The sequence below is a fragment of the Dipteris shenzhenensis genome, chromosome 14 (genome assembly GCF_047967505.1).
Source record: "Dipteris shenzhenensis isolate YYH24624 ecotype China chromosome 14, Dip_SZ_1.0, whole genome shotgun sequence".
In the NCBI taxonomy this organism is placed as follows: Eukaryota; Viridiplantae; Streptophyta; class Polypodiopsida; order Gleicheniales; family Dipteridaceae; genus Dipteris; species Dipteris shenzhenensis.
In genome coordinates, this window is record NC_141609.1 from 48930572 (window position 1) to 49002660 (window position 72089).

The 72089-nt window shown below is 42.2% G+C and overlaps 1 protein-coding gene across 2 annotated transcripts; it reads right to left on the reverse strand.

Moving 5' to 3' along the window:
- Positions 1–13722: 13722 nt before the first annotated feature.
- LOC147894753 (Plasma-membrane choline transporter family protein) lies at positions 13723–59574 on the reverse strand. Of its 2 annotated transcripts, none has more exons than XM_087385177.1 (7): positions 58770–59574; positions 40896–41371; positions 38838–39021; positions 18138–18362; positions 17864–17980; positions 17465–17698; positions 13723–14432 (listed from the first exon to the last, which is right to left on the reverse strand). In XM_087385177.1, the coding sequence occupies exons 1-7, from the start codon at positions 58851–58853 to the stop codon at positions 14241–14243; spliced, it is 1512 nt and encodes a 503-aa protein (XP_087241303.1). In that variant the 5' UTR covers positions 58854–59574; the 3' UTR covers positions 13723–14240. The 2 variants fall into 2 exon arrangements, with proteins under 2 accessions (XP_087241303.1, XP_087241304.1); XM_087385178.1 differs by lacking the exon at positions 13723–14432 and adding an exon at positions 15442–15518.
- Between the last annotated feature and the right edge of the window lie 12515 nt (positions 59575–72089).

Below are 72089 nucleotides of genomic sequence, written 5' to 3' on the forward strand. Positions count from 1 at the left end.
TTACCTGAAGATGAGCTACATATGCCCAAGTAAATCACCTTGGGGAGCCCCTATCCTTTTAAGAAAGGAAAAAGTTGGTTCATGGAGAATTTGTACTGATTAAAAACAATTGAATAAAGTCATAATTCAAACTAGGTTCTTCTTCCTAGGTCTGATCACTTGATCTCGACAGCTTCACAGGAGCGAAGTATTTCACTAAGATTGATTTTCATAATGGTTATCACCAGATTTGCATATCTGTGAGACATGTAGAAAGAAAGCCTTTCGAACTAGGTAGGGTCATTTTGAGTTTCTCATATTGCCTTTTGGTTTAACCAATATTCCTGCAGCTTTCCACCAAATGATGAAAGACTTGTTCCAAGATTATTTGGGCAAATTTGTCATGGTAATCATAGATGATATCTTGGTCTACAACAAGGTATTAGAGGACCACCTCAAAATGTGAAACAAAGGCCATGGTCATCAATCCAATCATTATATCACTTGGAATGAAGAGTTGAACAAAGGCCTTTGACACATTGAAAGTTTGTGTTAAGGAAGCAACTATTCAAAGTTCTACCTGATCCTACTTAGCCTTATGTTTTGGAGGCTAAGGATGTGAGTAATTATATGGTTGGGGCTTATGGGATGCTAGGTTGGTTGGGACTTCATTGGGAGATGTTCCAATAGCTTAGATAATGGCTTGGAGGGGACATCCCCTCATTGACTTCATGGTTGGGTGGTGAGCTAGCCTACAAACATATTTTTTGTTTCTATGGTTCTTCTTTGTGTCCATTTGTAGGTCCGAGATTCTAGAAGCTTGGGAGGTTATGTCATCAAGACAAAAGAACCACTCATCAAGATATGGGAGTCATCAAGTTTGCAAGCAACAAACTGACTGACCGAAGGGATCCAAAAAACAAAAAAGAATGACAATAGTTCCAAGAGCAAAGCAAATCCATATTCCAATGGAGTAGATTTAGATCAACACAGTCTAAGAAAAACTCGAGGAACTCAACATGATGATCTATAACAGAGACTAGCACCCAAAGCCACTAGAGCAGGATAATCCCCATAGAAGAATGGCTTCCTTGTGAAATATTGATGCCCCCAACACCCCAAATCCATGTAACAACCACCACTCTAGGAGAGCTCGATGAGTATTACAATGCATTCATGCTTGCTATTAGCATTCCATTAACCTACTATGCCATGTGGCTAAGAACTTCTTACATCCAAGTGTTGTTGAATACAAGGCTAGAAAATTAGAAGAGGGGAAAAAAAGTTTATGGGGAGCAGTGTGTCTTTGAGGAAGAGGAGTAGAAGCACTGGCAAGGCAAAGCCACAAGGCAATAGAAGGGCCAATCGTAGGATCCTATGAGGCAACAAAGCAAAGTGGCAGGCACATGCACTACATGGAGTGCTCAAATGTATGGAAGATCAAAGAAATAACCCAACGAACAAAGAAAAGGAAGCCCACACACACAATGAATGGAAGATCAAAGAAAGCACCACAAGAACAAAGCAAAGGAAGCCTTAGCACATAATGACTAGGTCAAGAAAGAGAATCTCGAGTTAAAGACCCGATTCAACAACCTTGAGGCATGAGACAAACTCTCCCCCAAGATAGAGTTCCAATCTCAAAAGCAAATATTATAGAAGTCTAGCAAATGAAGGATCCAACATCTTTGATGTCATTTTGCAACAAAAGGGATTAGCTACAAGCATAAGTCAAAGAGGTACTATACTTGCTCACTAAACTACAAGAGATTAAGAAGCCAAAGCCAAAGCCAGAGCTAAACTATACTAAACTACAAGAGATTAAGAAGCCAAAGCCACTAAAAGACCAAGACCCTAAGCGTGAAGGAGGGACAGGTGTGACAAGAGTGTCGGCCTTGATGATGCTAGAAGCTTCCTCAAAAGCAACCCCCTTTATAAAGACACCAAGTACCAAACCAAATGAAGGTTTGGGCTTAGGAACAACATCTAGCACAAGAAGTAGAAAATGAAGCTACCCAAGAAGCTAATCTATGAATGGAGTGGCAATGTCCCCAAACAAGGAATCCATTAAATTTGATTATGAGATACAACCTCTACTAATTCCCATTGCACCAAGAAATGGGCAATAAATGTTTCTCGTTATTCCTTAATTAGAGGGAGAGAAAATTCCAAACAGGAGGACTCACCTCACTCATCTCCCTATCCATTCCACTCAACACCGAACAAGCATGGTGGTAAAGATTAATTGAGTTGCAAATTGAGAAGCAAAGAAGATTCAAGAGGTGGAAAACGGCCATTGGAGGAGTCTATCAAACAACCTTATGTGACTTCAAGAGGTGTGCAGCACCTATGAATTGATCTTGATCTTGAAACTCAAGGAGGACCAACATTACATGATGCATTAGGTAAGAGCTACAGCCCATGAATTTTTTCATTGTCCTAGATGAATGCAACACACCCCAAATACCCATATGGATGTGCAACACTCACTACCTGATGTGGATCCATCATTGGGTCCATCATTTCATATTTCTCACAGTTGTAATAAGGCGACATTGCCATCGTTTAAGTCAATTTAATCCCTTAGGCTACTAGGGCTTGGATTTGAGATTGTGCAACTAAGGTGGATATTTTTGAAGTTCTAATGTTGTAGGTACTTAGAATAAGTTATTATCATTACTTGGTTCCTTGGTCCAACCATAATCAACTAATCCAAGTTAGAGCTTTACACCTTCTTCCTCTCCCACTCCTATGCTCCCCTGAACCCTTTGTTCCTAAACCCTTAAAACTCCATGATCTACGAGGGAACGAGTTCTCCACCATGTACTCTACCTTGACCTTGGAACCTCCTTCTAAACCCTGGAACCTCCTTCTAAACCGTGGAACCTCCTTCTGAACCCTGGAACCTCCTTCTGGACTCTGGAACCTCCTTCTGAACCCTAGAACCTCCTTCTGACCCTTAAACTCCTCCTAAACCCTACAACCCCCAATGAAGGCGAGAGCCTTCATTACCTCAACAAAGATGAATTACGTTCCTTTTACACATGCAGGCTTTTGTTTGCTTACCACACTTAAGCCTATGTCTCTCACCGGAACATGACTCGAGGTCCTAAGCTACACATATACTACATGGTTAGCTAGTTGAAGATTTTTCAATGTACTCCATTGTAAGGAAGGCTTTGCCACATGGCTATCATGATCATTCAAGTACACCAACATTATGGTAGATACTTCACAACTTGGTGAAGTGGCATCCAAAAGCATTCCATCAAATGAGTTCAATTATCTGAACATTGCAAACTTCCCCCTTTCTGGGAGTTAGCCCCTTGTTTGTAAGCATTCCCACAACCTTACCCTAACTTTTGAGGCTACTTGCCTTAGAGTCCCACCACCCAAGCCGACTTCTTCATTCAAATGACATGAAGCTTATCTTTACATCTTAATGAGAGGGACTTGCAAATGCAATGTGGATCTTCAGCCATTCACCAAGCATTATTGGCTAGATTTCATGTGTCGGTGGGATAGATGGCGACTACGATAGCCTATGGAAGGGGCTCCTACTTGCCTATACTAGTGATCCCTCATATAGTAGAAGGATCCTTAGGTATTCATGAGACCTTATTTTCTACTTCATGTGTAGATGATAAGTTGTGGATTCCTTGTGTGACCATGTGTATCTTGGTGAGTTTTTCAATTACTTTGTTCAAAAAATGATCTCCTGGGCCCGGACACCAACTATATCGAACTACAAAATGAAGTCATGATATTCTAGTACATGAGTTTTAGCTATATTATCCATGGATTTATTATTAAGTGCTTGGGCTTTAACCCACTTTGTATAATAATCCGAGGCAACCAAAATATATTTGCTGCGTGTATACTTGACTACTGGTTTGTACAATCCTACAAAATCAAGTTCCAACTTTTGAAATTGTTCTAGACAATACCAACATTGGCGTGCAATTTCATGAGCTTCCGTAATGGCTACGGGCCACCATAAACCTACCTAAAAAATATTTTTGGCTCTAATGGCTTCAAGAAAATAGCCTCCAAATTTCCCTTGATGTGGTTCCTATAATATGGCATTCTACTCAATGTGCTTTGGAAAGCATAACTTTGGAGTAGCTAGTGTATATTATGTCGGTATAACATTGCTATTGGAACCATAAATGGTTTGCTTTTTAATGCGAGTCTCTGCCTTTGATCTATAAACATATCTTTAGAAAAAACTCCTTGCATCTGTCAAGATCTATATTATCTTATCATACCAATACATGTCATGATTCATAAGCTCCACTTCAGATAGTACTACATCTAGTAATTCATTTGATATGGCCTCTATTGGTGCCTCTTCTTATTCTAGCCTTTTTAAATAATCTGTGACAAGGTGTTGACTGCCTAGTGTATGGATAACCATATATTTAAACTCCTAAAAAAGTAATATCCATCATGCAAGCCTACTTGTTGGTTGTGCTTTATCTACCAAATATACCACAGCCTGGTGATCTATGTGAAAGATGATTTTATTGCCCAATAATAAGTAATTCCAAATTTTACCAAGTGAGTAGATCACAATCCCATATTTGTCCCCCCATTTTTTTGGCTCCTAAACTGGACTAGATCTGGATACATCATACACTCTCATTGTATGATGTTCTTTCCATGCATGCTATAGAAATGTTTGACTTACATCAACTTTGAATATGGTATTATAGATGGATTTGCATCTAGGAACTATTGTTCCTCATCATCATCCAATTTAGTCCCCATATTAACTCCCTGAGCAATTATTAGGTGCATTGCCTTCTTGAAAACTAGTTTCAAAATCATCTCCACTTCTTCTTTCCACTATGGATAGTAATTGTAGCACCCTAATCCTATTTGACTTTGGATAAACTTAAACTATGGTCACCCAACAACGTTGGATATGGTGTATCACTTTCTTCCATTTCTAGAATAACAAAATTGATGCAAAAAAGTACTCTTGAATATGAATTACCTGGTTTCATATTATTCCTTGTGATTAAACCCTTCTTTGATCAACCATTCACTTGGAAGGTTGTTGGGTCCAATTCGAAAAATCCCATTCATTTGTACACGAATTGTGGTAGAATGTTAAACCTAGATCTACCATTAAACAACATACTCATCCAATCTTTGGCATGAAATTGCACCTATAGAGTTGGCACTCTTTAAATTAACATCTTTGGGCTCAGCATGGTATGTGATTGGTTCATCCAAAATGTGTGTCACTTCCTCCACAGAGACATCAGTGCTTGCCAAATCACTTTTCATCAACAACTCGCTCACCAATTTCTTTTAGACTTTCGACACCATGTATAAGAGAAGTGCACACAATTGATTTTATTCAACTCTATCCTCTTTCGTATGGCATAATTTTTTAATTATCTTGTCGTGATGCCTTCATCTGAGTAGTAATTCACCTGAGCACACACTTGTCTCCCCACATTTCTAGAATACATTTTGGAGGCACTTCAAGTGTGCTTACTTTCTGTTATAGACTGAGAAATCATCCAGGAAGATGGCAAGGAATTCGTTGATGTACTCCTACAACATTTCCATGATGAAGCAATGAAACATTGCATTCTTTAACTTGAATGGCATTACTTTGCTCTAGTATGCCCCATTCGGTATCTATCATAGTTCTCTTCTACTAGGGTGATTTGGTTTTAACCCATCTATGAATGAGTACATCTTATGGCCCACTACCTTGTCAAGGATCATGTCCATGAATGGTAGTGGGAATGGGTCTTTCACGGTCTACTTGTTCAACTTTTGATTATCGACATAGACTCATAGTTTGTTGCTTTTCTTGGGCACAATAACCAATCACTTTAGTCCATGTAGTAGAGATAAATTGTGCCTTACGAAGTTAATTAATCTCATCCTTTAGGAACTCTGTATAGTTGGGATTCATTTGGAATCATTGTTGCCTAGTGGGCTTTGCATTTGAAATGAGAGGGATTCGATGTTGGATCAGGCTTGGTGGAATCCCTTTCAAGTCCATGTATTCCTAAGAAAATACATGTCTCCCAAAAAGCACTTTTATTGCTACAAGGAATTTGGCTAGAATCTCTTCATTTATTTGGGACCATATTTTATTCCTCGCTTGTCCCCACATTGATTTCTTGAATTGCTTGGCCTTCATTGGTTGATCCAGTGCTGATGATTTAGCTAATCAGTGTTGTTGGTTGTTCTTTGACTTTGCATTATCCTTCTTCTCCTTTGGTGAAGCCCTTTGAAAAATCCAATTGCATCCCATTGGCTTTATGCACCCATTCTATTGCTACTTGTAGTGCATCAATCATTGCAATCTAAACAATATTTGTCAAAGTTGATTTCTTTGATGTTGGAGGCATATCTTCATCTACCTTCAAACATGGGGTAGCCATCTTGGTGCTTCAACTTCACCATGATGAAGATCACCATGGATTTTGATGTAGGTGTCTTTGAGCATCCCTATAAGCATGACTAGTCTTTGATCCACCATTCAAATCTTAAATGGAAAAGGCTTTAGATTCTTTCCTTTGAAGCTTTTTTTGAATTTTTTTGATAATATGTGTATGCCGAATGCCCCATCAATCTCGTTGCTCCTTTGACATTGTGAATGCAAATCTTGACATCAATCACAAATACTCTTCATCCCATATCATAGTATTCAATCACCTAAACATTTATTGCAAGTGGTGTGACTTTGGAAGAGCTTTGTGTAGTGGAGAGCAAGTTTCACCAGTTGGCCAATGGTGATCGTGACATTAATCATCTTGCACTTGTCCTACATGCCACCGTCTTCTTTTGTTACCTCCATTTAAACTAAGGCTACCTTGTCTTTTATGCTTCCGTTCTTAGCTGAACCTATGACTACCTCTTCAGTGATCACCATTCCTACTTGCAGTGCATGTCATCATTGTTGCATGCTTTTTGCAGCGTCTCAAGCTACTGCTTCCATGCTATCATTCACTTTTATGATTCCCTTCCCTCCACAGAGTAGCATGGCATATTATTCATCATTGTACTTTTGCCTTAATAGGACTTCTTTGGATCCTCTGCCACCTAATTTAGTGCAAGTGTTTGCTTTCTCTTGTTGTACCAACATTCTTTGGTGTTGTGGCTTGGGCAATTGCAACCATTGCAAAATCATCCCAACCAAAACTCCTTGGCAAGATATGCATGATAGTGAAGCTACATCATAACACATTAAGGAGCATGATCATGGGGAATATGCCCACAACTTGAACTTAACTAATGCCCTTCACTGCTGCTCACTAGGTGGTATACATGAGAGTCTTGCCTTCTACACTGAGCAGCCATAATAAAAACAATGACATCTCATAGGAGTGTTGTAGATGCAAAGGAAAACTTTGGAATGGTGTCCTCATGATGCATATAGCACATGATAAATATTGTTGCCTTGTTTTGGCACTTGCAAAGTCAAAACCATGTGCACATGATGAGGTTGAACAAAACTATGAGGGTGATGCCAAGACTAATAAGTATAGTTTATCAAGGTGGACTACTAGTACCAAACATCAGTAACCTATGGGCTAGAAATTTAGAAATATGTAAAAAAGGTCTTTTCCCAACAAGGTGCAGAAATAAGCCAGTAAGACAACCCTCAATATTTAGTTACTATGATTGTAATCCAAACGTAGTGTGATGTTGAGTTTTTGGGCCACAAAATTTGGCATACTTATCATCAGGGCATTATGCTTCTTTATGCTGCATGCAATTATTCCAGGTTTTCAATAATGAAGGTGCATGGGTGTTGATATCACAGGGAGACCACCCATATGTTTGTCAGTTCCTTCATGGAAAGACACTCGTAGTTCTGTTGAGGATGACCAGATTACTTGGGATTTCTTCTAATATATCCATTTGAATGCAAATTTGAGGATTTCCACTGGAGTTAATAAAATTTTCATTTTTCAACTACTATCTCCCCTAACCCACTACACAAGGAAAGAAGTCAGACAAGGGAAGGTTTGGGAGTTCAACCCATTCAAGGGTCCTTCTAGATCTTGGGTTGTCAAGGGAAATTTCTTGAGACCACCATTCAAGGCAAAGAGGTTGGTGCCAAGACCAACTTTTCATTCTCTCTCTCAACAAATCCACACCAAGACTCTACACAAGCTCATAGGAAAGAATCTCTAATACCACTAGTGGAAAGGATTGCATATGTACGTCGAGTCAAAAAATAGCAACTTTGCTTTATATCAATTACAAGGATAAAGCATGTGGAGACAATGAAATTGCAAGATGAAACATAACTAAAAACTCCTTTATTGCCATCTGTTGAACTTGACTAGGATTTTTGCACAATTACGTTGGCATATCAAATGATTGTTGTAGTGAATGGTTCTATCAAAATGATCTAAGGAAGAGCCGATAGCTACAAACATTTAGGAAAGGTTTCATGAGTGATCCCTATGGTAAACTTTGTATTACCTCTCTACTTCACCAACAAAGTATCTTGATCATAGCAAGTCTCTAAAAATTTTAAAGAATCTAGCCTTTTAAGAGGTTTATCATTGCAAGTTTCCCCCAAACCTGTGGCTTTAATCATGTGTAGTAAGCACAAAAGGAATAACATGCTTCTTTTAAAACAATTCCACCAAAATAGGGGCCAACCTAGAGTTCCATGGTGACTTCCTTTAATCTCTTCACATCAACTTTCCAATGATTTTGGCATGAAAAAAAATTGCCTAGCTCACCTGCTACACTTGTTTAGCTAAATGAAGAAGTGCTTAATTATCTTTAGACGTGTAATCTACCCTTACCAAAACTAGTAACCTTTCTAAAAGATAGGCGAGTTGATTATGCCTTTATGCATCCCTAAAATTTTTGATAACTTAATAGGATTGAGATGTTATAGGAACTCCAAGTTTATTTGCCATTATGTCATCAAAACATCTCCCATTTCTATTCCTGTTTAGGAGCAATTACTAGCACTAGCAATTCAACTATGAGGAAAAACCAAGTTGATTTCTCCCTCTAATTGTTACAAGGACTTAAAACTGAGCCAAAGCATAAGTTTTCATCCTCCACTACTCCATGACAAATTAATATACTCCATTAACTGAATTTGTTGTAGCCATAGCTAGCTGTCTGCTGATAACCCAATGTCTAGAGAAATGTTGGAATCTTGAAGGAAAAACATGAGATCAATTGGTAACCTCTTGGTCTATGTAGGCTTGAGGTGAGGCTTAAACACAATACAATTGTGATGACCTTTGTTTCTCTCTAGAGAATACAAATGCTTCCTCATTTTCCTCTTAACATCCATAAGGACAGTAGCACTCTTTCTCTCTTGACTTTCCTTCTCCCAATATTTTTCTTTTCACAAAAGTGATAGTACCTTTCCATGCTCAACACACTAAGATGAATTACATATGAGAAAAGGGAAGAATGGGCTATGGCCACATGGGATCAAGAGGAAAAGATATGCATGATAAGGAGGTGACAAAACATCATGACAAGGGAGAGGGGAATCAAGACAAAAGGTGTTTGAGAAATTTCTCAAATTATCAAATTTATATCCTAGTTTCATAGAAAGACAAAAAAATGTCGAACACTTTTATGTCTTGTTAACGTAGCCACTTCCTAGAATTATTCTAAGGCATTGATACGGTATTTTGGGGTTTTGAATATTGACCAAAATACCTTATGTGCTAAAAAAAAGTTGGAATTATTATCGACTAGAAATCACATCTACATTTTGAGTTTTACCTAAAGTTTTAAGGTCAGCTGCTGTCACCAAAATTTCAAGCTATTTTCTCAACTTTTAGATAAAATGGCCATACTTCTTGATTAGAATGAGTTTTTTCATTGTTTTTAAGTCCCATAGTCTAATCATAACCATAACACATATGTTTACATTGCTTATGGAGTTAGGTAATCATACTTACTATGATTTATGGACTCAAAAGTACATTTTTTGAATGTTGATAGTTTGGCAAAATTTGATCTTTTGCACATTATTTGACATGTATAATAAGCTCCAAACTCAATTGTACTTTGTATATGTCTTCAATATGATATTATGGAGTAGCATGGATTTTAAGGGACCTAATAAGGACATGTTGTCACCTTTGAAGGACATGGTTCTCCATTACCTTTTCTTATCCATGAATAAATTGCAAGATCCAATTTTTCCTATTTGTGAAAAATAAGATTTTGATCCCTTTAATCTCATAAGTAGTCGTATATTGGATTATATTGTTAGTCATGTAGCCTCTAATTTTTAGAATTCTATATTATACCACCCATATATCTTTTTTTTCCATGGAACTCTTCATTTATTATATCAAAGTATTGTTTGACATCAATAAACATTCACTTCTTTTCCCAATGATGAAGAATTATCTCATGCCATGATTCCAATTTTGATGCTTTCGTATGTTGCAAGTGAGCTTTGCAATCATGTTCCACAAACTATGTATATTCCAATTATTTTTATGATTCAACATTAGATCATTTCATCTTGTCTAGGTGCTCCATGATAGTTCAATGATGTTGATTATGCTACTAATAATATTCTGTCTTTGATCTTTTAATATTATTATTTTTTGCTATACAATGCCCGTGAAAAACTGTCCCATCACCCCTACTTCTTACCTCTCGTCAAGTTCTTTCAATGAGATATAACCCTGACTTCTTGTGGCAATATTCTCCAAAGGACTTTATGGATCCGTCGTTGTAAGATGAGAGGATAAGAGAAGCAAAAGAGGATGAGACAAAGAAGACAACATTTACTCATATTTTTGTTTAATATTTCTTACAATCGCCTTTCTTTCCTTTGTTCTTTTGCTTATTTTATAAAAAAATTAATTTGTAAGATCAATGGACATGTCCTAGTCTTATGAAAGCATATATATGTTTTTTCATATATCTATTTTGCTTTGAGTAATCTTCTTGCTACCAAGTGATAAAATCACACATGCACACATGCACTTGTGTGAGCATGCACGCATGTGCATGTGCATGTGCACACACACACACACACACACACACACGCACGCACGCACGCACGCACACACACACACGCACGCACTATCTTCTTGCTAGCAAGTGATAAAATCACACGTGCACACATGCACTTGTGTGAGCATGCACGCATGTGCATGTGCATATGCACACACATGCACACATGCATCCACATTTGCGCGCGCGCGTGTCTGTGTGTTTGAGTTTTAAAGATTACATGGTTATCACCATTCAACTCAATTGCTACAACTTAAAACTCAATTGCTACAACTTAAAAGTCAATGGTGCAATTCTATAAGGTGATACTACAATTTAGAAGATAGAAATGCATTTTGTACCAATACATGCATGTAAGGAAAGAGAGCTTTGACTTGGGGAAGTGCCACTTACTAGGGGTTTCTTTTGCTATGTCAACATGTACCCATTTAGATAATACACTAATGGGTCACCTTGTATACAAGGGGATTTTGCAAAGGTTCAAACATGCATATAAAATGGCCCCTATAGTAATTGAATCTTTGTAGTACCAAACCATGCATAGGCGATCTTATATGGTCCCATATGACAAGGTTAGAGCATTTGTAGAGACTGCCTAAGACACTGTATGCAATTTACAAACCAAATCTTAAAGTTAGCATTAGAGAAAGAGACAAGCACTTTAAATCCAATGCATTTTAGTGCTTCAAGAAAATTAAGCTCTCCTACAAGGGGGGTTTGTTGAGAACTAGCTTTTCAAAAGATTAAATGCATCTCTACCTATCCTATGAACTGCACTTGTCAGGGACGCCGCCAATCGCATCCTATTGTTGCAAACTCCACACTTGAAACTATCCCATGCAAATTTAATATCCTTCCTTCGTAGCAACATCGCTTCTTGGTTCAACCAAATTGCCTTTATGACTTGCAAGGGATGCTAGACTTAATGTGGATACAGGTGTTCAATTTCTCACATGCCAAAATTTCCCTTCTAGGTTTAAATCAACAAATTACGCATGCTCCAATGTTTATTTTGTCAAAGGATTGAAAGAAATGTCATATGACAAACATATTTGACATTTTTATATCGAATGATGAAGAAAAAGAACAAAACTAAATTCAACCATATACAAATTGAATGCATTGTTAATATGGAGATTCACTTGTACATTCATGTTTCATTGTTGATAATTACAAAACACAATAATGTTGTAAGCTTAGGTGTAAGAACAATCAAACACATTAGCATGTACTTATGCTTCATATTGCCTTTGTTGCCCTAGCACGTTTCTCAATCTTCGCATGAAGCTAAAAGTTAGCAATAGATTTATTATGCTCCTTCTTCAATGACTAATTGTTTACCTCAAGTTTAATGAGATTTTCCACATTTATAGGAAAAAACATGACATTGATCATGGTCATCCGTCTTGGTGCCCTTTCAATTTCCTTTACCATGTTTTTATTGCATGTCGAATTCCATACTACTCCCACATCCGCTCTCATAGGTCGTATGATGCTTGTAGTTCAAGGCATTCTAGTGATCATTGTTGCATTTGAATATATCTCAAAATAGATTTGCATGAAAGCAACAACACAAGTCCATATTGATTGAATTGCTAGCATGGGTATCCAAATTGCACATTCATATACATGGATACTACATAAATTGAGACTTCCTACGTAAATTGAGACTCGCAACACAATAATTCATATGTTTATGCCTTTTACAAAAAAATGGGAAATTCGACACTAATTGAAAAGTAAACAAAAACAACCATGACCATGTAGCCCTATGCACTGGCAATTAGGACAGTTGATTCCCTCCTATAAATGTAAGGCACTTATATCAATTTGCAAAATCGTGGCAATTGTCTTAAGTGAGATCGCAGAATTACACTGATAGGATAATCGAATAAGATCGTATGGCGCTCTTAATGGTGTAAAACATGGCTTTGACCTTCGAGGTTCATATCCATGCAATTCACTTTCTTTCATTTATGTCCAATCTTCATTATATCCTTGTTATGAAGTACATGCATCCAAAAGAAGTATGGGTTAGTCGTACAAAAAGAACATACATCGAATGCAATACAAAATGACAATGCTTGTGGGAAAACAATGTTGGATACAATCTTATAACAATGAAAATGTTGGATACAACCTTAGAACAAAATCAAAACGTCAATTGGTCCAATCTTGGTTTTTGGGGGCTCTTAACCTGCCAAGACTCTCAGTGTTTGCCAAATGCATAGGCCTTGCCTATTTTGCTGGTCTATATTTCCTTTGCTTGTGTGATGACACATTATATCACTTTCTACCAAAACTTGCATGCACTTTAAGGTGATTCTAAACCAAGTTTTCGGTATTCTGTTACTTTTGTTGTCCAAGATTTCTTTAAAAAACGCAAAAACAATCATCCCATTTAGCTGACATGAAGCTATGATTCATCTAGGGGAGTCTTAGCTCTCACCAAGCATTACGATGCACATAGTGACTCCATCCAATAGCCTTCGTCCTTTTTCCCCCGCTTGAGACTTTTGTTGAAAGAGAGCAAGCTCATTGCTTACCAGTCTTTCAACTCCTTTCCTTAGAAGTTCGCAGCAAGCTTCGTGTCAAAAGATAAATTTGGCATCTTTCATCAGAGCCATGTTCACGGTTGAGAATGCCATCTACTTGGATAGAGAATTCCAATATACAAAACAAAGAATCACTGAGAGAATATAGTAACAGAAGCCTTGTATGAAAAAAAGGCATATTACAGATCAAATCAGACGTGTTAGGATCTCTGTACCTCTTACCATGCTTTGCTTCGGTATCGTGATCTTAAAAGGTGGTAACATATTCTTTCAACATGCCTATGAATTCTACGTATGTATCACTTAGCAAGAGATAGGCATTATTGGTCCCCAGTGAGATTTTAACAAAGATCAAGCTTGGATTCGAAAATGCCGTCTGGTTCATCCTTTCTCATTTTTCAAAATGGAAGTTTTACTCTTTATATCAAAGCATTGACTCCTGTAGACCTGAAGTATAATCATCATTAACTACTAAAGTAAATCCTGCAAGGCCGTTGGCAGTACGTTTACCAATCACCACTACGCCGGTGCATCATTCATTTTTTACACTTGTGTTAAAATATTTGGACAGGGAAGGAAAAATCAGTGTGCTTTCAACATTGAATGGCCAGATTGTCCACAAGCTCTACCGTATAAGCTAGAAATACAGATTACTCAACGGTGTACGACCAGTAAAGTATGCACAAACGATTTTCCCAGGCGTCTCTAAGAAGGAAGTGAGACCGTATGGTGGCCTGGAACATCGTGTCCACTGCGATGTTGAAGCCGCTGATGAAGAATTTCACAAACCTCCTTGTGAAAAGCAGCATCCCATCTACTTATCAAAGATGGGTCCATGGCATAGCATATGTACAGAGAAGTAACAGCACTTTCAATGACTACAAGGGTCAGCCCAACCTGAAGCACATGACGACAGTTTTTTCAAGTGTCAAAATCTCGAAATGTGGAAAAAAGCTCATCTATCACCTGTTAAAAAGTTCATGTCGAAAACTCTAATGAATGAAAAGCAACAAATAGAAAAAGTCTTGTTCCAGGAGTAACGGGTAAATCAATCAGCTAGAAAGCCTGGGACATTAATCTTGAAGTACTTCAATTAGCAGGCAATAAAACTCTAAACTGGTTTGCTGCTATTCAGTTGAAGAATGAAATCATAGATCGGTTTACAGCAGTTTCATGGAGTCAAATGAATTGCAAAATATTGATTCGACCCTTGAGCAAGGAAGTTGCTGAGAATACAACTGGATTGGTAAAACTGATAGCTTTGCAAGTGTCTATTTCCCAAAAGATCTCGCTGATGTCATTACTATTGCAACCCATGCCATAAAAGTGTTTCCTCCATCTTGAGATGGAAAACTTGAAACATGCTTATGGTCACATACCTCTCTCCTTGAATAATGTATGCGCATGTTGCAAAGTATTCTGAAAATCTTCATGCCCGTGAGTGCACATTTTTAAATCCTATGCAGAGAAAAACAAGCAAGTACAAATACTCGTGAGCACTGCCCTTAGAGGGATGAGTTGATTTGGAAGAGAGAGAGAGAGAGATCACTCAGAATAGAAAGGAATATGGGTATTGGATGAGTGGGGAAACGTGGCCTAAAATAACGTGGACATATAAAGATTCACTTTTCATTCTTATAGCTTTGCTATGAAAGAGTTTACCTACATCATCTGTACACTCCCGCCCACCAATAGAAAGACTTGAGGCTTCATAACACGGGAGGTGGCTAAGGAGCAATTATTTTCTGATGTATCATCTATGACATACATAGGCAGCTTTGCTGCTTATCTAGGAGCTCATAAAGCTCTCCCTTGGATGCAAGGATCAGGGATATCCGTACTTCAGCTCTGACAGGGTCTTTATACACCGGTTAGCACTGTCCGGGAACATTGCTCAAGCCATACTTTTACAAGATTTGGACGCTTCCCAGAGACTTATCAACTTCTTTATCAACCATAACATGCAGATGAGAGACATCACACCTTGGGTGCCAAACAATAGGTTAGAAGCTATATGGCGACTACTCAGTGACTACATGTAGCCCTGCTACATGTTACCATAGTTTAGGTCACTGTGGAATCTGAATGGACAGCTCTCCATGCTGCTTGTATTTTTCTTCATTCCAAAAAAAGGGTGCAAAATAAACCACCATTGTTATTTCCCCTCCTCATAATTGACTTTGCTGTTATAACAATAAGTTAGAAATTAGAATGGAAGGTTAAATCTACCAAAGAAAAGCGGAGAATGACAAATGCGGATATCTGTGCTCAAACAGCTCCGCAAAAGCCTAAACAACCATGCACATTAGCCTTCATGCATGCAAACAGTGGTCCAGAAATGGAAATATCTTGCCCAAACAAAGCCAACTCTTAACAAATTTTGGGGCAGCCAGGCAGTTGACAGACAGCATAAAAATTACAACTTTCATAGGGGCAACATAGGAGTACATGAACTCACAAAAATAGGTGTGAATATTAATGGTAGGTACCAAACCAGTAGCTTGACAACTGCATACCAAATGAATTCACCACAAATGTTCCAAGTGAAAGATACAGGACTGGAGAAACAGATTTGGAAGAAGGAATGGAACTTGGCTTTCAGAGCTTCAAAAAGAAGTAAAGATTATGAGTTCAGGGAACCTTGAGAGATGCCAAGAGGACAGAGCTTGGATGATTTGAGAGAGACCTTGGAATCTTAGACATGGAATCCGTGCCCAAGGGTCTATTTGCAGTCTTAGCAATGGAGCCAAGTGTGGTGCAGCCATTGCAGCCTTGGCAATGGAGTGTGATGCGATCGGGGCTAGTGTACCCATCGCACAAATTGAAACCACATAAACCAAAAAACTGTGTGTGTGTGTGTTGGGTGGGGCACGGGCGGGGCAGGGGGGGGGGGGGGTTTCATGCATGCATGAATGTAAGTATGTACATGCAGAATCTATGTTTAGCTTTGAATTTATGTATATGCATGTAAGTGTATGTGTATGTGTACATATACGCTGATGTACTTTGGCACGTCCCATTTTGGGATAGCTACTCTATAATATAAAGTCTCAAAAATTTTCACCCAAAAAAAAAAGCATTTGTACATATACCTTCATAAGACTAGAACATATCCAATCTTACAAATTAAAATTTAAAGAACAAGCAAAAGGACAAAGGATTTTTCTTTTCGAAGAAATGACTAAATGAGAAAATAAAAAAGAAGAAAAAGAACTTATGTGTATGTGAATGTGTACGTGTGTGTGTGTGTGTGTATGTATATATGTATGTCTGTACGTAAGATGAATTTTAAACCAAGCAAAACAAGAAGCAGTTCTCACTTCGACGAAAGGTTTTTCAGAGTGACAATGAGACACACCTCACTAAGGTATTTTATTATATAGGCACAAGCATATGTTTTGTGTCCTTTTTTGGACTTGTAGACAGCAGAACTCAGCCAGTTTTATGTAGGTAGACTTGCTGTCAAATTTTGGGCGACTTTCTTGCAAGGAAGCCCTAATCTCTCCATCAGGGGCGGTCTATTTTGTACTCCCATTAAGTCTTACAGACCCTTCAGGTTCCAAGATGAAGGCATTCCACCTCTCTCTCTCTCTCTCTCTCTCTCTCTCTCTCCAAGATGTGAAATGAAATGCTTGGAACAGGAACATTCCTTTTCGCATAATTAAGGAACGCAAAAATTCTTTTGATCCACAATTTAGCATTCTTTTTGCAAAATAAAGAAAAAGGTAATACTTATTTGATTGACAATTTATTTTCTCATCTTCCATTTGTGTCTAAATTTGGTACAGTTTCTCCTTGTCAATTATATGAAAGGATTCACCCTAAAGGAAATAACCATATCTAGACCCCTTTTTGAATCTGGACTGTCTGATACAATGTCCATTGAAAATTTGAATAGAGCTTGTACTAATCTTACTTGATACACTTACCAAGACCATTCCCATAAGCATGGCGGTTGATCCTATCATGACTACTTGGTTCTCTGCCTTAAACCAAGCCCATGTTCCAACACAAGTTCCTGTTAAAAGTCCCCCCAAGAGAGTGGCCATCAGCAAGATTGCCCCTGAGCAATCATAAGCAACAAGAGCCTCGATTCCTGTGGATTGTAAAAGCTCCCAAGCATCACATGCCGAATGGTTGAAGCTTTTGCCAGTGACTGCTACCTGAATTGAATTTTATGAACAACACGTAATCTTGATTAAAATGCTGACTTAAAGATGTTCATGTCAGCAGACCCTAACACTTTCCCTTCATCTAAACTTGTCTTTGTAATAATAAACAAGTATATTAAAACTTAGAACACTACTTCAAGATTATGTGCACATCACCTGTACATAAGCATACTTATTAAAGAAGCGAACAAGTGTCTCCACTAAATTGAATAAAAAATCAACACAGCATAACAAGCACTCATTGTGTCCAATGAGTGACCGCACTCCCCTTATCTGCAGACACAATAGGAAAAAATTGTCACAAAGACAAGATTCGCAGTGAGGCCAACACATAGAATTCCAACCACAGTAAGAATTGAGATCTGATACATAAAACTCTCCTACTCAAAGTCTAAATCAGTATTGAGTAAAAGCAAGAAAGGATACAAACCGCCCAACGCAAAGTGCGGATTGCAGCAGTGAAGAGGGACCCATAGCAAATGCTGCCCAAAGATCTTGTCATAGAGTGCTTGAAAGTTCGGAACACTGGTTTTGGAGGCATTGAAGAAGATCCCTTTCCTCCATGTATGAGAATCAAAGCAACTAATCCTGCCACTATCACATGAACCACATTGCAAAATACAGCTCCCGTCCAAAACAGGCTAATAGAGAATACCTGCACATATGTTATCAAATTATTAAACTTGTATGCTTTTTATTGGCATTATACATAGTATCTGAATCTAGCTATGACATTTGGAGTGTGATGAGGAGAACGACACTGATGATGAATGGAGTGCCTTTCTAGGTTTTTAGCTTAAGGCCTTTGGAGAACATCACATGCTTACAGCTTATTATTTAGTCTTTATCTTAGTTGTTCGATGCTACTATAATTTATGTCCATAGGGCATTTGGGCCTTTACATTAGACATGACTGATTCACTGTTTCATGAGTTTTCCACTCATCATTTCGTGATTGCCATGTGAAGTGCCTTTTCGTTCTCATTTATCTGATCTACCAGATTCGTATCATGTGTTAACCTCATTAATTTGATATTAGGCCCAGGTGGCAAGTCTCATATTCATGCATGGAATGGCTCTAGGCATTTCTATGTCTACGTGATTATGTTTCCTATGGCCCTCTTTTGATACATTTTGAATGATAGGTTTTGAAGTTTACTTGCCTCTCCCAAAAAATAAAAAATAAAATATTTGCTACCTCTATGTCTCTAAAAGTTTAGAGACTTTACAGTCTTGTACGATACATGGCACAATTCTTATGCCTCTTACTACTAAGGGTCCATCAAGCTTCCCCTCCCCAAAGTTTGGGATGGGTAAGAACTTTGTTGCTGCCATCTCAGTTTCTGTGAATTCCAAACTTATTGTTCTGTTAAAAACAGCAAACTGAAGCTACTTCTTTCCGTCCAAAGGATGACATGTGTCACTTGTGTAGATTTCAACTCTGAATAGCAAGTCCTTGTTCTCGGTATGCATGCAAGCGTCTTGGCTGAGTTTGATCAGCCCCTTCGAAATTGGCTTAAGTAGATCAACCCCTCGAGCAAAATCATATAGTCATGGATGTGGATGAGCTAGGAGTTTGGCGGACTGCAGCAAGATTTATGTGAATGTCCTTCACAACACCTCTCAAGTGAACTCACTTTGTGATGCAAGTATGCAGAAGCAATCTAAACTCAATAATAATTCACACATGGAGAGCTAAAAATGAACAATTAGATATAAATAAATGGTACCCAAACAAGCTGAAGTATAAGCTCCACAAATACAAAAAGTAGCCACAAATTTTCTTCAACCAGATGGCAATAACCTCCATAGCACCTTTCTGAGACGGGAGAGTGATGCCCAACTGCTCGCTCTACGCAAGACCTTAGATCCTTAAGAGGTGAGGAGTGAGTAGTGATTGTGGAAAGGGGAGTGAAACCCCTACCTTTAAAGCACAAGAGAAGGATAGGAACAAGCTGACCAGCCTAGCGTTGAAATCAACTTGTAGCATGTCGATGTGCCATCACCTGGCAATATCATAAGATCTGACTACCACATCAGCCACAGATCTAAACTTGGCCACATTGGCAAAACATCTGCTGCCACATCGTCCGCCATCTGACAGATGACTGAATACATGTTTTAGATGCATTCAACTATAACCTAACAAATGTGAGCTTCTCCACATACGTGGGGCCTACAAATGAGCATCTAGATCCAAGTGGATGTCTAGAGGGAGAGACATTGATTCTCTAACACAAGATTCATATTGACTTCGAATGCAACACTCAAATGTCCACCAATCATATTAAGCCCATGAAATGAATCATGCTCCATTAGCTAAATCTTGTGCAAGGTATTGGCTTGTTTCTTGCTGACTTAGTGCTTCCAAACTCCTTTAAGACTACAATGCCTAAAGGATTTGGATGTCCTCCTGGAGACAAACTCTTGCAAACAAGAATTCTTCAATAGTTGAGCATATTTGGTGTTTTTTTTTTAAGGGGGGGCGGGCTTTTTTTTTTTGGGGGGGGGGGGGGACGGGGGGTGCACAAACCAGTTCACTTACAATAGTTTTGGGAGAGCTAAATCGGATAAACAAGCTCCCAGCTAGTTTGTTGCAGCCATTGCTGTTGCATTTCTAATAAGATTAACCAAGGATAAACCATGATTGAAAGACCTAGGGTCTAGAGGCAGTCTAACTCACGCATTGGAAACAACCATAGTTAAAAGTAGGCTAACCTATATCGGTAGTGGCCGAGGATTAGGATAGAGTCTAGCCTAAGATAAGGAATAAAGGTTGAGACTTGGATGAGGTTTAGACCCCGTGACTAGGATAATCTAATAAAAGCAAGGCTAATCCAAGAAAAGTGTGGCTTTCTGGAGCAGCAAGGGTATCCTGGGAGAGGAAGTTCCCAAAACATCAAGCACAATACTCTAGGCACTTCTAAATGACACTCATTGGGAACATGTCTTGGGCTTGCAAATTTTTGTTATGATAGCACCAAGTATTTAATTCTTGGGAGAGGTGGTGTATCGAAGCAAGATTTGGATGCCTTCACAATAACAAACATGGGTGTTAAAAATCAGCAAGGGAGAGATGACCTGAAGAAGATGGAATCTATTTTGCGAGTGGCAAAAAACATGCTGGATACCCCAGCCAATGCAGATGAACACACAAAGTACTTTGAATTAAAAACAAGGTTTGGTACAATGTTTCACGATAGACATGTAGCACCAACATTGTTATGCCCCTAAAGGACCTAACCAAGTCTAACAACCAAGGGTAGGCTGATATGAAAGGTTCAAACTTGCCTTGACACAGGATGAGTTTTAGAAATTCTAACATGTCTTAATAAATATACCTTTGTAAGACTAGAATAAGTCCAATCATACAAATTTAGAATTTTTTGTTGTTCTAAAGATCAAAAATCTACAAAGAAAATAAAAGAGAAAATGAAAGAGAAGAAAAAAGAGGTAAACAAAAACTTTTATGAAAAGCAAAAGGAAGACATACTTAGCAAGCATGTCTTAATAAAGACCAGTCGTACACTTTGTATACCTAGATCAGTTTGGATACACATGACAATAATAAGCTGAGACTGTCTTATCTGTGACCCTTAGGATTGGACTCCAACCCCCACATAGCATGCACAAGCCACCATCGTGGCATAAATAGAGGTAGGTGTGAGTGTATCTGTCAGAAAATAAGACAGCAACATAATGCTAGTCTTGCAAAGTTGGGTGTCCAAGTATCTACCAAAAAATAGGACAGCAACTTAATGCTACTCTCACAAAGGTTAGGCCAATACCCAAGGTTGAGATTTGAGCTAGTAAAGGATGGGATATGGACATATCTGACATGGCTGTCTTTATCATGAATGGCTAGGATAGCTAAGACAGACATGGTTGTCATGAGCTAAGACTGCCTTAGCTGGGACCCTTACGGAAAAAATGGGATAGGAACCTCATGATTTGAGCTGGTAAAGGATGGGGTATGGACACGTCTGACATGGCTGTCTTTATACATACAGTTTATATACTATGGATGGCTAGGATAACTAATAGTTGTGAGCTAAGACTACCTTGGCTGTGACCCTTAGGAAAAAATAGGACAGCAGCCTAATGCTAGTCCCGCCGCTGAAAATTGGAAGCAAAAGGATCTCACTGTGAGCGTAGTGTGTGCTTCCAAGCATGCAAGAAGGAGAGAGAGAATGACACAAGAGTGAGGCAAGGGGACCTCAGCCTGAGAGAAACCAGAGTGGAAGAATGCTCCACGTGACTGCCCACAATAGAGAAGGGCTCTTTATATAGGGTAGTAGATAGGCCGACCCAGGGGCTATAGAGGCCAACCCAGGGTGTCAGTAGACCCAAACCAGGTCAACCGACCTGGGTGACCCGACCAGGATTACCTGGCCAGGTCTGCCTGAACAGGATCTGCCACCCCAGGCGACCTGATTGGCCACACCAATCTTGCCCTCAACTCTGGGGATACCACCTTAGATGCAGTCTGGAATTAGACCCTAAATGGATCAGTAAACCTACTCTTGTGTGGGCGGACACACCCACAATAAAGCCCTCTCTCACTATGAGATGCCAAACTCTAATATAATTCTTCCATATTCACACCTAGTAAAGAAACAGACAGACTCAGCCCTGGAAAAATGCAGAAGATAGAAAATCAATCAATCTTGTATATGTGCCCCTATTAGTGGACTGGGCAATGCATAGGGGGGATGCCATTGGCATTTTGGCAAGTACCACAATGTTCGATCACTCACCGATTGTTTTTCACCTCAAGCAACCCGTCGAGGACTCTCCAAGAAAGAGGTCCACATCCCTGATGCCTTACTCTAAGAGGAGGAGGTACAGCAGGCAGTCCTACAAATTTATTGGTAGGCTGAGACTCCACCAGAGGGAGGTTGGGCCCTAGGGCAGCAGGCGTGATTCAGAGGAGCAGCGCGGAGCTTCAGTCTCAGGGTCTCCGCCCATGCCACTCCCTACAGACATATAAGAGAGCATTGAGATGGGACCTGGCTCAAGAGGCGGTGTGGACCCAGATTTTGACAATGGTCTCTCCGAGCATGAGTAGATAGATCGAGGAGCCTTTCACTGATGAGGAGCCTTGGGAGGCCCTGCATGCCCTTCCTCTGTAGAAGTGCCTCGGGGAGGATGGATTGACACTGTCCTTTAGGTGAATCTAGAAAAATATTGACACCTCCCCTCGTTTGGCCTTCTAGGAGACTTCGATGAGAGACATTAGATTGGGCCCGGGAGGAGTCCCCACCTCTCGCTATCCTTTTCTTGGATTTTGAGAAGGCCTACGACAGGGTAGAGTCGTCTTTTGTGGATGATACTATGCAGAGATTTAGGCTTCTTAGACAGCTGGATCAAAGGGGTCTCATCCCTTCATGCAAGAAGTTCTAGTAAGATGCTTGTTGGTAGTCACACGAGTGAGGTCTTTTCTCTTTTTCGCTCAGTTCGACAGGGCTGTCCCCTTGCCCCCTTTCTTTTCCTCTTTGTAGCGAAGGCACTGGGTTATTTTTTGCGCTCCCAGTCTACAGGCCTCACCAAGATGAGGTTTCCCATTCAGCAAGAGGAGCTATTGGATTCGGTGTTTGCAGATGACAACACCCTCAGGCTCAGTTGCGAGCCTTGAGGTGGTCAAGGGGGCCTTAGCTTTTGACTACGTGGCCTCCGGAGCTAGGATTAGCTGGACCAAACGTCGGCTCCAGGAGCTTTGCGACTAGGAGACAACCCTTGGCTTTTAGTGGATTCCGCAGGGGCATTAGCTGCCAGGTGGGTATATACATTTTTCAGCAGAGCAACAGATTGCACCGGCTCTAGAGAGTGTGTGGCATAAGCTTCTCTATTGGAGCTCAACCAAACTCTCCCTAGCTGGTAAGGCCAACTTGGTGGCCAATCAAGAGCATGACATTGGGTAGAGCAGGAGGGGTTCTGCGGGAGGTCATCCCTCATTTTTTATCACATCTCTGAACCAACCGTAGACCACAGAAGATCGCTTACTTCTTCTGGATGGTCACGCATTGAGACATGCCTATCAGCCCCTGACTGGAGCAGATGCAGATGGATGCTAGCTGCCACTGCTGCACAGACAGAGTGTTAGAGACGATCCCTCACTGCCTCTAGGGTTGCTCAGTACCACAAAGTATTTGGCCAATGGCTCTTATCAGAGAGTTTAAATCAAAACCAAAAGACTCTCAGTCTTAAACTGATGTATGGCTATTTACTCTTTCAGACTATTATGTAGGTACTCCAAATAATGTTGGTTGCTTTTGCACTCCTTGGGAGCTGCCATGTGCCCTTCCTAAAGCAGATGTACTAAAGGGTTTCTTGCTGTCCCATAGACCTTTTGGTCTCCAGTGGACATTAATAGAGTTTCTTTCTTTCTTTCTTTCTTTCTTTCTTTCTCAGGATTGTGGCCAACACGCAGAGGATGCAACGGGACTTCACTTGAGGGATGGTCGCGTGGCTTATAGAGTGGGGCCATGCTTTCTCGATTAATCCAATCTCTATAGCTTACCGGATCCAAGGCAGCACATGGCCAAGATTTGAAGCATATGATGTGGTCCCTCCCTCTTGCATACGCCCTACGTCTTCACCAGAGGACAATGTATGGGAGATGGTAAGTGTCCAGCGTCACTACTAGCAACATATGGATTGCCCGCTATAGTTTTGTGCTGGGAGGACTCACGACAGCCACTCTTGTCACCATCTAGCACGACATTATCTACACTTAGCTTGCCATCTGGGACTGCGAGACTTTGGTTCTAGAGCGACCACCGAAAGGCAAGAGCGTTGTGTGAATAAAAAAGGAAAAATATTTTTCACTTGTTGCATGTTGCTGGGTGAGTGCATAGCTATGTACATAGCTAGTTGGTTGTGGAAATGAGATGTGGACACCCTAATGACGGACTCCACATTAATGATATACTTTTGAGATGGAAGATGCTTCTACAGGGACTCTGGGAGATAATGAAGTGCAGTGAAGGAGCACCAAGCTAATCCAGAGCATGGCCAGAGTGTGACGAGGTTTTGTTGTGGGATGACATGTACTCTTCATGGTTGTCCAATGCCATATGTGCATGAAAGCACAAGTTTTTTGTTGAGAATGCCTTGCTTCCAGTGTGTCAGGAGTGGCTTCATGGTTGTGTGATAGTCTGTGGGGAACTGAGCATTACATGCTGGTTAGCAGGATATGTGCAAAGGTGGAGTGCCTAAAGTTGAGTATAGGCACTAATTGCCTTGGTATAATTTGAAGGAAAGAGTGGGAGAGTGGTGAAAAAGTAAAAGCTGACGAGGCTATAATCAAAAAAGGTGTCCATGCAGGTGGCTACGTGAGGACGAGGCGCGGAGGTTCTGGATGGCGAGGTGGCGACTGCAAGTAGCATGTTACGAGGAGAGGATGAGCTGGTGATACGAGGGGAGGATGACAACTATGAAGGTGGCACGAGGATCCTACAAGGGGGGTCGGATCGGGGCAAAGAAGCCTCACAAAAAGGGGAGCTCAGGGAGCCAGACGGGGGAAAAGAGGCGAGAGCTATCTGTGCAAAAGGAGGCAAACGCAGAAGTTTGCTTCTGTTGATGGAGTGGCTGAGCCATTAATGGGTTCGTAGAAAGAGACGAGAGGACAGCAGCCAACAGTGGCCAGGACGAGAGCTCGAGGAAGAAGCAGAAGTCGAGGAGTTGGAGAGTTGAGATCCCAAAGAGCGCACGGTTGCTGGAGAGTCCAGAGAAGGAGCTGGTCATCATGCAGGAGAGTCGTAAGAAAGGATAAAGAAGACCAGAGTACTGAAGAGAAAGAAGGAGTCGAGGAGCGGGCATGGACTGGAAGTGACAGGTGTGGAAGTTCTGAGAGCAGTCGATGAAGACTGTGAGGATCGCGATCGCATGGTTCTGGAGGGAAGCGAGGAATATACGTGAACAAGGAGAGACCAAGGCGTTGTGTGTGCTTCGTGAGCAGGGGAGAAGCCACGAGATAGTATGAGCGCGTGAAGGCTCGCAGTAGACGCACGACAAGCAGCTGCAGTCCCTCATACCTGCATGTGGTCTATCGTTTGATAGTGGGAGGTCCATGCAAAATTGACGAACAGGTTTGGCCTGTTTTATGTACAAGAGAAGCCGGAGGAAGGTCGTTGAAACAAGCCTAGAAAGGCAAACAGTTCGACATTACCTTGAATGCGCATAGCTATAAGTTGCAGGTGGATCTCATGAAGACTTCCGGGAGACTGAGCATAAGTTATGCATTTGCGATCTAGGAGATCATGGAAACGAGACTGTGGAAGCGCCTCACGAGGAACTGGCTGTAAGAGAATGTGTGTTGCTGGAAGAGGAGGAGCTGCGTAAAGCCAGCTACCATTACCTGGTGTTCGTGGACGACAGAGGCAGAAGTTATGTGAGTACAGGAAAGGAGGTTCTAGTACCTGGTTGCGGTTGGAGGTATATGGTGACGTGGATATCGTGAAAGACACTCAGGCTGGGGTTTGTTGGGAGGAAGTGAAGCATTGCTAGTGCATGGGTTAGAAGAGCCATGGAAGAGATCAGTGAGTTTAGCATGCTAGGGGAGCTTCATGTGAAGAGGGGGTCTCTTCTTTAGAGAGTAGGAGAATAGCTATGAGGAAGCTATTATAGCTTGAAGGTAGAGATGAGCAAGAGATGGCAGGTTAGCATCATTTCGAGTGCTTGTGATGATCTATGGGAAAGATATAATTAGATTTCTGATCGTGGTCACTTTGTGGGTGGAAGTCCACGAGCTGTGGGATTGAATACTTCATGAATGTGAATGCTTGTGAGTTATTGAGGGGAGTCCAGTCAGTTGGTAAGAGCTTGTGTTGGGCTGTGTGGTCCATTGGGTTTCTTCTTGAGGTTGTCTGGCTTTTGGAGGAAATGTGGCCAGAGTGTGAGTTGTATCAGAAGGTATGTAAAGAGATGAGGATGTTGACTAAATGCCTTTTACCTTGTGATTGTGTTGTTCGGGTGTTTTAAACGTGGATGAGGGTGGCTGTGAAGGCGGGTTAGGCTCTACTCTTTTTGTCCATCCAGCGTTTCTGCAAGGCATGGCCTATATGCATTTTTATGTCCTCGCTAGCGAGAGGTATTCAATGGATGTATAGTCCCCCACCTTGGTTGTTAGCCCATGTTCGAAGATTCCCTAGGCAATGAGCTAGATTCTCTGAAAACGGGCTGGTTTCCTTCTAACAATCAAGTTCTCTCTTGCTTTTATTTTCCCATAGTCAGCACCTTTTGGTTTTGCTGATTTGTATGGTTGCTTTTTCCAAGTGTTAATAGAAGTTCCTTTTCTCTGGTTTTATTTCAAAAAATATATCCGACACTCTAGAGGACATGCTATCATTACACTTAACTCACGAGATTTATGGATAAAGCTTCTCCGACAATCTTACAAGTTGAAAGAAACCAAGGTATAGATAGCCGAGAAACTCGCACAAGCTCAATTGAAGAATAAGGCTACATAATTAGCCAAGGTCAAGGTTGCTAGGAAGGATGGAAAATAGGCAGTATACCATGAAGGCATAGCACTCATCAAAGAGTTTACATCCAAATCAAAAGACTCTCAATATTAAACTGATGTATGGCTGATTATGCTTTTCAAACTATTATGTAGGTACTCAAAATAACTAGAGTTACTCTTTGCACTCCCTGGGAGCTACCGTGTGCCCTATCTAAGCAGATGTACTAAGATTGTTTTTAACTGTCTCATGGACCTGTTGGTATCCCATGGACATTAATAGACTCTCTCTCTCTCTCTCTCTCTCTCTCTCTCTCATAGTCGTGTAAACAGTCAAGCTCGTGCTACTATGTCAAAAGGCTTTATGAAAATCCACAAAGCAACAACAAACTCGCTGCTTCAATGCTCGGGCTCCTCAACAACTACTATCAGTGTGAAGATGTGGTCCAGTGTAGCATGATCGGTCCAAAAGCCTACTACCCCATAGCTCTGAATCCCTCACACTCAGCAAACCGGCTAACATGGGTACCAAGTGCTGATGCATAAATCTTATATAGGACATGGCCGATCATGCTGGTCTTGTAGTTTTTAAAACTCATGGATTGGGATAATGGTGTTAAGGGTTCAGGTGTACACGAAATCTGTTCATCGAATACATCTGCCAAGCTCGAGGCTAGGGTGCTAATCCCATGTGCAATGTACTCAGTACATAGCTCCTCATGATCTTTGGCTCGGCCATTGTGTAGCTTGAGAGTTGTGTTTCTTATATCACCGGTAGTAAAGAGTGAGCAAAAGGTGGGGCGTGGTAGGTATGGGAGGTCTGGTGTAGGCTAGTGGGGGATGTCATAAAGGGTGTGTGTGCGAGTGTGCCAAATGGTTGGTTCAATGAGAGACGATGTGGACCTCCACTCAAGAAAATTCCACCAGAAACTAAACAAAATGTTTAGTAGTTCTCCCTCGTTTTGACATATGAACCCCTCCCCACCCCCCCTATCTAGGCTCCTTATTACAATGACATACAATAACCAAGGTGTTGAAGTAAATCTTATCAACACCCTTCCAAACTTGAGACCAAACTGAAAGGACTTGGACTATAGCCAGAGCTATGTACAAGACATGAAAATGAAGCTCAAGGCTGTGAGCACTGGGAGGCCACGCGAACGGATTCTACTGTAGGGGCGAGATATTTCAAGTGTGTGGAAGCCTATATATATAGATACTTCTCAAAAGATAACCTAGCTAGGATACTCAAGGCTCCAAGGGCTCTCCAATCCCAAGGGAAGATGCCAGCACAATTTACCACTGCTTCCACACATCAGTAACACTTAGCCAATGCTTAGAAAAAGAGATTCTGATTTAGCATAGCTAAATACTTCTAGTTCACTGATGCAACTATGCAGAAACAATGCACGTTGCTACAAATTTTCCTCGTAGTTATAAGTATAGTTGCATCAACAGTGGGACACTGGGAGCAGCACTGCATGGGAGAAAGGCTGCTGTAAGGCTGTGGGGAAGAGGAACTGCAGGAGTTACACCATCCGGGCTGCATGGAGGAGCCGTACGAGTAGCTGCATCAGCAGGATTGTGTGAAGGGAAAGCTACAGCAAGCAGGAGAAAGAGTTGCTGTAGGAGGGCTGCTGCTGCAGAGAGGAGCAGAAGGGGCTGCCACTGCTGCAGAAGGAGTGGGAGGAGCTGCTGCAAAGGAAGGAGCCGAAAAGGGACTGCTGCTGCTGCTGTAGAAGGAGCAGGAGGAGCTGCTGCTGGACTACATGGGGAAGGAGCTGCAGAGGCAGGCGGAGTTCCCATTGGAGCTGCTACAGAAGGAGAGGCTGCAGGGAAATATAAAACTGTGTAAATGAGGGTGGGGGAGTGTTTTTTTTATAGATGTAGCAGGGGGCAGCTTCAAAAACGTGGGAGTGCGCCCACTTTGGCATGGGGGCTGGCTCCATTGAAAATTGGTGGACTGCATGGGGGCTGGAGTTCTTGTAGGGACAAGTGGTGCCATGATTCATGCATGGCCCTCCACATGTCGAGGCTGCCATGTGTCTCATGGGTTGCCATGTGTACATGCCACATGTCGAGGCTGCCACCCCAATCTGCCATCTCATCATGCCACATCAGCATGCCAGGTCAACATGCCACATCAACATGCCACAGCAGATCATCATGCCACGTGTTTACTTGACCAATACTACTCCAGTTTGACTTCTGTTTTCACCCTTACATTTCTAGCAATTAGCTCTATTCAAAGGGCTAGTCTAGGGTTAGCTTGAGTTTGGTTGGCCTTTTCACATAACCTATTAGGCCTATTAGTTTCTCGTCTTGTCTTGTATTTCTTTCATGTTCACAGGCCCACAGCCAAGGCTACTGCAAACATTTTTTGTTGTTGGTTTGGTCTGCATTCTATTTGATTGACCCCATGTTTGAGGCCTTGGGTGGGGCGTGGTCTTTACATTCTCTTAAAGAGATACGTCTCAACTTGTGGGACACTAATGCCCCTTACCCCTTCAATGGAGGTCCCCCCTCAAATGCTCGACCCTAGACAACTAGTATCTAACTAAACTATCTAACTAAACAGTAGGAAACATATGCATTTTTTTAAATAACTTGAAATTTCAGAAAATAAAGATTTTTACCAAGCATAACTCATCCTCTAAAAACAATAGTGCAGTTTCAGTCTCATGATAGTCTCTCATAACATTGAGAACCATTAACTCCATCACACATAGCACGGACTAGCAACTACGACATCCCCATTGATGTCATTAGCGCCCAACAATGGGTGTAGTCGTACTGAGTTTCTATTGGCACCCCGGAGATGAAGGGCAAACTCAGCCGTTACAAAGGTTAGCACCATAACCAAGCTATCTGATTCTTAATCGGTAACTCCTATGGTACAATCACCGACGACTCCTAGCCTAGTTCAGAGGTCCACCTCTAGGCTCTCGACTTAAAGAAACCTCGGATATTCTTAAGGACTTGAAACCACCAATTTTCAATGGGGAAGAGAAAGAACACAACAAGGACGCGACAAATACGTTCTTGCAAAAATGGCAAGACTTGCATCACCTCAGGAATACCCCTCCTAAAAATTAATTCGTGGAAGCGAGTATTTCCCTTGGAAATAAGGCCTATAAATGGTGGATGAGCCTCAGGGAAAATGATAGAATTCCCAAGTATTGGGCTGAATTTGTACAAGCCTTCTTAAAAGAATTTTTACCTGAAAATGAGTTAGAAAGAGCTTGGGAGGCTTTGGACAATTGAACTATGGGTAAGAACACTCTAGTACAGTACATAGCGAACTATAGGGAGGCAATCCTTAAGTTGAAAGGGATCGATGAATTCCCAAAGATAAGGGGTTTCGTGAGAGGTCTAGAAGACACTTATAAGGTCGAGGCGAGAAGAAATTCTCCCAAGACCTTTGAAGAAGCAATTAAATATGCCCAAATATACGACGATACTACGGGGAAATCCAAAGCTCGAACTTCGGAACAAACAGGTTTTATTCCTAAGTTACACAAATTTTCCAATTTGAAAAGGAAGAGGCTTTTCAAAAAGGACGCTTCTCAGGCACCACCTAAGAAACCTCAAACACAAAAATATCCTCTCTTGAAGAAAGAGGATTATGAAAGAACCAAGCAAGAAAATATTTGCTTCAAATGTCTGGGCAAAGACCATGCTGCTTGGAACTACCCTAAAAACAAACAGCGGGAGCTAAAGCCCCAAATAGACCTCCACAAAAACAAGTACATGCAGTGCAGGTGTTGCCACTTAATGGTACTGAAAAGTACACTGAGATAGAGGTCTATCATGAGGATGGCACCCACAACAAGAATGCGAGGTGTATCTTTGTGAACTTACTTTTATTGGTGATTTTATGTCTTCTGCATCAGAAAGAAGTAATCTTGTTTTTTAAAATGTTAACAAGTATAAATCTTCTTTTAATGATTTAATTGTTAAATTTAAAGATGTTTTTCCGGTTGATTTGCCTTATGGTTTACCCTCAGAGAGAGAAGTACCTCTGTTTGTAAACCTCCATATAGGCTTAGTCAAAAGGAGGAACTTATGGTCAAGAGACAATTAACTGAATACCTTAGGAAGGGCCGAATTCCAACCAAGTAGGTCAGCTTAGTCTGCACTAGTTTTACTAGTAAAGAAAAAGGATGATACTATGCATTTATGCATAGATGGCCAAGCACTAAATAAAATAACCATAAAAAATAAGGATCTTGTGCCTCATATTGATAAGCTCCTTGATCAATTGTAAGGAACAAATTTTTTTACTAAAATTGATATAAGGTCAGGATATCACCAAGTACGAATTAGAGAAGAGGATGTCCCTAGGACATCATTTCGCACTAAGTATGGGCATTATCAGTTTAAAGTAATGCCATTTGGGTTAACAAATGCTCCAGCAACTTTCATGACACTTATGAATAGTGTCATAAGGCCATATTTAGGAAAATCTGCTGTAGTATTTTTATATGATATCCTTATTTATAGTAAAACCAGAAAAAAACATTTGGAACATTTGGAAAAAGTGTTCCAGCTGCTTAGAGATAACTCACTTTTTGCTAGTGAATCCAACGTGAATTCTTTGTAAAAGAAGTGAAGTACTTGGGACATATAATATTCCAAGAAGGGATTCGTATGGATCCTGAAAAAGTAAGGGCCATATTGGAATGGCCACATCCTAGAAGAATTACAGATATTCTTGGATTTGTCTGGATTCTATAGGAGATTCATTCAAGATTATGCTAAGATTGCTGTTCCGATGACGGACCAGCTTAAGGGAAAGGGAAGCATCTTCATATGGGATGAACCTCAAAAGAGGATTTTTGAAAAATTAAAAGTAGCTATAGCATCAGCTCATGTCTTAAAGGTAGTAGATCCCAATGAACCATTCGTGGTTGAGACAGATGCCAATGATTTTGCTGTTGGGACAATACTCTTACAAAAGGGTTGACCAGTGGTTTTGAAAGCAAGAAGTTAGAGCGTGCCCAATGGAATTACTTAGCATATGAGAAGGAACTGTATGCTATAGTCTATGCTTTGAAGAAGTGGAGGCACTACTTGTATGGTGCCAAATTCGAGATCATCTTTGATCAAGAAAGTATTAAATGGATTTGCAATCAGCCAAAGCTTAAAGGTAGAAAAGCTAGATGGGCTAAATTAATGCAAGATTTTAATATATAATTGACATATCAGAAAGTTCAATGTGGTAGCAGACTCCCTTAGCCGAATGCCAATTGTTAATGAATTGAGTTTTACTCAATTCCAAAATGATTTCCTTGAGTCCTTAAAAGGAAAATGTGAGTTTGATTCTCACTTTTCTGAAATATGGAAAGCAATTGTGAAGAGGGATCCAACTAATCGAGAGGCTTTCACTGAGGAGTCACATGGAAATGGTGACACATCACATGTCCAAGACATGTATTGAAGTGTCAAAAATGCCAAGTCAATAAAGCTGAACGCCTTAAGGTAGGAGGTCTCCTACACCCATTGGAGATTCCATCTAGCAAATGGGAAAGCATCTCCATGGATTTTATTGTTGGTTTACCTAGGACACAAAGGGGGCACGACTCTGTATGGATAATTGTGGATCGATTGACCAAGCTGGCTCCCTTGATTCCAACCAATGAAGAGGTTAAAACTCCTGAATTACCTAGGCTATTTGTGGAACATATTTATAAATTGTATGGGCTACCGGCCGGCATTGTTAGTGACCGGGATAGCAAATTTAACATCCATTTTTGGTAGGCTGTGTTTATGAGGTTGGAAACTTAATTAAATATGAGCACTTGCTCCACGGCTACGCGATTTTATTGTGCCGCCTCCTCCACTCGGGGCTAACCACTCATGCCTTGCCATGCAAGCCATGTGAGGCCCCCCCCGCCACCCACTCGGGTTCAGATCCATTTTGACCGTGCTCTTAAACCGGTGTACGTGAGCCACCTAGCTTCTGAGGTTCCAATCTTACTTGGAGAGGGCATGAACCTCGCACACACATTAGATACCCTTGTCTTGATGATACAAGATGTTGCCACCAAATCCTTTCCCACAACTCGATCTGCGAGTGTTCCAGATGGAAAGATACCCCAGAACCCCTGGTTTGACAATGAGTGCGGAGAGAGGAGAGCTCACCTCACACAGGATCGAGCATTGGGGACTTTGGACTTTACCAAAGGCACAGCAGATCTCACGCCGAGTGACACGGCATACTAAGCGTGCTTTCCTCATACACAGGATGGATGAGGTGATCGGATGCTTTCGCGGTGGAGATCCTACTACGGGATGGAGACTCTTGTCAGAGGAAAGTCACCCACCCCCATCACAGATCTAGCACTCTGGCATACGTATGCATGCTCTCTATGATGTCCCGAGTCAAGCACCACCTAATATGTCCTCTATGCCCAGACCCACTACATGTCACTTGTTACTGCACAGAATGTATGGGCTGCTCTTCTACGGCTTCATCACCGGAGATCACCAGATTATGAGGGACTACGCACTGAGCACTTTGCACATGGACAAGAGGTCTTGACCCCGATCCTAGCACAACTGTTCAACCATGTTGTATGCCATGGCTTCCTGCCTACTTGGAGCACCACCACCATAGTACCGATACACAAGACACGTGATTCCATGGACACTGGGAACTACCGCACTCTTATGATTGGCCACACTTTGGCTAAAATATATGGGTCGCTACTAGAGACGGAGATTAGCAGCCACACACAGGGTCACAAGCAGCGGTCTCTTGGGCAGGTTGGGCAGGCTGGTTTTCGGAGACACCCTGGACTACATTTTCACCTTGAGGGCTATCATTGAGGAGGCGAAGTCGAGGCATCAGAAAGTTGATACTGTCCCACATTCTCGCCTGATCGGGAGGTTACAGAAGTTGCAGCTCCCAGAGATCATGATCTGGGGGGTCATGAGTCTATATGAGTCTGACAGAGGAAGGGTGCGTGCCCCAAGAGGTCTATCAGACTGGGTTGAGAGCACTATCGGAGTGACTGCCCTCTCTCACCGACTCTCTACGGGCTCTATATCAATGAGATCACTTCCTTTGTAGATTGCCTAGGTGGAGAGGGTTCACTCCTGGCTGAACTCATGGTGTAGATAAGAAAGAGATGCCCATGCCCTGGCAATAATAATAGGGACTACGGCAGACTCTGTTCTTCCGCATATCCAACTGGTCGAGACGTCAGTAGAGGCGTGGGCCACCCTGAAGGATCTGTACGAGACAGATAATACGTCCCGGATCGTGCTTCTTCAGCATCAACTCTACAATCTTGATATGGAAGAAGGCGATACGGTGCATGATCATCTGACGAAGGTCAAGGTGGTGCGGGATCAGTTAGCAGCGATTGGTCAGAAGACAGACTCATGCCATCTGGCCTTGATGGTACTGAGGAGATTGCCTCGGAGTTTCAAGAGCTTTGTTACAGCTGTAACAGCAGGACAGAGGACCAAACCTCTGACATTTGAGGAGTTGTGTCCCTTACTGCTACAGGAGGAAGCTCGGGAGAAGCTCTACAATGGGGACAAAGACGACAAGGCGATGCCGGTGAAGGATTCCGCAGGTAAGGGAAAGGGCAAGCCTAACAGTGGCAAGTCCAATAAAGATGACTCTGATGACGAGGGGACTTCGAAGAGGAAGCACAAGAAGAAGTGTTTCTATTGTGATACGCCCGGACATTTTACAAAGGACTGCAGAAAGAAAAAGGCGGATCTGAAAAACAAACAGGAGTCTGACCCAGATTCAGAGGGAAAGGCCAACGCTAATGTGGTAATCGAAGAATTGTTCCTGGTGACATCACTGAGTGTTACCGAGGTCAGGTATGTTGATCCCGAAATCGCAGTAAGGATGTTTGACATAGAGAGTTGGGTCGACGAGGAGTCAGATGCCTTTGTGAAGGTGAAGGACAGTATGGAGTGCTTGGAACCTTCCAGGTGTGTAGCTGTTGACACTGACACGTGGGTGGATTCCATGGAAAGCCCTGGGGTCTCATGGTCAGATGGATGCTGGACTTCAGAAGGGGACAGTACAGGATTACACAGGATCTTGGCGGGTGCCTCATTGAGGTACAGGGTTTGCTTTCAGAGCGAACATTCAGGCAGTACAACAGTCTGGTATGTATTTGATTTTCTGCATTTGAGCCTTTATAACATGCTGTGGAGAGATTCTGCTCTTCATTTGTCTCAGGTGATAAGAGATTGGAAGGAATTGGCCTTCTTCGAAGGCAGAAGGGGAAGTTTTGGTGCTTCTTCAAATCTCGGACGCAGATTGCTAGAAAGTGGTGGACAAAGAGTACTGAAGCCAGAAGAGTACCTGCTTGAGAACTCAGCGAGAGTTCATGGTCCCGATTATCTGGAAATATTCATTGGTCGCAGACCTTGCCAAAGGAAGGACGGCGGGTTGAAACAGACCCTCAGAGCATGGTGCCTGGAAGACTCCAGGTTGTTCACTCATTATGAGGGGGACGACTGGAAGATCGTGACGGCTGGGTTGCTCAAGTTCAGAGGCGGGAATGTGACTGAAGGAGGTGGTACCAGGAGGTGCTACCAGAGACGGACCTGTGTACCAGGATGGTGTGCGGAAGCGGAACCGGACCTGGTGGAGCAGGAGCCACTGGATGAAAAGCCAGGAAAAGATTTCGACACCGAAAGGTTCCAGAGGACTACGACCAGGGAGTTACTGGAGCATCTTCATCGACGTATTGGCATTGGGCTGAGATGTGTCGGTGAGAGGGGGTGTTGGAAAGGTCACCTCCCCATCTGTAAGCCCCCATATGAGGAGAGCATGGGGGAGGGAGACCTAGGGCAGTACCCAACAGGAAAAGAGAGAAAGGGGCTGCCAGATAGACAGCATCATGGCTGGCATGTGGGCAGCACATCTAGGACTGTTAAGGGCAGGACACAGGGCCAGGAAAGTACGGAGCAGAAGCAAGACAGTCTGGGACAGATTGCGGAGGATCTAGGACATGGAGGCGCACTGTTTGCAGAGGCGCAGACATGGCAGGGAGTGCAGGCTCAGATCTGCCGCAAGGAATGTGACTGGCAGTGGGGAGGTGGCAGGCCTTTTATAGGCTGCATATTTGCCTTGAATGGAGGGCCAAAAACCCTGGAAGTTTGGGCCATAAAAGGCTTGAATTGTGAGCCCTTTAAGGGCAGTTTTTCCCAAGCAGACTCAGTCGGTTTTTTGTACAGACTCAGTCGGTTTTTGTACAGACTGAGTCGGTTGGCTGGCCAGGCCCTTGAGGGCTATATAAGGGGGCCATTCAGGCCTCATTTGGGCATCATCTGGAGCAGCAATTCCATCAGCAGAAAGAGTAGCAGCAGGGCTTTCTTTGGGCCTACAGTCAGGAGGAGAAAGAAGTGCCTTGTGCTGCAGACTTAGCTTGCAGGAAGCTGCCCACCTACACTGGTTTCCAGACAGCGAGGTGGAGAAGATCATTCTAGACGGAAAGTCTACTCACGCTCTAGGTGGAGCACGCGGACTCTAGTCTAGAGATAGCCAGCAGATAGGAGGAGGACTTTTGTGGTAAGATCAGAGGACCACACCATTGGTGGGACTCTGGATTTGTCTCTTTTGTATTGTGTCCATAGTTGTGGACGGAAATATATTATTTGGTGGTTTCTCTATCTGATTGGTTCATTGTCTATTGATGAGTTTGCACACCTATTGTATGCACATAAGTAAAGAAGTCTGTGATTCCACACCCACACCGCACACTGTGTGAGCTCCTGGGCATTACTATAAGTCTTCCGCTACGTGTACCCTCTGTTGGGTATTTTCTAACATACAAGCATTTACAGATATTTCAGCTACAACAAGAGATAAGAGAACTCAATCTCTGACTTGCAGCAATGGAGAATAAAATCCATGAATTGGAAAGTAAGAGAAAGCAAGAAGTCGTCCAAGAGGTAATAAATACATCTCATCCTGCACAACAGCTTGTTTTGCTATTCAGAGAATGATCAACAGTCAGACAAAGTCAATGAATGATATGACAATATAAGTGGAAAACAAAGTTCACAACATTGACCTTCATGAGGAGATCACAGAACATAAAGCAGATCCAACTTATGCCAACTATGGTTTGGTTCTGCGTATTTGGGGGCTGATATAGTGAAGAAAATTATGCAGAACATTAATTCAAGGATGCAAAAGTTAGACATGCCGTCTTGGTAAAGCGAATTGCCTAGATAAGTTTCTCCATCTATGTCAAAGAGGACCTTACTTAAAAGCAGATAAAGCATTGGAAGGCGGGCCTCAAGAAGGTCATGGAGGCACAGCCAAGGGAAAATGGGCTGTGCACAGAGATGGGGTAGTCATCATTCAGGAACGAAGGCCCCCTCTTTTTACCACACTGCTTTGGCCATTGCTTTATGGATTGGTAACAAGAAGTTTAATTCTGCTACCAAGCAGCTTCTATGACAGTTTCAAAGGAAAGACTCTTGTCATACACACAGACACACACCAAAGCCCAAAGAGGAACCTATCCATCGTACTGTGTATGCATGGATACTTTATACATGACAGAGACCCGCACTGATTTGGGGCTACATCAATAAAGATGAGCATATACCTAGATGAATCCAGGAACATTCCCAAACTCATCCTCTAAAAACACAACATAGTGCAGTTTCAATCTCATGATAGTCACTCACAAGGTTGAAAACCATAAACTTCATCATGCATAGCAGGGACTAGCTACTATGACATCCCCACTGACGTCATCAGCACCCAACAGTGGGTGTAGACCATAGTATAAAAATATGCTCTCACACATACAAATCCACACACCCACACATACTTGAGCATCCATTTATACAAAGTCTTCGTACTAAGTTTCTGTCGGCACTCCGGAGGTGAAGGGCAGACTCAGCCATGATGAAGGCTAGCACTAAAGGAGAAGGCTAATCAAAAGGTAGTCCAAAATCTCTTCATTCAAGCTACAACTGCTTGTGAAGTCTAAACATTTTCATTTTAGTCTCTCCCCAACGAGCATCTAAATCTACATCAATAAAGATGAGCATGCCCGTTACATACATATGGCTCCATCTCAAAAGAGCCTCGACCCCATATTTCTGTATCGCATCAAATACACACACACACACACACACACATATATATATATTTCTGGAGACAACTATATGCCAGGATTTCAATAGGCTATTAGCATCCTATGAAAATATCGAAAGTATGTGCTCTGGGCAGCAGGGGGAGATTCTCTCATTGCCAATACAGGCAATCAGAGATTATGACTTCTATGAGGATACCATCCTCATCCCACACGCAATATGCTAACAAATATGTTTAGGCACACATGATAGGCCATGGTCACACAATACTGGCAATACTTGCTGGACGTGCTGAGCTCAAAAGATGATGATGTACAATGATCTGCAGAGATTGCTTGAGTCAAATCCATACACATCACATCACCCGCCCATGACATATGGACGTATCACTCATAGCATTTTTAAATCCTGTAGATTAACTAGATGATAAATATCCCAAACTGAATAAATTTTAGGAAATTCTTCAGAATGGGAAATGCCATTGGGCCTTGGAAAAAGCATCATAGAAAAAAAGCGAGTACAAGAACATGTCATTGCCAGCAGCTAGCTAACGTGAAGAAAGGATCAGATACTCACCACAAGCAACCACCAACGACCACCTTCACCCATGTTGGAAGCAACGACACCAGATACTCCAAAAGTCCAAAGAGTCATCCACATAAGCATTGCTGCCAGAAAAGCATAAGAGATTTTTGCTGCTTCAGGGAGATCCCATACCATCTTCACAGCCTTACGGAGCACCAACATGGAGAATGGAAGCCTATTTCATTGAGAAGGAATCACAGCATGACTGATTTTAGACCACAACCAGCCATTCTTTGTTGGGTATGCAGGGCCAAAGGCCTGCTTTTCAGCTCTACTTTAAATAAACTTGAAACTTGCATCTTTATGGTAAACATGTGAAGCATGAAGAGTATAAAGACAACTGTCCAACAATTTCCAATATATTGATTCCTGTTGCCCAACCGCACCATGATCACAACAGAAATGCTTAAAAGGCTTAAAAGGCTGCTGATTAAGAGTCTAAGTTGCCTGAAACAGGATGCAGAATGATACAAAGCATGACAAGTACGTTGAAAACTGATACAAGCAGATCTCTGTACACAAGATTATGATAGTCACAATTTCTTAAAACGTATTGACCCTAGAATTCTGAAGGCGCTGTGAGGGAAAGTTAAATTCTTATGATATGAAAGTGCAAATCAGAGGTGTGTGCTACAGATCAGCCCAAAATACGGTCAACACAAAGAAAAATAGAAGTAAATCAAGCCTTGCACATATTTTATATGGAAAGGAAATCAGAAAATTCGAAACCAAGAAATAAAAGAGGCAAATATGAACACAAAACAAAAAAGAAGGGAGCCCCTGCTAATCAAACATAATTTGGCAACGTCATCACTATCCTAGCACAGCTCCTTTTGGTTTTGAGAGGCCCGGAATAAGGAGAGGGTCTCAGGAAGACTAGGGCCAATACTACCCACCTAATGAAGAGATTTTGCATATGAAGGCAATCTGAACGAGCTAAGAAAACACCAGTCAAAAACGACAAAATGTGATAAGACATCCATATACACATTGCTGCTAGAGGGGAAAAAAATTCTTTCGCTGCCATAAAAAGGCATATGACCTTGAGAGCCTTGACGACAACTAGAAGGGGAAAACATATGGATAAGTCATTGAGACAAACTCCCCATAAACTTAAACTAGACGACACACAATCTCCACCTATCCTTGGAAAATGGAGTTCACATCATAAACGTAATAAATTATAGTAATGAGAAGGCTTCCAAAAGTGCAACCCATTAGTAGCAGCAATGCTGTCTGATTGAATCACATAAACCAAAAAAAGCTTCAACGTAAGTTTTTAAGCTTCGGTTACCGTCTAGGCTAAGTGCTCATGCTTATGATAATGCTTAATGCTGATTGAAATGCCAAAGGTAAATGCTGATGGAAATACCAAAAGTAAATGCAAATGCGACTGCCAAGACTGCAAATACAAGCAATTTCACGCATTTGTTCAAATAGAACTGCAATGAAATTCATATATGCATGATCATGCTCTGATGGGAAAAGAGACGCACATTCGACGATCATTGTTAAAACTGGCCATAAGTGCACATCCAGGGATCTAAAGAAAACATTTGCAGGTACAAAAGAGCATGAGACGGCAAAGCAAGCAGTTACACCTGCTAATGTAAAAATGGTAGTGGAGGAGGAGCTCCAGTCTTGCTCCCAGCTGCTCCCTGAAACCCTCCCACTTGCATATGGTTCAATACGTCATGAACTTTACGATCCATTTTTACCTGCTGCTAATGTAAAAATGGATCATAAAGTCCATGATGTCTAGAACAACATGCATTGTGAAGCGAAGGCAATATTGACAGAGAACCAGACCATGACTCTGATTTCGCAGCCCCACACATACACACACACACACCCACACCCAAAAAAAAAAAAAAACTTTGATTTAGTGAAAGAAAAAAACAAGTCTCTCAACAAATGTTACTGCAGGTCAGAACTTCGATTTGAACAGAAGGCAAGTCTCAAGAAGAGGCTGAAATTTAAAACAAGATTTGAATTTAGTCTGCAAAGGAAAAGATGAATAAAAGTCTCGTGCCAAGTGCAAAACTATACCTATCCATCACTGATATGACATATAAAAACTGCAGCACCGCACCCACAGCACATGCGATGCCCCAAAATATCTCCCCAATCCAGAAACAAAACACACTAACAAGTGCCAGATAGGTTGTGGTGCTGTGAACTGCAATTTTCATCATCTGATTTCCTTTGTGGCCAAGAATCACCAACCAGGCCCATGCAACAACAGCACCAATAGCCCCAGCTGTGCCATATAATGGCCAAAACTCTTCTGTTGTGTCTTGTGAACTCTCATCGCCACTGTGATTGGTAAACTTGTCCAAGTTGAGCCTATCTGCTTTCCTGAACCTGTTAAGTCCAAGTACTCCCATAACCAATCCAAGAATAACCATATGGAGGAGGAATACTGCCAACCAAAAAACATCCCTCCAATGCCTGACTGGTTCTGGTTCCCTTGCCAACGCTGGTGGAGTGCTTCTTCCAAATCCATTGCCGCTTTCCTGATCTTCCTGCCAAAACAAGAAAACAAAAGGGCCACGTTCAAGACTGAAAAAATAGGAGAGCCAGTTCATAAATGAGTATTGCAATTGTTGAGCCAAGTCTTCTAAAACCAACAAAACACAGATTTCCCAATGCAGGAGAGTCAGTTCATAAATGAGTATTGCAATTGTTGAGCCAAGTCTTCTAAAACCTAATCAAACACTCTGTCAGAAATACACTGATTTGCATCGCAAAAGGGTGGTTTCTCAATTCTTTGTTTCTCAATACTACTGCCTTCCAGACCTGCAAATGACTTGGAATTTCTCTGGCTTTGTCTTTTTGTTTTGACCGAAGTGGGTGCTGCACAATGGTGCACACACCTAATAAAGTTGAAGTCACTAAGGAATCAGCTCAGCCTGTCCTCATGGTTGCAGGCAATCTCTGGCAGGGTTCCACAAATTTGGGGACATTGGAACACCTGGTCCTTCTCCCAAAGGGATCATTTCTGAGGGGAATAGCATGACTGCACTACCATGATGATCAATTTATACTCCATTCCTCCTATTCTTTGACTATGGCACGGAATGCCCACCCTTGGATACAAAGAGGAATTAAACAACCAAGCTATTCGGTAGCTTAGTCCACAGTTACTTCATTCATATTAGGCTGACTTTGGTTTGAAGATAGAGATTGCCCACCCTTAGACACAAGGAGGAATTAAATAATCAAGCTTTTCGCCGGCTTAGTCCACATTAACTTCATTAATATTAAGACCTTGCAGCCACTAAGGCTGACTATGGTTTGAAGATAGAGATTACAAATAAACACCGTGTCAACAGCAAACAGTGTTGCCAACATGCACACATGTAGCTCCCCAACACTGACTCGTCCTCAAAAACTGTTTATGTGGCCTTAGGTTATCATTGGATGATGTCTCTTGGATGAACTTGAATGGTCTCCAGGAGATGATTACAGCAAAAAACAAAGTGATCTCTATGCAACTTTAGTTTAAGCTGACACTAAGCAAGACACTACCCCTCAAAATTGAGGTATCTCAACATGCAAAATTTGCTCCATTCATAATTTGTAGACATGCTTGTCCCCTAAGAGATATCTGTAAGAAATGACCCAACAGAGGGTACACATAGCGGAAGACTGATAGTAAAGCCCAAGAGCTCACACAGTGTGATGTGGGGTGTGGAATCACAAACTTCTTAACTTATGTGCATAGATGTGCAAGCCAGTACATAGACAATGCTCAGAAACAAATATAGAAGCAACACTTTATATTTCCGTCCGACCAGAAACTAGGACAAGATACAATACCAAAAGGTTCTTCAACTACAAGCCTGGCACTTCTAGATCTCTGAGCCCACGTGCTCCACCTCGAGCATATGTAGACTCTCTGTCTAGATCCCTTCCACCTTGCAGTCCGGAAGCCAGCCTAGGTGGGCAGCCACTATAGCTCAGTCTGCAGCTTCTCCTAGGTCACCTTGTCCTCCTGAATGTAGGCCTAAGGCTCCCCCTTTGCTGCTGCTCCAAGTGATGTGTTATGAGGGCAAATGCCTCTCCTTTTATAGGGCACAAGGCCTGCCCCAAAAACCAACCAGCAGCCTCAATCTGGCCGACCCAAACAGGCCAACCAGGCTGCTATAAAACTGCCCTAAAAGGGCTCTCATAACTAGGGCCCCTGGCCCACAAAACTAGGGCTTTGGCCCTCACTTCAAGGCAGGGTCCCAGCCCCTATGCAGGGCTGCCTGGCTGTTGCATATGGGCTATAAATATGCCCTCCCAGGGTCAGTCTCTTGCAGCCCTATTTGCTGCTGCTCCTGCCCTCCTGGGTACCCATTCTCCAGCCCTAACCAGGGCCTCCAAACAGGCCCCAAAACCTGCTCCACATCTGCGCCTGCACATCCACCGTAACTGTGCCTCTGCCAGGCCCTTTTTCCAGCGCCATACAAAGCCGTACACCCTGTAGATGTCAGTGGCAGGCGATCGCCTCTTATTCCGGGTTCCTTGTGCTGGCTACTGCTTTGCCTTTTGCTGCTGCAGATCCATCGTAGCTCCGGGTACCCTCCATCTCTTTGATTCTTGCCCACATGGCAGCCATGCTGCTGCTCATGTGTCAGTCTCTCAAACCCTAGGTTCACCCCCCCCATGCTCTCCTCATATGGGGGCTTACAGATGGGGAGGTGACCTTTCCAACACCCCTCTCACCGACACATCCAAGCCCAATGCCAACACGTCGATGATGATGCTCTAGTGACTCCCGGGTCATGGTCCTCTGGAACACTTTGATGTCGAAATCTTTTCCTGGTTTTTCATCCAGTGGCTCCTGCTCCACCAAGTCTAGTTCCGCTTCCGCACACCATCCTGGTATACAAGTCCATCTCTGGTAGCACCTCCTGGCACCACAATATTCAGTCACGTTCCCACCTTCGAACTCGAGCAATCCAGCCATCATGATCTTCCAATTGTCCCCCTCATAGTGAGTGAACAACCTGAGGTCTTCCAGGCACCATGCTCTGAGGGTCTGTTTCAACCCGTCCTTCCTTTGGCAAGGTCTACAACCAATGAATATTTCTAGATAACCTCGACCATGAACTCTCCTTGAGTTCTCAAGCAGGTACTCTTCTGGCTTCAGTACTCTTTGTCCATCACCTTCTAGCAATCTGCGTCCAAGATTTGAAGAAGCACCAATACTTCCCCTTCTGCCTTTGAAGAAGGCCAATTCCTTCCAACCTCGTATCACCTGGGACAAATGAAGAGCAGAGTCTCTCCACAACATGCTATAAAGGCTCAAATGCAAAATATCAAGTACATACCATACCGTTGTACTGCATGTGTGTTTGCTCTGAAAGCAAACCCTGTACCTCATCGAGGCACCCACGAAGAGCCTGTGTAATCCTGTACTATCCCCTTCTGAAGTACAGCATCCATCTGACCATGAGACCCCAAGGCCCTTCATGGAATCCACCCTTGTGTTAGTGTCAACAACCATGCACCTAGAAGGTACCAAGCGCTCCATGCTGCCCTTCACCTTTACAAAGGCATCTGACTCCTCGTTGACCCACATCTCTATGTTAGACATCCTCACTGTGATTTCTTGGTCAACATTTCTAACCTCGGTAACACTGGGTGATGTCACCAGGAACAACTCTTTGATTACCACATTTGCTTTGGCCTCTCCCTCTGAATCTAAGTTGGACTCCTTTTTGTTTTTCCAATCCGCCTTTTTCTTTTTGCAGTCATTTGCAAAATGTCCTGGCGTATCACAGTAGAAGCACTTCTTCTGCTTCTTCCTCTTCAAAGTCTCCTCGTCCTCAGAGTCGTCTTTCTTGAACTTGCCACCGTTAGGCTTGCCCTTTCCTTTGCTAGCGTAATCCTTCACCAGCATCACCTTGTCGTCTTTGTCGTCCTTGTAGAGCTTCTCCCGAGCTTCCTCTTGTAGCAGTAATAGACCCAACTCCTCAAACGTAAGAGGTTTGGTCCTCTGTCCTGCTGTCACGGTCATAACAAAGCTCTTGAAACTCCGAGGTAGTCTCCTCAGTACCATCAAGGCCAAATGGCATGAGTCTGTCTTCTAGCCAACTGCTGCCAGCTGATCCCTCACCACCTTGACCTTCGTCAAGTGGCTATGTACCATATCTCCTTCTTCCATATCAAGATTGTAGAGTTGATGCTGAAGAAGCAAAAGCCGGGAGGTGTTGTCCGTCTCGTATAGATCCTTCAGAGTGACCCACGCCTCTACTAACATCTCGGCCATCTAGATATGTGGAAGAACAGAGTCCGTCGTAGTCCCTATGATTAATGCCAAGGCATGGGCATCTCTGTCTTCCCAAGCTTCCGAGCTCCTCTCTGTCTACTGCCATGACTATCTTCCCTTACCTGTCCACCATGTCCTCTGGCTTCGCCTCCACTCCTGTTGTCAGCTTCCACAACTTCCGAGCCACTAAATGGCTCCGAATTTTCACCTTCCAGGTCCGATAGTTGGTCTCATCTAGTTTCCAAACTCTCTGAAGTTAGGGATACTGAATGAGAGAAAACTAGGGGAGGAGGAAGGGAGAGCAAGGGCTGAAGAGGTTGTAGAGGTTGACATCTCTGCTATTATATCACACAGCAAAGTCAACCAAACTCAATTTTTAGTAGACCAGAGCTCTGAACGCACCTGACTGAACCTGAGCCACCCTCCTTCTCGCAAGGATACAATCCTCGAGTCGTGGAAGTCGATTCCCAAGAGCGTCTGAATCAGGGTCATCCTTCAGCAAGGTCCCTGCCTTCAGGCTCCCACACCTATGAGCCGCCTCCTTGGGCTCTGATACCATGTTAGAAATGACCCAACAGAGGGTACGCACAGCAGAAGACTTCACACAGTGTGATGTGGGGTGTGGAATCACAAACTTCTTAACTTATGTGCATAGATGTGCAAGCCAGTAAATAGACAATGCTCAGAGACAAATATAGAAGCAACACTTTATATTTCCATTCCTCCAGAAACTAGGACAAGATACAATACCAAAAGGTTCTTCAACTACAAGCCTGGCACTTCTAAATCTCTGAGCCCGCGTGCCCTCGAGCATATGTAGACCCTCTGTCTAGATCCCTTTCACCTTGCTGTCCGGCAGCCAGCCTAGGTGGGCAGCCACTCTAGCTCAGTCTGCAGCTTCTCCTAGGTCACCTTGTCCTCCTGAATGTAGGCCTAAGGCTCCCCCTTTGTTGCTCCTGTCTGCTGTCCTCAGGGCTGCTCCAAGTGATGTGTTATGAGGCCAAATGCCTCTCCTTTGAAAGGGCAGAAGGCCTGCCCCAAAAACCGACCAGCAGCCTCAATCTGGCCGACCCAAACAGGCCGACCAGGCTGCTATAAAACTGCCCTAAAAGGGCTCTCATAACTAGGGCCCCTGGCCCACAAAACCAGGGCTTTGGCCCTCACTTCAAGGCAGGGTCCCAGCCCCTATGCAGGCCTGCCTGGCTGTCGCATATGGGCTATAAATATGCCCTCCCAGGGTCAGTCCCTTGCAGCCCTATTTGCTGCTGCTCCTGCCCTCCTGGATACCCATTCTCCAGCCCTAACCAGGGCCTCCAAACAGGCCCCAAAACCTACTCCACATCTGCGCCTGCACATCCACCATAACTGCGCCTCTGCCAGGCCCTTTTTCCAGCACCGTACAAAGCTGTACACCCTGTAGATGTCAGCGCCATGTGATCGCCTCTTATTCCGGGTTCCTTGTGCGGGCTACTGCTTCACCTTTTGCTGCTGCAGATCCATTGTAGCTCCGAGTACCCTCCATCTCGAGGAAAAGAAAGGAGGAGAGAGAGAGGCTGTAGGATACAAAGAGCACCAGAACACATGAGTAGCAAAGCAATTGAAAGACTTCTAGAGAGAAACAATGTTTCTGAAAGTGATTCCCCTTTTTCTTCAAATGAGCTTTGTTAAAAAAAAAGATTAAGACAATGACTTGCTGTGTAGCAAAGGTCCGAGCTAGAAAATAAAGAAGAGGGATAGGACAAAGAGAAAGAGAAGGAGGGAGAGAAATGTCATGACAAGAGAAATGATTATTTAGTTAATTAATAGTCATTAGAACCTTATAGGAGGGGGCAATCACCTCGTTAGGACACCCCGTTCCTAGTCCAAGAGCAGAAATTTCCAGAAAAACCCCTTGCCTTAGACCCTCCGAAATTCAGGGTTTGTAGAAAAAAATATCAGAGAGACTTGCTTCCATGGATTCTGACTGTCGCACGGATTCCGATGCTTGCCTTCATGCCCGCCGTCGTGTGGATCACTTCAAGCCTATGCACACCATACGGGCACCTTTGCGTGCCCTTTCCCATTGTCACGCCTGCCTTCATGCCCGCCGTCGTGCGGATCCCTTCAAGCCTGTGCACACCATACGGGAACCTTTGCGTGCCCTTTCCCGTTGTCACGCCTGCCAGGCTTGTCCATGATGCGCTCTTCTTTTGCTCTAACTGTCCGTGCCAAACTTTGCATGTCCGGACACTGCCTCCCTCTCCTTTCCTGCCCGCTCCTTCTCTTTTCCGGTCCCAGTTGTGGATTGTCACCGCTTTGATGCCAAATGTGAAGTTCCAACGTTTTCATGAATGCAAATGTGTGCAATGCATGCAGACTTTGAATGCCTATTGGCCCTCCAATGGGGAAAGAGCACCCTCGTGAGAGTACTTGTTTCTCTTTCAACCTACTTGCAAGAGGTGGGAGAGAGAAGGCGGATGAATGCAATGTGGTAGAGAGTATGCTACGAATGATCACACTGAACGGGAGTACCCCTTCATCAATGTTGCTTGAAATTACTCAAGTTCCATCTTCCCATTTAGAGCTCCCCTTAGCCTATGACCCTTGCACCTACCATTTAAACATCTTTATTACTAATCATTGCCCACTGTTACATTGTTTAGCGGTACTATTTACCATGCTTGATCAATCATAAATACAAACATATAACCGCACAATAAATTGGCGTCTAACAAAGAAAAGTTGGATTGAGACGAGGTTTTAAGGGGGTGATCCACCCACCAAGTACCCCCTATAGCAGTGTCTAGAGCTCCAATCCACTCAAAACAAGCAGGCCAAACTGAGTATACCAATTTCCAGCATTAAAACAAGGAAGAAAGCCCAAAAGAGAGGGGCCCGTACAGTGTGCATGCATAAGCGCAAGCTTTGAAGGGATCTGCACGATGGCGCGCGTGAAGGCAGGCATCGGGATCCCCGCAATAGTCACGAACCAAGGAAGCCAGTCTCTCTAATATTTTTTGTTGTAAACCCTGAATTTCGGAGGGTCTGAGGCAAGGCAATTTTCTGGAAGTTCTGCTCTTGGGACGGGGAACGGGGTGTCCTAACGGGGGGGGCCGTGTGAATGTTCCCTTAAAACCCTTAAACTGTGACTGCCCCAATCACAAAATCACTCGCATCGGCCTCTAAAACATAAGGCCGGGTAGGATCGGGTAATGCAAGAACGGGTGCTTCCTTGATAGTTAACTTCAAGGTTTCAAAAGCCTTGTTCAATGCATCATTCCAAGAGATCGACTGGATAGACCTGCGTCCACGACCTTTCAATATGTTTGTCAGGGGTGCCGTGATGTGTGAATAATCACGCACAGACTTCCGTAGAAATACTCTAAATCCTAGGAAAGAACTAAGTTGTTTCACAGTCTGAGGGATAGGCCATTCTAAAACCTTCTGGATACGATCCAGATCAATGCTAATACCTTCAGAAGAAATCTTGTGTCCTAAGTAAATGATCTCCTTCATAAAGAAGTCACATTTACTCATCTTGGCACAGAGCTTATGCTGTCTTAGAATAACTAAGTTGTTTCACAGTCTGAGGGATAGGCCATTCTAAAACCTTCTGGATACGATCCAGATCAATGCTAATACCTTCAGAAGAAATCTTGTGTCCTAAGTAAATGATCTCCTTCATAAAGAAGTCACATTTACTCATCTTGGCACAGAGCTTATGCTGTCTTAGAATAACTAAGACAATCCGGAGGTGTCCTATGTGATCCTCTAACTTCGGCTATATACCAAAATATCATCTAAGAACACTACAACGAATTTACCCAGAAAATCTCCGAACAAATCGTTCATCATTTGCTGGAAGGTGGTAGGAGCATTGGTCAAACCAAAAGGTAATACAAGAAACTCGTAGTGTCCATACCTAGTTCGGAATGCGGTTCTATTTATGTGTTTAGCATAGATACAGATTTGGTGAAATACTTCGCTCTGGCCAAACGGTCTATTAGATCATCTGAATGAGGTAGTGGGTATCGATTCTTAATTGCCACTTTATTCAATCATTTATAATCTATACACATTCTCCATGAAGTATCTTTCTTCTTTCTTAAGAGGACAGGTGCTCCCCAAGGTGAAGTATCTTTTTTCTTCTTCACCATCTCTTCCCCTTCTTCCCAAATCTTGCTAAAGCCTGTTCTCCTCCGTTTCTCTGCCATTCTCCAAGCCCTTCCTGCTGGAGATACATCTCGAAGGGGCGAACCTCTGCCTGCAACGAATTGAAGTATCATCGCCGCTGCTCTACGACATTGCATGAAAATCGGCGACTCTCTTTCCTGCGTTTTCTCTGAGTCTGCATCATATTTCTCTAATTCCTTTCACGAGAAGATTCTCCATGTCTTGAGCTATCCTGTGCTGAAATCTGAGCAGCAATGGCTGCATATTCAAGGTGAAAACTGAGAAAAACCAGTCGAATTTGAAGAAGCGAGCTATGGCGATCTGACGCGGATTTGCGCTCCTCCTCCTCAGTGGACCTTCTGTGGTATATGAGCTTTCTTTTGCCTCAGAAAGCCCCTTTTTCTTTGCTTTGGAGAGTGAGATACAAGCCCTCCAAGTTCAGGCCTTTGTTTTTGACAGTTTTGACAAGGTTTTGAAAGTGATGCTACATTAGATGCTACTTTAGCATTTCTGAGGTTTTGAAGTTTTGAAAAGCATTAGTACAACTGTGGCTACAACTTTCTTTTAAGTTGCTATACCTGGTTTTGATTGAAAAGCTTTCATTTAGCCACCTCTGTGAAGCATATAAGTGAAAGCATCATTGATTGAAATTTGGTCACAAAACTTTGCTACATTAAATGCTTATATTTTGAAAGCATTTCAATTGTTATTCTAGCCTTGTAAGAGAGAAGACACTGCCCAATTCCTGGGTTAGACCCTCTCATGGCTTGCTTATGCAAAATATGTAAAAAGCCAAAACATAAAGCAATGTCTTGTTATGCTACAAAGGAAGAGAATGCCAACATGGCTTCCTTGTTGAAGATTGCCAAGATAATGGTTGCCAAAAAGGAAGCAACTTCAAAGACAGAAAAAGCCAATCTACTTTCAGTTGATGTGCCTCCACAAGATGAGGCATCCTTTGAAGATTATGTTTTTTAAAACATCTCTATGTATGCTCCAGATCTCTCCTTTTATGTTGAGTCAAGGTACTCAGCGTGGATAGTCCTCCAAAATGAATGAAATAAACTATTGTGTGTTTTGTAAACACCTCTGGTCACCTTATGATGTAGGCCATGTGTATGTGTTTTGCTCCATGGTACCTCTTGCAGACATTGTGTACATGTACATGCAGGGGAGATAACCATTGGAAGGTCTTTGTATCCCTTTTGTTTACCTTACACCCATGGGAACCCTTGCTAGCTTGAGATCCTAGCCATTGATAGATCCATGACCACCATGAGATGGCATGAGACACCTTGTGCTAGCTGTATCCTTGACATAGCTTGAGGCATTCCCTTGAGGGGGGTTTTGTTGGGATATCTCAAGGTGTATGCCTCGGGCACACCTTGGTTTCTATGTGTGAGTGCTAGAGGCACAGTTAGGTGCCCATAAGCACAGTTAGGTGGTGGTAGAAGCCACATAGAATGATTGAGAGAATCTAGGAGCAGATTGAGGAGATGATTGTGGAGCTCTGAAGTCATCAGTGATGTCAGTGAGCATGTAAGAGGTGCCTACATAAGGACCTCACTCTTCTTCATTCTATATGCAAGATTTCTCAGTTTGTGTTCACTCTTTGCTTTCCTTTCAGTTTACCAACAATATCGTGGGTTTTAAACCACTCTATTCCGATTAACAAGTCCACATGCTCCAAGTGCATGACATAGCACGTAAGAGCCACTGTGTATTCTTGAATCCGGAAAGAAAGCACTTCAACCTTGCGATCCAGCTGGAAGCTGCACCTCATAAGTGTGATCGCTAGGTATCGTGGACAGCCCCATCCTCTGCACAAGTTTGTAATTAACAAAGTTGTGAGAGCTGCCCGAGTCAAAAAGAATGTGAACTCTTTGGTCCCTAACTTCTCCATAAACTCGGAAAAGATCATGGCAACCAAATAACGAAGTATTAAAAGTGCAATTACAAGAAAGTGGGCAGGTAATGACATTTACAGAAATACTTGTCATCGAAACTTGATTAGCTCCCTTAGCTTTGGTACCCGGACCCGCTTGGAGCTTCGGTCCCGACGCTTGCTTCTGGTTCTTGCGCTTAGGACAATCATTCCTAGTGTGGCCCCGCTCCTTGCAGATGAAGCAACATCCCTCTTTCTTTAGCTTCAAGGTGCGAAGGAAACGGGCACGACCATTCTTCGCCTGAGTCAAATGTTTCTTGGAGGCGTTGTCTATAGACTTCGACTCCCTGGTACTAGTGGTAGACTGGAAGAACTTCCTCTTGTTCTTCCCACCCGTGTCGGCAACTGTGGTTCTCTTTGCGCTGGCCATGGTATCATCATAAATGCGCACGTAATTCATGGCCTCTTGCAACGTGGTACACTTGTTGTTCTTGATTTGTAACTTGTAGGAGTGAGGCAAACCATCCACAAAGAAACCTAACAAGGTCACTGGATCCATCTTTGTAGCTTTGGTCTGCAAATCCCAAAACCTTTGAAGATAAACCTCAAAAGTTAGATTCAACTTGGACATATCGAGGGCTTTGAGCTTACCTACGATGTCGTAATCTTCCTCCTTCTTTAGAAACACTTTCCTGAAGACCCCTTCGAATTCTATCCATGTTGTAGGCTTGGGTTGGCGTTCCTTCCACCACAATAAAGCCTTTCCTGACATAAACCCAGCTGCAAGCTGTATTTTCTTGTCATCTGGGTGAGGGTGAAACTGGAAGTGTACTTGCCACTTGTGCAACCAAGTGTCAACAACCTCCTTGGTACGAGACTTCTGATCTCCGGGAAAAGGATCTGGAGTGATGTTCGGACCTAACACTAAAGCCATGGCATCCACATGCGTGAGTGCCTGAACAGTGCTAGTCAAAAGTGTGAGTGTAGTTTGAATCCCTTCGAGTTGCTGTGTCAATCCCGTTTGATTTGTGTTAACCAGCTCAAACTTTTCATCAAGAGCAGTGGTGAATTCACTGAAGGCTTTCTTCGTAATCAGATCATCGTGGAGACCCTGGTCATCTTCTCCATGGTCACCCATAGCGAACTCGGGGTCTATTGAATCTGCCATAAAGGATGTGGAGTGAAGGAGCTCTGAAGGCCAAAGGGAAAGGAGAGAGAGTCGTGAGGAAAGGAGTGGGCAGTAGAGAAAACAGAATCCCAAAGCAGGTAGCAAACAACAATCTGCCTGGAGATTTCGTTAGAGGGGAGAGCGTTGAAGCAGAGGAGCAGCAAGATGGCGAACTGGAAGGCTATGAGAGAAGGGCTGTTCCAAACTCAGAATTGCGATATAGCAGCCTGAGCTAACGGGTGGTACTGAGTGAGGGCAGGTCGATGGTTGGCTATGCGCACTCATGGACTGCGAACTAGAGCATGCGAGATGGCCGCCGGAACAAAGAGCGCCATACTCCAGGCTTATAGCAGCCTGCACGCCAAAAAAGCAAACCCCTACTTTAGGTAGGGCTTTTGCTTTTTTTAGCTTTCCAAGCCCAATTTGGACGCAGCTTTCCCCAGCCTGATTCACGTCCAAGCCAATCCCTCGAGACTGTCATTTGCTGCTGACCTGCATCCTCACTCCAGCCATCAATACCCGCTCCCTAACTCTCATCTTGAAGGTTGCCCGCGGCCTTTCATCCCGTCCTTGCTCTCTGCTTTTATTCTGAAACTCGCTCCTACTTCTTTCCTGCGCCAACTCCTACAACTAACGAACTGCTCCCAAGCTCTTCCCCTTACAGACGACCTTTCTCATGGCCTCTCTTCCACTCCACCTTGCTTCTTGCGAATTCACCCTTTCTCTCTGTCTCTCCTTCCTTCTTTCCCCATCTAACCGCCACCTTTAACCATGAACCATAAGGCACATGCAAGGTAATAAACATGAATTTCGAAATTAGGGCATACCCGAAGGAAAAAATCATCCAAAATTCTTGGAACAGAAGTTCCTACCTCAGGAGTTGGCTCTGATACCAACTGACACGACCCTAGCACTCCTGAAACCTCTAATCTGCAAGCAAACACAAGAACACACCAACGTGAGGAAACTGAGCAAGCTGCTCACCACCCAACCATGACATCTACGAGATGTGATCCCGAATCAAGAGATGTCCCCTCCGAGCCACGAGCTGAGCTACTAGCACGAACTCCCAACCAGATCCTAACCAGCCTGGTGTCCCATACCACCAGGTAGCGCTGTGAAGCCTGGGATCTGCTACTAGGCCTTCGGCTACACTATGATGCAGGCGCACATCCGCAACTCAATCCAAGATCAGACCTAGCACCTGGGAACGAAACTTGCTCCCATCGGCTCTCTGAGAACTGAACCTCTGGGCCCCTTATATAGACTCGGGCCCCAAGCGCCAAAAATAGCGAAGACCTCTAACTGGTTCGTACCCTTGCCACTCAACCCGAGAATCAAGCCTGCCTAGCTCTAAGCCTCCCCAGGCTACCTGAGCTAGTCTTGTGTACCCAGTACACGTCGGATACCAATCCGTGCACATGACAAGAGCTTATGAGGATCGATTTTCAAGAGATGACTCATTCGAATTACCTATGGAGAGAGAAGATGATCATGCCATGGACTTAGAGCCAGGAGCTTCTCCTCCATGTAGAGCCCCATTCAAGATGAACAGGATAGAAATAGAGGAGGTAGAAAACATATTGAAGACTTTTGCAAAAAGGCCTGATTCAACCAAGCCGTTCTCCATTTGAAGCACCTATATTATTGGTCAAGAAAAAGAATGGATCACATCGTATGTGTATAGATAACCGTGCTTTGAATAAACTTAGAATTAAGAACCGGTATCCGATTCCAAGAGTGGATGATCTATTGGATATGCTTAAAGGTGCTGAAGTTTTTAGCAAATTGGATTTGAAATCTAACTATCATCAACTTTGGATGAAAGCTAGAGATAACATAAAACTGCTTTTCGCGCTCTCACTAGACATTATGAGTTTTTGGTCATGCCTTTCCACCTAACTAATGCTCCAGCCACCTTTAGTAGGCTGATGAGAAGGGTTTTGTGACCCTACTTGGGAAAATTTGCCATAGCCTTCTTTGGCAACATTTTAGTTTTCAACCAGATTGAGGAAGAGCATAAGGATCACCTTGCTAAGGTGATGGAGCTCCTAAGGAAGGATCAACTGTTCCTAAATACCAAGACGAGTGAGTTCTTCAAGACAGAAATAGAGTATTGGGGACACATTGTGTCTACTGAGGGGATTCGGGTTGACCCTAAAAAAATCCAAGGCCATAATTGAATAGCCAATACCCAAAAATATACATGAGTTGAGATCCTTCCTAGGGATGTGTAGTTATTATTGCAGATTCATTAAGAATTTTGCACGTCTTGCTTCTCCACTGACAAATTTGTTAAAGAAGCATTCCTTGTATGAGTGGGGAGAGGTTCACCAAGTAGCATTTGAGGAGCTAAAGAGAACATTGGTCACTGCACGAGTGTTAACACTTCCAGATATGCACAAAGAGTTCTTTGTTGTATGTACGAATGCGAGTGATTGGGCAGTGTTGATGCAAGGAGGGCACCCCATTGCTTATGAGAGTAGAAAGCTTCAAGGGGCTGAATTATATATATCACATATGAGAAGGAGTTACTGGCAGTCATTCATGCTTTGAAGTTATGGAAGCATTACCTATATGGTATGCTAATTAAGACTGACCATCAAAGTATCAATCTCAACCTATTGTTTTTTCAAGACAAATCAAATGGGCTGAATATATCCAATCCTTTGGGCAACCAAATATTGAATATCAGCCAGGAAAGGAGAATTTAGAAGCTAATGCTTTGAGTAGACGGCCCCAAGTTAACCACATTTCTGTGATTAAGGAGATATCACTAGGAGCAATAGTTGAAGCTCATCCTTAAGATGAGGACTTCGCTGAAATTTATGGGAAGATTCAACGTAGCGAGTTTGGGGAGTTAAGGCCTATTCCATCGTGGATGGATACCTATTGATGGGACGTGCCATATATGTACCCAAAACATTTCGGCATCTAGTCATGAGTGAGTTACAGGCGTGTCACGAGGGCGTGAGTTTTGCACACACTTATGGGCAGGACCCTAGAAAGCTAAGGGGCACGACCTTGGGATGTGGGTGTGTACGATTTCCCCTTAGCGATTAATGCCTTGGGGGTAAATTGGTGAATATGTCCAAAGAGGGGGCAAAATACCTTAGGACCTAAGTTGCCCATTGGTTTGGTCCCACTAGGGCAAATGAGCTTTTAAGTTGGTCATTCATTGGTTTGACCCCATAGGGCTTAGGGGCAAATTAATGACCTTGGGGGCAATCCAAAGCATGGGCTGCCACATGGCATACCCATGCAAATCAAAATGCAAAGGAATACCTTGGAAGAACCTGGGTTGGTCGTCGACGGGCAGGGGAGCATGGATCTTCTTCACGCAGGGAAAAAGACACGTAGAGGAGGAGAAAGCCTTGGCTAGTCGGGATAGAAGATGCACACAGGCGCCGTGGTACTGATCACAAGCACGGACTGCTAACGGTTGAGTACGGCTCCCAAACCGAAACAGTCCGTATAGTTTGTACAGATTGCAGGACGAAGTACGGAACAATCCGTATAGTTAGTAAGACTACAGGGCGAGGCACGGACCTGCTAATTCTCTCCTACGGAAGCTTTTGAATTCTCTTGTAGCCAGATTGGTTGGCCTTTGGACTCGTGCACGAGCAAGTTATGCTAAGCTCCAGGTGGGATAAGGCACCGTTGAGGATGGGTTGCACAAGCTCGTGTGTGAGCGTAGTTGAATACCCTTAGGTTGACCGAGACAAGTTGATTGCGCCCTTGTGAATTGGCTCTTGGATTGTGAGCTCTTTTGGCGAAGCCTAGTTGGCAAAGTGGATCACCATGGATGCTTGCATTTTAAGTTCTTGCTTCTGAGCATTGTGGGTAGAACAGTCATGCTCTCACCCATTGCTTGGGTGTTTCAGTGAATCTGTGGACACCTGTGGCAAAGAGGGGAGTTGTGTGACCCTAAATGGGCTGCTAGTTACAATTTCAATTTTTATGCAGGTGATTGAGCACAGATGGATGCGAGCTGAGCCCAACAGGGTCAATGCTTGAGATAATGATGCCAAAGAGTCGAAAATGCATTGAATGCAATGGAGATTGAATTCTCTATGTATCCTATTTGCTGGTTTCTCCAACTAAGAAAGAAATACCGAAAGGGGCGCCAAGGGTTTGGGGCCAATCTATGTCCTTGTAATTGAGCAAGGGCACTCTAGCTCCCCCAATCTATGTTTGAGTTATTTGCTGAATATTTTAGTGTGAAGGCTTTTGGCTGGTTAGTTGTTTTTACCACCCTCTTGTTGGCCTTGAGGATGGTTTCAATGCGAGTCCATATTCTGGACATAAGGGGCATTAGACAAACCAATGATAATCTTGAGAGGTACTTTCGTTGGCCTAAATTTCGCAAGGAAGTTTCAGCCTTCATTCAAAAATGTGACGTATGTCAGTGCATTGAATTTGACACAAGTAAGACTACTGGTCTTTTGCAACCTTTGCCTATTCCCTCTGAAAGGTGGGAACACATTACAATGGATTTTGTGTCAAGTTACCCCAATGTTGGTCAGTTTGAGCAGATTTTCACTCTTATAGATAGGCTGAGTAAGCAGGCTCATTCTGTTCCCTGCAAAAAGGAGTTGTCTGCTCCTGAAACAGCAAGGTTATTCATTAGGGAATCTTAGAGTTATATGTGTTACAAAAATGTATTGTATCTGATAATGATGGACGTTTCATTAGCAACTATTGGACAGCCCTATTAGAGAATCTCGGAACCAAACTGAAAGTTACTGCAGTCTTCCATCCTCAAGGAGATGGACAAAGTCAGAATGCCAATCAAACCATATATACTATACTTCGAGCTTATGTCCATGACCAACCTAGAAGGCGGCCAGAATTTTTACCCATGTTAGAGTTTGCTTATAATAACACTGTACATATTTCCACCAAGAAAGCCCGGACAATGTTTATCCACTCAATAACACACTTGGGGGAGCGAATTTTTGCTGCTGACCAGTTTGCTGCGGATATGTCACCGGTTATTGAGCAGGTAAAAGAACATATTAAGAAGGCCCAGGTTCAACAATCCAAGGCAGCCAATATGAAAAGAAAAGAAGTTTATTACAAGGACGATTGGGTTTTACTGAAGATTGATAAAAGAAGAATCAAGTCAATGAGAGGATATACAAAACATGTAAAGTTAGCACCGAAGTTTTATGGTCCATTTCAGATTTCAGCAGCTTATATCCAAAAGAAGGATCCAAAGCATATGAGTTGAAATTACCAGCCCACTGGTGTATGAAGGATGTCTTTCATGTGAGCAATTTGAAGAGATACCATGGCGATACTTCTGCGTTTTTAATATTCAGCATCAAGAAGAACCTGAACACATGGGTGCAGCCAACAGCATCCCAAAAGCTTGGCCGTTTTCACTACACTTAGGGCCTAATCGGGGTTCATGCACATTTTTTTATGTTGCCTCTATTAAACTAACATCTCCAATATAGCTTCCGGTTTGTGTGAAGCTATGATGGTCATCATGCCTACACGCTATCTTCATTCCTCCTCCTCCTTCACACCTCTCATGACCCTCTGGGATCTGAATGATGTTTAGGGAACGTGGAGGGCAATTTAGTTATGAAGCTACTATGGTTATCATCCCTACACCCTATCTTCATTCCTCCTACTTCACACACGTCATGACCCTCTCAGAATAACTATGTGTACACCACTGTCAAAAAGCTCGAATAGACTTGTAACCCATACAAATTGAAGATCTACTATGACGAGATTTACCTGTGTGTAAAACTTCTGAATAGTGTAACAGAAGAACAAGCCCAATATGATACGAATCTGAGGGGACCAATGGGTGAAACTCCTATTCTTTCTTTCGGAATTGCACGTCACCCTGATGGAGTCCAACAGTGACAAATGGCTCGTTTAGAACTTCCAAAACGATCGTGATCGAGTCCTCGCTGACAAATGGCTCGTTTAGAACATCCAGGAAGCATCAGCAATCCCGTCTTGTACCTTACCAGACTTGACAACCTTGCACGGGCATCAAACCGACAAACAGTCACCCGTGGTACAGTCGATATTCTCCTCCAATTTCTCTCGTTACTCCGTCGTCGTTCTGAACGCACTACTCTGGACAACGCTAACGGTAGCAGGTCCGTGAAAGCTGGGACAAGAGATCACGTCGGTAGCGGTGACAGAAACCAGCGCGAATCCGTGCTCAAGACAAGTCGACCTACTCCCCCTACGTTGAATTCATCTAACATCTAGAAATAAGCATTCACCCCAATGGAAAGACAATAAATCGACGATGCTTCTCCGTTACAATTACAACGGACGAAAGTTTACCTTCAACACAGGTGCTCCATTGAAGCTCCGAATAAGAAAACTAGTGAGCCCCTTTCTATTTAGATACCGACGCCCGAGTTTTTGTTCAGGCATTTCGTCTTTTAATTACAATCAATATCACTCATTGGCAAGCCTCACCTCATCTGTCGTAATATCTTCAAGTGCAGGCCCATCAAAGATATTAGGCGTGCCGAAGTGTTCCAGTGGGGACGTACCCTGCATATCCTACATCAACTTTCGCTTCCCGTTATGTGCTGCTGGCTTCCAACAAGATATGGAAGTCGTTGTGGACTGTTTCATTACATTACTTTGGAGATAAATGCCGCGTTCGAAGGTGAAGCTACGGCAAGGGAGCTTAGGGTAGTAGGATGCATATAGCAAAGAGGAGGCGATTGCAATGGAGCCCAAGAGCAGAAGTTGCAAAAACTGGTTGTGGGACTAACGAATCGCTGCAGGAAGAGCTACGATTTGGATTTTCAATGCTGAACATGAGAGGCTGGGAAGGATTGGAAGTTGCAGCAAGAAACAAGTACATTTGCTGAATTATTCTCATCATAGAATCCGGGAATCGAGCAACGAGACTAGCCCCGGCAGTTTCTTGGAGGAGAGGCCGTTTGAAAAATCTACAGAGCTCGGGCCCAAAATGGAGGAACTGGGGCCTGGGAAGTTGAAAATTTGCACCAGGATTGCACAGCTCACTTTGACGAGGAGGATAACGTGGGCATACTAAAATAAAGATGGGAGAAGGGAGCTTGATGTCAACGCAGTAGTTTTTGGGTTTTGGGTTTTAGTAACCGTTGGGAGATATTGCAGAATTAGCTTGGGAAGGAACATGAAAGCTATGGAGAGAAGGAGAAATCCTTGACGGAAGGGTTTTGCAGTCTTTTGGGGAAGCCTGGATTGTCTCCGAGAGCAGGCTTTGATGTTGGATGAGCAAGGGAAGGTTCTGAGGAATGGCAAGAAACAGGACCCAAAACTGGCTCAAGCGCTAGATTAAGAAAACAACCACTGTGGGAACAGTGAGAGACAGAGTGACACACAGAGAGAGGGAAGACAAACCAACAATCAATATAGCTTAACAATTTACAAACAATTAATATAGATTGTATTCAGAAAACTAATTAAACAATCCATAAAGAGGGCGAAGACAGACCAAGAATCAAGATAGCTTGTATTCAGAAAACTAATTTAGCAGGCAGAAACAGAAACCAGAACTCTGACCCCCAGACCTGTAAAGATAGCTACTAGCAATCCAGAGACAGAGAGAGATATCTCACACTCACACACCGACAGACAGAGACAGACATACACTGTTTCAGAAATCAGCACACCCCCCCACACAGTAAATTAGGTACTTGGTTTGTTATTTTGATGTTTGGATCTCTAACCAGTGCATGTTTTTTCCTCATCTGCCCATTTCAAGTCCCCTCTCATCTCTTTCAACCTTTTGAGGGTTGACACTTTTAAAAAGACAAGCACACGAGCCCCTAGCCTTGGAGAGAGAGCCAGAGCCTCAAAGGTCTCAAGACGACAATGCTTAACTTTCATGTGGGTGGGGTGGGTGCATCATGTGAGTGAGTTGAAAGAAGACCACACTTGCCACAAGAATGGACGTTTGCACACGTGTAAGTCTAAAAACCCACAATAACTATAGAGGCAAACTCTAAGGCTTGCCATTATAAATGAAAATACAAGTTCCAATCCAAATGAAACTTATGAGATTAGTGCCAATTCCTACTTAGTTTAGCTATATACCAATCCAAATGAAACTTAGGAGATTAGTGCCAATTCCTAGTGAGTTTAGCTATATACCAATAACTAGTCGCCGTGGCTTAGTGAATTCTTATGTTGACAATGAGAGATTATAAAGATTGGTCCCATGTGTTGCAAAATTTTTCTTTACGTTAGAATTGGAATACCCCTAGATTACCCTTTCGCAATTAATGTTAGTGTCGACCCAAAGAATACATAAAACAAGGTCCCATGGACATTATCTTGCCCATGATCAACAATATTTCCATGTTCTTCATCTAGCATATGTTTTATGCCCCTCATTACACCTTCACAATGGCCCCACACCCCATGTTATGGACTAGCTAAACAATCATTTGGGTGTTGCGCCTCCTACACCAAGCACAAAAAGGCACAAACACAAGCAATGTGTGTTCTAATGATAATATTTTCATGTCCATGGGATTGTAGAGCTAGGTTGACAAAGTCCAAGCCTAACTTGCTCCCCCCTCAATAAAGTCCAAGTTCTCCTCACTCCCAGATCATAGTTGATGTGAAAGACAAGGATAGGTTTTTTAAAGTCCACAAGTCAACACAGAGTATGGACTAGCTAAACAATCATTTGGGTGTTGCACCTCCTACACCAAGCACAAAAAAGGCACAAACACAAGCAATGTGTGTTCTAATGATAATATTTTCATGTCCATGGGATTTTAGAGCTAGGTTGACAAAGTCCAAGCCTAACTTGCTCCCCCCTCAATAAAGTCCAAGTTCTCCTCACTCCCAGATCATAGTTGATGTGAAAGACAAGGATAGGTTTTTTGAAGTCCACAAGTCAACACAGAGTCAAAGCTTACCATGCTTTGGCATTTGTGCTTTATTCAGGCATATGAGAACTCCAAAGGTTGCCCATATAAAAGATATATGTTAGTAAGTTCAAAATTCCAAGAGATGACATCTGATGCTTGGTATCTACATCAAGCCAAAGAGAAAGATAGTTTTTTATGGCCACCCCAAGAAAAACAGTTTTGTTGTTGTTGAAAGCATTGTCCTCTTCCATTTTCAAAGGATATATGGGCTTCATTTGGTTTTCATTAAAAAAATATGATGCAACAACTTTCATATGATTTTCTTCATTGTCCCTTCCTTTATAGTTTTAAACCTCCTTCATGATGTCAATGTAATTGCAACTCCTTAAAAGTCACAGATCTACCTCCTTTTCTATATTCTTGGCATCCCTAAAGTCTCTAGTGTAATCTAATTAAATATTACAAAAGCTTACTCTCAACACTTAGAAATCATAACCATCTAATAACAAAACCATGAGATCTCATCCATTATACAATTGAGGGTGTGTATATCTCTACCACTATAGCTAACGCTCCTTTGTGCCCTCTTTAAGACAAAAATAGGATATACTCTCCATCACCCTTTCTGAAAAGCTGCCATACTTCTCTGCATAAGACATGGACCGATAACAAATTAAAGTACTATCTCTCACCCATTCCATAGAGAGTACCATACTTAACATTTTCATGTGTAAGGGAGGCTGCATAAGGATGGACCACCTCTTCAACTCCTCCTTGTCTTATGTTGATGTCAATATCCCCTTCATTTGTACTACTAAACCTCCTCCATGATGCAAATCTACTTGCCTTTTCTTGAAGGTCATGCATTTACCTCACTTTCTACAATTTTCCCTCTTGTGAAATTGGGTTGAAAGAAAAGTCATCAATGGTTAGAAATTGTTAGATGTCTAACAACAAAAGCATAAGATTATTTAAGCATAGTAAAAAGTCTAAGGGGATATATCTTTACCGTTAACGGTTAATGTTCCTTTATTCTCTCTTCAATACACCCACTCGTTGTTCCAGCCATACCCACTCGCATTAATGAGCCCCACTTGCTATTTAAGCCATACCTGGAATATGTCTACTCTTAATAAACCCCTCCTACTCATATATAATCTCCCTTTTCTATTTCTTTTGAATTTTCAAAGTTAGGTTCATAGATGTATCTCTTTTTCAGCTCACGAAAGGAAGATGTTGGGAAGTACAAGAGAAAGTAACTCTTCACACTTCATCCATGTTATTTTTGATAACCACTACTTGAGGGCATAATTTTGAGAGACTTTTTTCTAAATGCCTATGATTTGTGCAAAGTGATAGTAGAAAGTACTATCTTTGATGAAATGTTGTTTACATGGAGACTCCACAAAAATCTACTGGGATACATTTATTCTCCAAAAGAGACCTTATGTAATAGTGCTGAGTTACAATGCTCGTGCCACAAATTTGAAAAATTTATAGATAAAAAATGGGGTGATGTGGTTACTTATGATTTAAGTATAATTGATTATGATTTAATCCATTTAAGTATAAATGGATTAAACCACATATCGGTTAAAAGACCTTGTATACGTGATGCTCATAATGCACTTGAACAAGCTTGGAAAAAATTGTGCCACATACTTAGCATATCCCTACATTCTACATTACAAAATTTTAGAAAATTCGCTTATGATTGACTTTGGACCAATACAGAAAATTACTCAGCCATAAGAAATTTATGAAAGATGTATGGAGTGATAAACATTTTTGGGAAAATTTAAGAACTCTCAAGGAACATTTTTTCATGCATGGGAATTGGGATCGACAAAGCTTCTAATAACTTGGCATTGGTTTGTTGGAAATTTGCCCGTGACTCGGTCTACGAGAGACTTAATGATGGAGATTTCGGAATAATAAATACATTAAACTTAGAAATTAAAAAAGAAATCGAGCTCCAATCTATTTCTATGACACCTTTATCCACCAAATTACCATTTATTATGGGTATATACAAAGCCCATAAAAACACTTTTAGATGGATTACCAATGCTATCGGATGCACATATGATGAAATTGGACTTATCAATACGTGCTTACTAAAAACATGCATCTCACAACTTAAAAATAAATATGCTAGAACTCAGCATGAGCCATTAGGAAAAAAGGGAGCTCATTTTGGGGCCTTTTACGGTTTGGAAAAATAACCTCTCAACCAATCAATAGAAGGCCAACGTAACGTTGAAAATTCACGAAAATAAGAGAAAATAGAAAAAAGAAACAATACTTTATGTAAGTACAAGCGTGCTACATTAATGAGGAGATTGGTTTTTTATTCGTAGAAGATCTTTGGACAAGAAGATAGAATCTAAACTGACATTTTATCTGACAAGATCCTTCCCGCTTCCACCTTCCTTTGAATTTTCAAATATTGTGCCGCCTTTCGTGCGAAAGGTCTACCATTCTACACCATTGCCTCATTGTGCAACTGCCTTCCTTTTCCAAAACTGCTCCCTTGATCCTGTTTGGCGTAGAGTAAGATGTTTCTCGTCAACTGTCTGTTTGCCCACTTTCTCTTTCTTGAAACTTCAAATTGTTATCTTAGTTACATTACTTTGCTATTCTTACAGATTCAGAAAATCTCCATGGTGAACCAAAACCACAGCCGTTCTTGTGCAAGACGCTCTGTGGATGATAATGCTACGAAGGCAGAATTATACCAAACATCCTTACCCCGTCGACCTGCTTCTTCTATTTCGTCGGTAGAGAATTCAAGTACAGTCAAAACAGAAGGAACTTGGGAAAGGTTTAGTGTTTCGAAAGGAGCATGGGTGCTCATGCAACCTAGCAAAAGAAAAAGACCCCAGACAAAAAACATTTTCTTGGCATCGTGGAAGGGAAGAGTACGAGATTTTAAAATCACCAAAGGGAAGATATCCGTGAAAGAAGTTTTGATTCAGCACGTGTACATGCATAAAGAACTTGTCTTGCGAGACTATCCAAAAAATCTTCCGCAACACAGGCCTAATTGTATATTTTTCTATTGTGGTTTTTTCCTTCATGAGGTGTATGGATTTTTAAGATGAAGCTTTCTCTCTTAACTTATTGACATTCTTGTGTTGTTTTATTTCAGATTTATATCCTTCATCGTATGAGACATGGCAAAACATCGATTGTATTCTGGGATTTATAGATGTTCTGCATGGATCGATAGGAGAACAACAATACCAAGGTCGATGTGCAACAGAGCTAGCTCAATCGGGTATATTTTTTACTGATCATTTTTATCAGTTGCTGGACAAAGCTAACACACATGGTGTATTAATAAAACAAGACCTTCCGGCGTGGAATTCGGTGGATTGGCCTCACCCACATTCTAGTGTTACAGAGGCATATAGGGCGAAGCTTTTTACAGAAGTACAGAAAGCTCTGAGGCCCAATATTGCCACTAGGATAGTAAAAATTTCTTTGTGCATGCCTCTCACAGTTTTTGTAGACTTGTTTAATACCTTTCCAGTAAAGGTTTCAAAAACAATGCTCACAGTTAAAGCAACAAATTCGGCATGCATGCCACAATTTTTGGATAAAGGTTGGGATAAGAAGACATGTAGTTCAGTGTTTTGTGAGGTGGTCCAACCTTCTATGCAACTGAAGTACATGGTTGCATCACAAAATTTTATTTTCTCTTTTTATTACAAGCGCAGTCGAATGCTAGGTTCAAAGCTTGTCCCAATGGACCAAGATGAAGAGTCGTTTGGTGCACAAAATAAACTTATTGATATTGATGTTCTTGAGAATGGTGATGTGGTAGCCAGTATCTCGTTAAGAGAATGTTGCTCCCTAGCTCAATTACGCAGTGACATTCTGTTTGAGACTGAAGGTTCTATCTCAAACGACTTTTTATTTATCTACAAGAACAGAAAGGTACACCATCTGATTTATCCTAGTCTCTATAAGCATTGCTATTAGTTTAATTTACCACTCTAATTCATATTGCTTTTTTGCAGTTACTCAGAAGAAGAGAGAGCTCAGTTAAATGCAAAGACATAGAAAATTTTAAAATTGAGATCACACATACTCCATAAAGAAAGGTTTTGTATTCAATCAAGTAAGATTTTGTACAGAATTGTTTAGCTGAATCTGTAGAACATATTTCTAACATCCATTTTCTATTTATGTACAGTTTCATCCAGAGGCTGCTCTACATTTTCTGGAGGATCTTCTCTCTGCTGCTCCATCCTGTCCGTGCTCCATCCTGTCTCCTCCACTGCCCCAGAAGCCTCTCTTTGCTGCTTCTCCACCTTCTCCTCAACATCAACAGCAGGTCTTTGCTCCTGTGTCTGCTCCTCCTCAGCACTCTGTGATTGCTCCTGTGGCATCTGGTCCTCAACATCAGGTGCTTCATATGTGGGATCAAGGTGTATGACACCTTCTTGTACTTTAGAGCTTTCACCCAGCTCCACAGTAGCTGCTACAATAGGTTTGGGGGAGGCATAGCTCAAAAACCTCAAAATTGTATGAGCTCTAAAATTATGTACATAGTTGGGGCTGAAGCTATCCTCTTTCATCTGCAATGGCAGAGGATAATTTAGAACACTTTGTATCATTATGAATTATATTCAAGCTAAATGAAAAGTATTTTTCCTTACCAGATCTGGCTGTTCCTTTTCAAAGTAGCTTGAAAGTATATATTTTGCATTGATCAGCACCCTCCATCCACAACTACTTGAATCATTTTGTTGTGGTGTCTGTACAGTTAGAAAAAAATGTTAGAAACTGTGAGCATCAGCACAAAACAAAATTATTCAATAAGTTCAAAGACATAGCATTTAATAGACTTTTTACCTCTAGACTTAATGGCTCTATTGAATCCAACAGAGAGACATTTGGAGGACAATGATCCAATGCATCTAATAGCCTTCTAATACAACTGCAATATGTATAATTTAGTTAGTATGGTATCAAAATAATGAAGTTTTGAGTTCAGAAAGCACACACAGTACTTACAATTTCAGCTCTCTGTGTGTGTTTTTTAGAGAGTTGAATAGAAAGCACTGCTTCTGCTGGATGTCAATAGACACAAAACTCCAGTGGTCACTGCATAAGGAAAAAAGCATAAGCAAATGAAAGGCTACAAGAGTTCCCAATATTAAAGAAGAATCTTAAAAGAAGTAGTCACCCACATACCTGCTATGATATGGAAGTAGCAAAATGTCAATTACTTCAAAATTGCAGTGTTTGAACCAGCTGGAAATACTCATGGGAGTCTCTTTTGCATCTCTTAATCTAGAAGAAATGGCTGGATCAACAATATGGACTGTATGTTGTACAGAGGGATGAAGCCAGCTTCTCATCATGCTGCATAGGATCAGAACATAATTAGGGTAGGTTATAAAAGAGTTACAAGGAGGATTGATTTGCAAAAAATGTAAAATTTAAAGACACTTACTAGAGCATTGCAAGAATGATAGTATCTGAGCAATACTCATTCTTGTTAGCCAATGCTGCTAAGCATTGTTTTGTCAAATCAAAATCATTGACTGAAACTTCATCCTCAATATGTACAACTACATCAGGGCCCAGCTCCTTCAACCTTCTATGTATGTGTAGCTCCTTCTTTCCAGTTTCCACATCTATCACAGATTTTGTTTCTTTTACTTGCTGCTTCAGTGAGTCCTCATAAGCAGCCTTCCCTCTGGTGTTCTTTGAGTGTGTTACCTCAACAACCTTTACCTCATCAACCTTGACCTTCCTTGTAGGTGGAATTAGCAATATATCTCTCATTTTGATGTCCTGCCATTCCACAGGATGAACCAGCTTGTCATATCTCCATCTCACTCTGGACAAAGTGTTGAAATCTTTGGCCATCAAAGTCACCCTGTGAGCATGGGCTGCTACAAGCATTGCATCCTCAAAATATTTCTCCAGGTAATCCTCTGCCATTTCCTGCAAGGAAAGAATGGCAGTTCTATTCCACCTGAACCCAAGGTTCCAACTGTCACAAATTTCTCTCACCAGTCTTTGAAAGGGTGCTTTGGGTATTGCAAAACCTATGGCTTTCTGTTGCCTCCTTATTTCCCTAAGCACACCTGCACCCTTATTCAATCTTTTGGCCTTTTGCTTGAGCAAGCTCATTGGCTTACCCTTCCTGCCATGTGAAGCTCTTCCCTTTGGAGGAACACTAAACTTCTTGGAACCTGTCCCAGCTGCTGTTGCTGCAAGACCTGGTCCTTTGCCAACTTGCCTTGCAGTTGATTTGGTTCTTGCCATCACTCTGAAAAACTGCATACAAAGGATTGGAAAGATATCAAAGACATGAAGAACATGTTCTAACAAAGAAAAGGCAATCACAGGGGTGGTAGAAGCCAAATAGAGAAATTTGCAATAAAATGCGATATGAGCAGTTTGGAATTTCAAACAGGTCCACATCGCATTTTGCTGCAAATTTTTTAAATGAAATGCTGGTGCACTCCTACAGTGATTTCTATGTTTCTCCAACCAAATATAGTATGAATGGAGGTCATGCAAGAAGATCACATGCAAATATCACACTTGAAGATCTGCATTCCTTCAGTGATTTCTCTGTCTTGGTTTGAGCCTATGCATTTCCATACAGGATGTAATTTTTCTATTTTAGGCAAGAAGATTGCAGAGACTAAGGGGAGTCACAAAACCAGACATGTTCTCATTAAGAAAAGGCAATCACAGAGCTGGAAGAAGCCAAATAGACAAATTTGCAATAAAATGCGATATGAGCAGTTTGGAATTTCAAACAGGTCCACGTCGCATTTTGCTGCAAATTTCTGAAATGACATGCTGGTGAACTTCTACAGTGATTTCTTTGTCTCTCCAGCCAAATACAGTATGAATGGAGTTTATGCAAGAAGACTACAGCTATGGAAGTCAAAAAACCAGAACATGTTCTCACAAAGAGAAGGCAATCACAGGGGTGGAAGAAGCCAAATAGAGAAATTTGCAATAAAATGCGATATGAGCAGTTTGGAATTTCAAACAGGTCCACATCGCATTTTGCTGCAAATTTTCTAAATGACATGCTGGTGCACTCCTACAGTGGTTTCTATGTTTCTCCAACCAAATACAGTATGAATGGAGGTTATTCAAGAAGATCACATGGAAATATCACACTTGAATATCTGCTTTCCTACAGTGATTTCTTTGTCTTGGTTTGAGTCTATGCATTTCCATACAGTATGTATTTTTTCTATTTTAGGCAAAAAGATTGCAGAGACTAAGGGGAGAACCCATTGTTCCTGACCTGGAGTCTATCTGTGGATGTGCTGTGCTGCTGAGGAGTAATCTGTGCTGAGGATGATTCTGTGCTGCTGGACAAGATGCTGATGCTGCAGAGTATGGAGGTAGGGAGGTAAGAGAGCAGAGACTGGAGGGCAAGAGTTCTAAAACAGGATACCACAAAGAAGTGCAAAATGAATTAAAGAATCACTAAATCCCACACGTGTGGAATCTAGTCGTTTTTCACACGTGTGGATGGGACCCAGATCTCTTGGAGTTTGAAATCTGGCACGTGTGAAAGTACACTTTATTCCTTGGAACTTGTGCCATTCATTATTTCATCATGAATACCACAACCACTTTTCCCTCCCCTGGATTCCAATCTCTCATCCCTGCCACGACTCTCTCCTGATCCTTTCTCTCTGATTCTTTCCTACCCAGCACACTCCATCCAGACTGCAGCCATCCTGAAGACAGTACTGCCAGATCTCCAGGTTACCTAGAGTGCAAGGTTCAAGCTAGAGAAAGAGCAGGAGATTTACCAGTGCAACTCAATCAGCATGGAAAAGGAAAAAAAAGGTCAGAGTTCTAGTTTGGTTTCAATGTTTTTCAACATTTATTTCTTCCATCCATTGGATTTTTTATGTCCCAATGTCTTCACTCAGCTCCATCCTTCTTCCACAATGTGGTAAATCACCCAGAAATTAGATTGTAGGTTGATATGAACAGAAAGAAGAAATTTGCAACAAAATGCGAGGAGAGTGGTTTGGAATTCTCTAAACAGCCCATATCGCATTTTGCTGCAAATTCCTGTTGTGGACTCCTTGCTCATGAAAATTTTCATTCAATCCATTTTTTCTCTTGCATATGAGAGCATAGTGTCCAGGAATCACTGAAATGAAGCAAGTGCTTGATTTGACATGCACATGAACAGAACTTGAGAATTTGCAACAAAATGCGAGGAGAGTGGTTTATAGTTCTCTAAACAGCCCATATCGCATTTTGCTGCAAATTCCTGTTGTTGACACATTCCTCATGAATAGTATCACTCATTCCATTATTTCTCTTGCATATGAGATCATAGTGTCCAGGAATCACTGAGATGAACCAAGTTCTTGATTTGACATGCACATGACCAGAATTTGAGAATTTGCAACAAAATGCGAGGAGAGTGGTTTACAATTCTCTAAACAGCCCATATCGCATTTTGCTGCAAATTCCTGTGTATTATTTGTTTCTCACTTCTACCTCATTAATTTGCTACCTTTAGCCCTGTGGAGATCTTCCTTGATGATGAGAAATGTTTTTGTTTTGGAACAGCTGGCTCCCAGGCCCCACCTTTCAAGAGGAAGCTAGACTTTTCTGCTGCTATAATAAAACCTCAGCAATCACCAGGTGAGTGATGAGATGTCATGAAGGAATTATCTGGTGATATACAATGCATTCACTGATTGCATATGTCAGCATATAGAATTCATAGTATATAAGTTTTTGAACAGGCAAAAAGAAGAGGCTGGAGCAGAGTGCTGATTCTTCCATCAAAAAACAAATGGAACCAGAAGAGGACAGTTCTCCAGATTTGCTCCTGTTTGAGTTTCTTCACAAATGCAAGGCTCAGAGTAACTTCCATTTATACCACAGTATATTCAACATGGAGTTCTCAATGAGCTCTGTATTGGAGCAACACAAAGATTTTCTTTCAGACTATTGGGATGCCTTCAAAGAACTGACAGAGGCAGGAAGAATTGTGGGAGGTGAAAAGGTTTTTGTGCACATTAATCATATTGTCTCCAATGACAGGCTGAGGTACCATGTGAGCAGAAGATTTGACAGCCTGCCTGATCACTATAAATTCAACTGTACTTTGCACACCAGAAAGTGCAGAGTGCTGGAGGAGAGCATGGCATTTCTCATGTACATTGTCTTCAGTCAGGAGTCCTTGGATGAACAAGGGCAGGAAACAGAAGAAGAAGACACATCTGAAGCTTCTGAAAAGGAGGATGTTTCTTTGGGCTCTGAAATGGCAGAGCAAGAAGAAGATATCAACCTTCAGGATGAGGGGCTGCAAGTGGCTGCTCTTGACCTTGTTCAACTGAGGAATAAAACTCTGAGGGGAGCAGAGCCAGTTGAAGATTTTGATGTTCAGAGCAGCAACTATGCAGTGCCCATGCTTCCAGGTGTGTTGATTGGTGGAAAGGATTATGTTTTCCTCCATGATATAGAGTGTATGTTTGATTTGAGGGAGGACTATGCCATTTCCCTTATTGCCCAGGCTTCAAGGCTTAACAAGGAGGTTGGCATAGAGGATGACCAATCACTTCTGGCTTTGGAAACAATGTTTGATCCTGTAGAGGCCCTTTCATTTTGTTTCAAAGAGGCTGAAAAGTTCCAAGAGCCAGATGAAGCTGCCTTCCAGCTCACACAGGAAGCTATGAATCTCTCAGCTCTATACACAGAAAAGACTAGAGAAGAGGCTGTACAAGAAGGGAGAGGGATAAATATTTGGAAAGATGAACTGCTTGTTGCTGATGAAAATGAGAAGGTACTTCAAATCATATACTTTGACTTCTGCTTAACTTTAGTTTTGTAGGTTGTGTATTGTCTCACTCCAATCCTTTGATATGTTGCAGCTACAAATTGAGGATGACACATTCCTCCAGAGATCAAGTGGAAGCAGGCAGGTTGGGTTTCGCAAAATGTCAGGCCTAGCTCATTATATTCATGATCTAGGCAGTGCCAAGATCTTGATTTACCATAGGCAGTTGAGCAACAATGGAGAAGCCATTGTTTACTTCCTAAAATGTTTGTCCAGGGCTTTAGGTGGACATGCTCTTTCATGGCAAAAGGAAAAGATCATTTTGATAGAGAGGTTGTCTGCCATAGATATATTTGGAGATTATGTGAATAAGCAGGCCTCTAGGGCCGCTTACTTTTTGTCTTACACTTCTTATGCATTAGCATGTGGTGTTAAGGACCCCAAATATCTGGAGGGCTATGGAAAACACCAGCTTGTAAGGTTTCGAGAGCCACCCATGATCGCATCAGGCCACACAGTCCAAGAAGAGGAACAGGTGGAGAGAGCTGAAGAAAAGGATAAAGAGACAGTCGACATCAAGCCAATAAAGAAGAAAAAGACTCCAATCAAGATCAAAAAGAGAGTTCCGATGAACAGGCCCTGGGAGAAATAGGATTTAGTCATCGAATATAGCACAAACATTATATTAAATTTGAACTGATTTGTATAAAGTCTTTGATATCTGGTATGATCTTGTATAAATGATTAATAAGTTGATGATGAAATGATTTGTACATTTACATAGAGTGGTGTCGTTAAATATTAAACTTAACAATATATTGAAATTGTAAACAAATTGTATTAAGTTCAGATCATATGTTTCACATTGAAATTTTTTTCATGCATAACACCAAGAGTCACTTGTTCCACTAAAAAAATTTCTATTGAATGAGTTTGAAAACATGTGGACATAACCCCAATAAGTTACAAATGAGTCCTATTCATGTTTACTTGTCCATTTATGGTTTCTAAATATCTTCGATTCCCTCCACTGTCTATGTCTCTCTGCTGCAATTGAATTGTCTAGAGCTTGTCTTCGTCTTTGCTTTTGGGCTAGAAGAAAAGCAAGCTTGA

Excerpts from the sequence above, each read along its gene's own strand:
- LOC147894753 (XM_087385177.1), bottom strand. The coding sequence starts at position 58,853 with ATGCAGGGTACGTCCCCACTGGAACACTTCGGCACGCCTAATATCTTT. Across the intron at positions 17,981-18,137 it reads TCCGCACTTTGCGTTGGGCG|ATAAGGGGAGTGCGGTCACT; the intron begins GTTTGTATCCTT and ends TTGTGTCTGCAG. Across the intron at positions 14,433-17,464 it reads TGCTTATGGGAATGGTCTTG|GTTGGGCTGACCCTTGTAGT; the intron begins GTAAGTGTATCA and ends CATGTGCTTCAG.